The sequence below is a fragment of the Phascolarctos cinereus genome, unplaced genomic scaffold, assembly GCF_003287225.1.
Source record: "Phascolarctos cinereus isolate Bilbo 61053 unplaced genomic scaffold, phaCin_HiC Scaffold_7;HRSCAF=346, whole genome shotgun sequence".
Taxonomy (NCBI): domain Eukaryota; kingdom Metazoa; phylum Chordata; class Mammalia; order Diprotodontia; family Phascolarctidae; genus Phascolarctos; species Phascolarctos cinereus.
This window is the reverse complement of record NW_027556180.1, coordinates 22854069-22926157: the sequence shown is the minus strand read 5'-3', so window position 1 is coordinate 22926157 and position 72089 is coordinate 22854069. Positions and strand designations below refer to the sequence as shown.

At 36.7% G+C, this 72089-nt stretch overlaps 1 long non-coding RNA gene across 1 annotated transcript; it reads right to left on the bottom strand.

The window, feature by feature from the left end:
* Positions 1-34839: 34839 nt before the first annotated feature.
* On the bottom strand, positions 34840-58366 carry LOC110210227 (uncharacterized). The gene is made up of 3 exons (XR_013483417.1): positions 58235-58366; positions 41493-41602; positions 34840-34964 (listed from the first exon to the last, which is right to left on the bottom strand). It is a non-coding gene; the product is annotated as an uncharacterized LOC110210227 (long non-coding RNA).
* Positions 58367-72089: the final 13723 nt, after the last annotated feature.

The following is a 72089-nucleotide window of genomic DNA, read 5'->3' as shown; positions in this document are numbered from 1 at the left end:
AGAACTGGGAGTAAGTTACTAGATACAAGATTGGAGGAAGTATTCCCTTCAGTGAGATTTTTGATCCATTAAACTAGGGCAAGAAGAGTTTTCTACATGTACATTATTATGCTTCATTGTCCCTTAATTTTACTGCATTGAAAGCACCTTTCTGACTCATCACCAGGGAAATTGATCACCAGCTTATGTTTCCCCCATCATAGAACTTTAAAAAAAAATAAATTACAAAGATGTGGAGAAGTTGTAATCTGTATGTGAGGAGAAAGTGCAATGAAATCATGAATCCTTAAAAGATTGCAAAATAACCCCTTTTATTAGAGCATAAGCCCTTTGGATTCATTTGAATTGTAAAAATATGTATTGCACATAGAATCTAGAACAGTGCCAAAGAATCACAAGTGTCCCAAGAATTATTGGTTAAATTAATGAGTTAATATGTTTTAATACAAATGATAATTCTCATTTTTCATAAGGGCAAACAGGGGAAAGGACACAACCTACTATTCTTCCTCCAAGCCAAAAGATAAATTAATTCAGATCCAAAAGTAAACACTTATTTCATCTTAAGGTAAAGGTAATTTATAATAATACAAAATAAATTATATGTAAAAATTTAAGCAGTAGTTTTGTGTTGCTGGGTTATGGTTGAATTCCCCAATGTTAATGCTTTAAAAAGTAATTGTAAAAGAGTTGTTAGGACTCTGAGTCATGGCCTACTGCAGTTCCTAAAGGATGGAAATTGAAGATAACTCAAAAGCTGATGGAGAAGGACATGGTGGGTCTGAGCAACTTTCAATCCATTAAAAACAAGGAATTATATAAGAAAAGTAGAGTAAATGAATGAAGTCCAAACATCTGAGCTAAAGGAAAATAGACCAGTCATATGGTAAAAGTAACAGCCAGCCCTTTGTGCTTTACTGGAAGTTTCACAATGTCAAGAGAAATTCCCCAATGTATTTAGTACCTTGGGGATAAGCTCAGTGCAAGTGGTGGTGGTACATGGACACTAATCACATGAAATGGCCTGTGTTATGCACTACTGGCAAGGATGTCGACATTAATGAAATCGTGAAGGCATTGGAGCATTTCACTGTTTGAGTTTGTATTGTTTGTTTTCACGGTTCTCTGCCTGTTAGTTGTAGAAAGAATAACCATCAAATTTCTCATATGTAAATTTTTCATTTCTGAATTATAGGTTGCTTCAAGTTTAGGGAATAATGGGCAGGTAGTAATTTAAATGTTTCTCAATGTAAATTGAATACTTCAAATATATATGCTTCCCAATTTTCTTAGAAGGTTTAAGGAATATTATTTTCAAAATATGAAAATTGTACAACACTCTACTAGTTCACTCATAAGTACGTGTCTCATGTTTTCATTCATAATGCAACATCTGCTAACATAATCCCTTATCCTAAAACTAATAAAAAGTACGTTATTGGTTATGACTCACTGGTCATTTCAATGCAAATTTTGCCCTTTAAACAGAGAATGATTAATTAATAGTTCAGTTGCATTACATGAAATTAACTTGTAAAAAATATACACACACAACAACACACAGCAAATAGCTCAGTTGCAGGGTAATTTCATATTGTTGTCTTAACAATTCCAGCAGCTGTGTAAACAAGTTGGGAACAATGTTTAAAAGTGATTTGTGGGAGCAATTATAGTACTATATATTGCTAAAGAAAAAGGTTCTTCAATTAAAAAAAGAATCGCTGAAATAAAATCCATGATCATTATTTTTAGTCACATCAGATTGTTAAGGAAAGTTCAACATATATGTGTATATATGTACATATGTACACATGTGTATATATGCACACATAGTATATGTGTATGTGTGTATGCACATTTGTGTGCATATATGTGTGTGTACACATATATATGTATATGTGTGCATACACACACACACACATACATATATACAGAGAGAGAGAGAGAGAGGAATCCTTACAAAAACATACCTGATAAGCTAACACAGAATTACCTAGCCTTTAACTGAAGAACTCCAAGTATGGGCCTATTTCTTCTTTTGGACAGCTCTAATTTTGGGGAAGATTTTCCTGACATCGAGCCTAAATATACCCTGCAACTTCTACAATTTTACCTTCTGAACTCAAGCTGGACAAATGTAATCTCTTCTCCACGTGAAAACCCTCAAAATAGCTAAAGTCAGCTGCCATTTTCCTTCTTAGTCTACTCTCCAGGCCAAATACGTTCACCTCCATCAACACACCCTCATGTGAGATGAACTCAAGGCCTTTTAAGACTCTGGCTGTCCTGCTGAGGATGCTCCACAGTTTATCATTGCATTTCTTAAACTACGATGCTCAGAACTGAACTCAGTCCTGCAGATAAGATCCTCGACACTCCTAGATCCTTTTCACAACTTCCATCTAACCATGACTCTGGCATCTTGTGCCAGATTATTTCTATGCAAGTGTATCTTTACCTTTATCCCTACTGAATATTATCTCATTAGCACCAGCCCAATCATGCAGCCTGTCAACTTCTTTCTTGACCACAACTAGATCATGTAGTGGATTAGTTATCTCTCTCAAATTTGTGGAATTTGCAAATTTGACGAGCATACTGTTTGCAAAATTAGGAAAATTTCATTGATTTACACCACAGCGAAGTAGTGAAGGGAAATTGGCTCTGAAGAGTGGTTTAATCACAATTTAAATTTATGTTAAATAATACTAGAGGTTTATTTCTTCTAACAATAATTCACTTGACATAATTACCTTTGATACGTCTGTGATTACAAGGGTATTAGTACTAATTCAACTCAAATATCTTTGTGTCTTATACCATGATGTTCTTATCCAGGTCTTTCCATAAATCCTCCATTCAAATGCTTAAAATGGCTATCCTCTTAATACTGAACATTTCCAACGGAATGGAATCTGAAATATCTTCATTTAAAGAGATTTTTTTTAAGGAAAAAAACTTGGTGAAAATCATGTTGCAGGGGGAAAAAATACAAAGCTACCTCTTGTAATATAAATGTAATGGAGCAGCTAGGTGGCACAGTGGATAAATCTCTGGCCTTGGAGGCAGGAGGACCTGAGTTCAAATCTGGTCTCAGACACTTGATACTTAGTAGCTGTGTGACCCTGGGCAAGTCACTTAACCCCAATTGTCTCACACACAGACACACAAATGTAAATGTAAGTCCTAACGTGGTGTGCTTTACAATACGCTTGTAATTAAATTTTTTTAAAAAAAAAATTGGTGAACATACCAGTTATGCCTTTTTCCGGGTTCCAGTTTCACTCTTCTAGCCCTGTACCAGTGCACCAAATACCTATGGCTCAGTTGGCAATTGCTTCCCTCAGGGATCTAGATAATAAACTGTGAATAGCTAGGGATTTTTTCTCTTTTATGGTTATTGATGAGCACCCTCATTCATATTTTTCCTTTTGATGATTATCAGTTTATAACAATTAGATTGTCTGACTTAATTAGGTTTTAGAAACATTTACTTACTGAGCTGGTATAAGAAGTACCATCTTCACTGGTCAGCACCAAGCATCCTCCTGGCTTATTCATACCGTGCCCTCCTTTACCTGGCACTGTCTCCCCTGGTGACATACTTTCTCAAAGGTATAGACAGAGTGCATCCAGTAATTCTCTTCAGGATGATGGGAATGATGTTGACTTTCCATTTTTAGGTTTGCAAAGTGTTATACACGTCATCTCAGTTGACAAGCCTGGGAGGTAAGTACTATTATTATCTCTATTTTACAGATGAGGAAATTGAGGCTGAGAGAAATCAAATGACTTACCCAGAGTTACACAACTAGTTAAGTATCTGAAGCAGTATTTGATCTCAGGTCTTTCTAACTCCAAATTCGGCTCACTATCCATCCTACCATTGAACTGCCTCTTACACATGATGGAGCTTTCTGATGGACTCCTCAGAGTATTAAATCTGGTCACTTTGTCATGTCTCTCTTATCCTTAGCTCCTGATGCAGATGGTATTATCAGACCACAGTGTTCCCAGGACAATGGGTCTAGCAGAGATCACTTAGATTCACTGAAGACATTTACCATGTTAACACTGAGTCTTTAGCAATTACTTTTTGAATCCATCAATCCAACCAATTCTGAATACAGTTAATTATATTATTGTCTACTACATCTCTTTCCAATATCACTGCAAGGTCATGACACCTTTTAACAAAAATTGTCCCAATGTGCCATCCAGCCTCATCAAACCATTATTTAATGAAGAGAACCCGTTTAACAAAACAAATGGACAACAAGATGACATCAGACAGCTCATGATGCATAACTTTACAAATTCTTTATCAAGACAAAAAATTATATTTCATCATTTATTCTATGGGCCAGAACTGCTAATTCAAATTAATCTGCTTTCAGCTCCTCTGTCATGTTGCTGTATTTCTATTTCTCCCTTTGCTTCTATTCTGAACATACAAAAAAAAACAACTAAACGGCCATTTCTGTGTATATAATGGAACAGAAAGGGGTGATCATAGAGCCCCATAATGTAGGGTTGGTGCAAGCCTTTAAGGCTTTTCCTCTTGTCCATTCTTCTTTCTGAGTTTTCTTTTTTCTACATTTAAAAAAAAGTACTTAAAAGACATTATTTTCTTAATTTTCTTTTGTTTGCTTTTTGTTTCTTGCTTCCCCCATTTCCCTCCTGAAACCCTCTACCTTTCTTTTTATCTTTTTTTGGGGGGGAGTAGGGAGTGCTGGGGTGGAATAAATAAGTATTCAGAGCAAATATGTGTAGACAAGTGAAACCAAACCAATTTGTGCTTTGTCTTTCTAAAACTGTCTATCTTATTCTACATCTTGATTCCCCCTCCCCCCCCCCCCCCCCCCCCCGCTTTGTAAAGATCTGGGTAGCTTTAGCACTGTTTGCATTTGTAGACACTAAAACAAAAAATAGGCAGTAAAAGAAGCCTCAGTCCCATGAGGCTCCCTCCCTTCTTTCTTTCGCCTTCGTCATGGGAGGATGAAAAAAAGGGAGGAGGAGGAACAGAGTGCTATGAATCAGACAGGGTTCAGACTATTAACACTTACTGAGTTGTTGGCGTTATAAATAGAATAAATCTGTCTGATTATTAGTGAGTGGACTTACCACTGAAGGCACTGAATCACATCGCTCTTAACACTCTCCCTATAAGTGAAATCAGCAGATAAAAGGACATCACAGCTATTTAAATAAAAGAGTGGCTCATAGGTCATATGTGGAGAAAGAAATGGAAGGAGAGAAAGTCATTTGTCATCTTACACATAAAGGCAGCATGACACATCACTTCATGAGTTATTTGATTATATTATTTTTCAGTGCTCACAATAAATATTTGCAAAAAAAAAATTAAAACCAACAAGGAAACAATTGTTGCTTCTGAGACAACAGTTGTTGAAGAGAGTGAGCGTGTAGGGAAATGCCAAAAGAGGAACCTGATTAGACCCTCAAAAACAAATGAACATATAACTTGATACTCTGCAGTGCTAATGCAGAAGTGGGCATTGAGCAGGATAGATATGATAAAGAAATGTACGCAGTTGGAGGTGACTTGGGGAATGATCACAACCCACAAAGCTGACTCTGCTGGAAGAAGGTGAAAATCAGGTTATTGTTTCTGGTTTAATCTAAAGCCTGACAGTGAGCTCTTTGCTTTTTTTTTTTTTTAACCAAGAAATTTTTAGTTTTAGCATTATAAAAACAATCTGCTCCCTCCAGAGAAAAAGAAATGAACTCAGATCCATACCCAAGGAACAAAGCGAATCTATTATATTCTGAAAGAAGTCAATTTCCATAAACTGACACTTGAAATCCTGCTTTACTGTGAGCTTCCCAAAACTATAACTTTCTCATAGATTATTTGTGGAAACTAGTGGTATTAGACTTTGTGCCATCCCTTAAAAATCAGAACAATAAATAGGGATATATCTTTTCTTTTTTATCTAAAAAGTAAAATAAAATGTAGTGATAAAACCCAGTTGCTGGGACTGAAGGCAGCTGCCCCTAATAAGTCCTCTCTTTATGCAAAGTTGAAGCAATTAATTCATAGCCTTCAGATCACATGACATCTTCTTCAAAGAATTTCTACTTCATCATCTATAATTCATCAAGAGAATATAAGCTCCTTGAAGGCAGATGCTGTTTTCACTTTTGTGCATCCACAGCCAAGCTCATGGTACACACTTAGACTTTGTGGAGGCAGCTAGGTGGTGCAGTGGATAGAACACCATCCCTGAAGTCAGGAGGCCCCGAGTTTAAATCTGGCCTCGGACCAAACACTTGACACTTATTAGCTGTGTGACCCTGGACAAGTCACTTAACCCCAATTGCCTAAAAAAAAAAAAGAGCACTTATTTTACTCATATGTTTAAGTGACATATTGAGATAGAAAAATTAGGCTAACTACGGTCATAAGTGGGAAGCATTCTAATGTAATAGATACAGTACTTCACTCGGAATCAGAAGGAATTGGGTTGTAAATTCCTTGGTAGCAGAGAGTTCTTGTGGTTACTGTTTGGTTCTTTCAGTTGGATCTGACTCTTCATGACCAGGAGAACGTTGTACTCAGTAACAGCCACGTTGTATGATAACTAACTTTGATGGGCTTAGCCCTTCCCAGCAATGTGAGGATCTCAGCCATCTCCAGAGGCCTCGTGATGGAAAGTACTATCCATATCAGAGGAAGAGCTATGGAGTTTGAATGCAGATCAAGCAAACTATTTGCTCTTTTTTTTCTTTTCCTTTCTTTTGTTTCTTCTTTCTTGTTCCTCCCTATTGGTTCTAATTCTTCCTTAGAATATGACTAATGTGAAAAGAAAAATAAATAAATAAAATTTTAAAGATAATAAGATTTAAAAAAAAGATTTAAAGAGTGCTTGTCTTATTCTCCTGGGAGGTAGGTGCTATTGTTATCTCCTATTTACAGATGGGCAAACTGAGGCAGGCAGGGGTTAAGTGACTTGCCCTAGGTCACGCCGCTAGTACAAGTCCAAAGCAAGATTCAGACTCAGGTCTTCCTCACACCATGTCCCAAAACTCAATCCATGTCACTACTCAGCTGTCTTCAGAGGGATTAGAGCTTCCTTCCCACAGGCAGCACTGTGTCTTGCTTCAAATGTTTCCCTAGTGAGCTTTCCCTCCTCCCTTAGATCCTGCTTTCCCACCAAATACCAATGACTTAAGAGCGTAGCAGGACACCTTGAAAAAAATAGTCTGCACCCAGTGCCAGCACTACTTCCCTTGAAGATGGGGTCAGACTGTCCTTTGGGCCTCCACCTCTCTCCTCCCTGATATGAATCAAAATAGTGAGGAGTAACTGTGTTGCATTTGGACTTTAAGAGTAAAAATAAACAGCTAAACACTCTGAAAGATCTTAAATCTGTGACAAAGAATGAAGCAATGTAAAATCTGTGGACATCTGCCTCTTCTCTCTTTAGCATACTCAATGGATTGTTTCACCAATGGCAAGTTCGTAATGGTTGGGGAGCATCTCCACTCTAAAACCGTCACATTGTAAACCATTGTCGTTCCTGCACTACAGGTAAAGGAAGAAGCACAAACTACATCCAAGGTGATTTTTCCCTCCCAGAAAAGGCCATAAGTCTTGGGGACATTAAGAACCCCATGGAATTGTAGCTGATTCTCTATCTCATTCAATTCTCTGAAAGTTGTCAAGGTCTTTATTATGTGGTCATCTACCATTTGCTGTCTCTGTGAGGCCAGCTATGCTACTATGTCCAATTGGCTCTAGGTGTCTCTGAAGGATTGAGCATGACTGTCCACTAATGCTATCAGCTAAAGCTCTTATTTCTGTGTGCTGCTAACTTCTCAGGCCCCCTCACCCCAATCTTAGCCATAAGTGATTGGTGTCCAAGTAACACGTCATGGATCAGTTTTTACAAAAGGATATGCCTAAAGGTTTAATGGTAGGGGAAGGTATATGCCATGACAGGAGTACTATGATGACAATGTAGGAGTAGCGGTGGTGGCCCAGGGATGGGTGTGGGAGTGGGGGTGGTAGTTTGCATGGAGTATTACCAAAAGAAGACCAGGAGGTGTAAGATAGCAGTCTGAAAGGAAAACAAAAATGCCCCTATATACCAGCTACCCTTTGTGCCTTGGTACAAATCCTTGGTCACCTGCCTCTTAGTGACTTCTTTGTCTCGCTTATCTGTTCTCATGCCTATCCCTTTTCTAACTCAGAAAGTATCTGGCATTTGTCTATTGCCTTTCAGAAGGAAGGATTCCCTCTCTACTCGCTGAATGTGACAGTTGGATTCTTTCTCTCATTCTTAATATGTAGCTCTCTCTTATCAGAATCTCTTAGTTCGTTATTCTGGGTTCAGGGTGACCTTAATGGTTCTTTTGTATTCAGTTGGTTTGTCTATTAAATCTTTAGTTTGCATATTTTACCAATCTTATATTCTGTGGGAAGAAACCAGAAGGGTTGTTTCTTTCTTTCTTTCTTTCTTTCTTTCTTTCTTTCTTTCTTTCTTTCTTTCTTTCTTTCTTTCTTTCTTTCTTTCTTTCTTTCTTTCTTTCTTTCTTTCTTTCCCCAGCCTGCTTTTTCAGGGATGATTCTTTTTAAATTTTGGGGTAAACAATTTTAAACTTCACTTCGTATGTTTAACCTACTTCCTGGTTCTCTAGCACAATAGTCCCCCTTTAAGATACATAGTGATCATAGGAATGTAATTTTAAAATTTAAAGAGTCATTAGAAGCTGACTCAACCCTTTCATTTTACAGATGAAGAAAAAAAAAGGTTCTCTGTGCTTTAGCTACTTGTCCAAGGCTGTACAGCTATTAAATTCGGAGGTAGAATTTGAACCCACCTCTTTCTGACTTCCAGTTCAGCATCACATACACTTCAACATGTCTGATTGTTAGCACTAAGGTAACATGTAACGATGTGAAGCTAATGATATATTTTCCCCTTCTATCCTCCATGATGAAAGTATTCCTGAGATATCCATTTTAAATCAGAAGTAGTTAACAGGAAGTATTGATAATGAAAGAAGGGGGGAAATGTTGATAATAAGGAGTCTTGTTATGAATAAAACAATCTAAAATGGGGTGCTTTTCATATTATTTCCCCTCATGTGTATTCAATGAATGAATTAGACCATTGTCCATTGGAATACTGCCAAGGTCATCAGCCTCATTCTTCATATAAAATTTTTAAAATCAGGTAGAAGAAAAATGATTTGACAACTGAAGGTTGAATTGTTATTGCTGAAGACCATCTCATAAATATGCATTGTTTATCACAGGGAACTAGAGAGAGGGAGAGAGAGAGAGAGAGAGAGAGAGAGAGAGAGAGAGAGAGAGAGAGAGAGAGAGAGAGAGAGAGAGAGAGAGAGAGAGAGAGAGAGAGAGAGAGAGAGAGAGAGAGAGAGAGAGAGAGAGAGAGAGATTGGCTGATCCCTGACCACCATCCAAGCACTAAAAAGTCATCGGGATATTTCTTACAGACATCAGCAGCAGAGACTTTAGTTATGCAGACCAGCATATCTGTAGCTTAATTTAGATTCTTTTTACATCAAATGCCATGAGATTTCTGTAGTAATCCTGAAAATCTTTTTGGTAGGTAGAATGTTGTAGTAGACAGTTGTATTTTATTTACTGTGTGCATACATTTAGTTCCTCTTGGGAAGTCTCAATTTAACAATAAACACAAAAGTGAACACCAATTCTCCCAAGCACACTGAAGACTGAGAAGTTTCCAGACCTAACTTTGTTGTTTTTGTTTTATTTTTTTTTTTACTAGGCAATGAGGTGAAGTAACTTGCCCAGGGTCACACAGCTAGTAAATGTCAAGTGTCTGAGACCAGATTTGAACTCAGATCTTCCTGACTCCAGGGCCTATGCTCTATCCACTCAGTCACCTACCTGCCCCACAAACCTAACTTTAAAAAGCTTCTTTTTCTTGCCCCACACATGGTGAAGAGAATAATCCAATTTTCTTACAATCGGAAGGAAAGCAATGCAACACAACTCAGGCTAAATTATGCCCAAATCTTGTGGGAGCACATGTAGCCTGATCTCAGCTAGTTTAAATTCTTCTCCAGTCTCATGTAAATTTGTTGTATATTTTTTTTTTGCTACTTCCATAAACTCAGTGTAAGAAAGGGATCTGAAGTAAGTGCATGCCTATAGTCCAATCAAAACCTTTATGTTAAATTAAAAGTGGCATCTTCTTAAAGGGAATGTTGACTCCAGTGTCCCCATGGATCCATGACCAATTGGTATTTAAGTGGAACAAATCCGCCTCACAACAACCAAACAGCTTATGTGAAACAACCAGGTAGAGCAACAGAGTAGGTTAATAGAATATCCATGCTTGTCCTTAACATAGAAACATTCTCGTCTTTTATGTTGTTTATATATATATATATGTGTGTGTGTGTGTGTGTGTGTGGTGTGTGTGTGTATATATATATATATACACACATTATTAATATTCTGTTGAAATAGCATAAGTAACATTTGGCATTGAAAATGAAATGAAATGCTATGCAATTTCAAAGTCTAAAGTGTCTAAATAAAACTCATCCTAAAACTATTTGGCTTATTTAGAGTTAAACAGAATGGAGAATTTAAATTAGATCCATCTGAAAATAATACAATTGAATCTTTAAGATACACCAATATTAAATTTCAAATTACAGAGTACTTTTTATTTCAAAGTCTTGACTTCATATGGTAGAGCAATTATATGAGGTTTCAACTCAATCTCAGCTGAACTCTAAATAAAACAAGTTTAGCTGGGAATGAACCTTATTTCATGTAAAAACTATTTCTGCTTTTTTTTCCCTATTGAATTTCTTTTTTGTTTGAAATGTCTTGTTTTGAAAGAGTTAATGTCTAAAGTATTTCCTCTCATAAAAAAACAAAGCTTTGAAATCGCTATCTACACATTCTTGCTAATTTAAAAGGATCAAATAAATTGTTTATTGTTGCCAGGAGATGTTCAAATTATAAAGTGTCTCTCATCCCACTGCCTTCAGAATTTTGTATGGTGTTGCATTATTCATACCAACCAACATTTCAACAGATTAGCAGTGTAAGTAAGAGTAAGAGGGATATATATGTATTCTAGCCAATATGATTATTCTGTTAAAAAAAAAAATTCTAGACATCATGGATTCTGAGATTTTGCTGCCATCTTCTGATGAAAATTCTCTACTTGGGAAAGGTAATTGTCATAAAATTGACAAGGTTAAGAAGGTAATAGAAACTACTTTCATTTTCTACTGCGTGTCACCGATGGAAGCTAAAGGAAATTAAGGCTCATGGGTGGATGGCTGATTGGATAGGAAGCAGACAAAAGGAGGCATTTGAATCAGCTGCAAGATAAAAGGGCAGAAATAGAGATAGGGAAGACAATTAAGATTGAGTCCCATTGCATAGCAGAGAGTTCTGGACTTGGAGTCAAGACCTGGGTACAAATCCTTCTTCTGACACCAGATGCTGACCTTGAACAAGTCACTGACCTTCTCTAAGCCTCAGTTTCTTCATCTATAAGGCAGAGAAAACAGTTCCTATAGTACCACATCACTGGATTGTTGTAAAGATTAAACAGTATAATGTGTACTATAAATGTCAGATACTATGATGACAAAGTCATAATCCTATCCACCTTCTTCTCAAAGGACCCTCAGTTTCCTGAGTATCCACATAAGAATATGGAGTTTGTTATCTGTGTATACTCCATGACGGCACATTTTAGGCATGGATAACCTCTCCCTTGGTGAATAATACCTGGCATTCAGAGCAGGCTTTAATGTTTGCCAGTTTCTGTACAGCCATTACCATGCTATAAAATCCCAACAGCCTTAGCATGTAGGGTCTGCAGGAATGACGATAATTACTACTTCACAAAGGAGGAAATGTCAGAGTCCTTAAGTGAGTCACCCACAATCACTCAGCTAGTGTGTGGAAGAGGTGGCTTGAACCCAGCTCTTCCTAAATCCAAGTTGAACACGCTAACCACTTATAAGATGCTGCCTAGGAGTCATCAGGCAGGTACGGCAAGGCTCCCCATCTACCTGAATATTTTGCTTGCTACATTGTCCCTCTTTGACCCCATTTGATCTAAGACAAAATCCTAAGATTTTTTTTTTTTGTCAGAGCATGCCCCCCATTCCAACTATCTTTTTTGGGAAAAAAAAAAGAGAGAGAGAGAGAGAAGATGCCTGCTGAGGGTGGGGGTGAGGGACCATTAGTGTTGTAGAAAATTGACCAGATGTAGTATCTTGAGTTTTCACCCTGACTCTCCGCTTTTGTAACCTCAGATAGGTAACTTCTGCTCCCTTAGTCTCATCTTTCTCACTCAAAAAAGGAGGAGTTAATTAGATGACCTCTAGTCTCTTTTAAATTCAGATGAAAAGCAGTGTGGTACAATGGGAAATATCATTGGAGGCAGAGCCATGGGACCCAAGCTCTCTCTCTACTACTTTCTAACTATGCAGCCTCGGTTTAACCTGACCTCAGTTTCTTCTTATGTAAAACAAGGGCATTGGCCTAGATGACCCGAGAAGTCCCTTCCAATGCTAAATCTACAACACTAAAGTTCCAGAGCAGGGATTGTCAGCCTTTGGGCATCATGGACTCATCTGGAAGGTCAATGAAGTCTGTTCTCTCAATCATGTTTTTAAAAGCCTAGACAAGGATAGGGAACCTGCACCTTAAGGCCACATGTGGCCCTCTAGGTCCTCAAGTGCAACCCTTTGACTGAATCCATTCTGCAAAGTTTGGACTCAGTCAAAGGGCCTCACTTGAGGACCTAGAAAGTCACATGTGGCTTCAAGGCTGCAGTTTCCCCACCCCTGCTAGGATTAACTCCAAATCTAATTCTATTGAAATACAGTTATTTTTCTCTAAAAGTGCAAAGACCCCGGGCGAAAAAGCCCTAAACTATATATATGATTCTCTGATTTGTGATGGAACCATCCCACTTACCAAGGGGAAATCATGCATTCTAAGTAACTTGTTATATTACTTTAAGAATCTGACTTCACAAATTCTAAAACAGTGGTACCCAGTTTGAGATTAGAGACAGTTGCTAAATTATCTAATTTTAATTTACCTTTTGAGAACCATTAAGCAAATCTAGAATAAAGAAGAAGGTATAAGCTTCAAGTACAGCATCATTATTTTTGGGTATATTCCCAACTACTTTTATATCCAAGGCACTTTCTTTAAATTTCCTCTAATCTCATTCATATCTGCTATCTCCTTATAATCTCACAAGAGCCCTGAGAATTAGGTAGGGAAGATATAAGAATCTTAATGTTACAGATGGGTGAACTCTAAGAGATGTAAAGTGACCCTCATAATTTTGCTGCCAAATACGTTTTGACCTTGGGTAAGTAATTTTGCTTCTCTGGAACTTAGTTTTTTCTTTTGAAAAATAGGGGGCTGAGACTAGATCCTTCTAAGAAGAATATTTCATGAGATCTTTCCAAAGACTGATATTTTATGACTTTCATATTTGTCCAATATAATTTGACCAAGTCATGGAGATGCCATGGATTTCTATCTCCTATTAATTATTCAATTAATAACCAAGCATTTATTAAATACCTACTATATACAAAGTGTTGCCAGACCCTGGAGACATGATTACAAAAATAAATAAATACATAAATAAATAAGCAAACTATCCCTATTCTCAATGAGTTTTCTTTCAAATGGGAAAGACATAAATATAGGATGACTATAAGGTGATTAAATACAAATATACATGAAATAATTAAATACAAGATAGTTTGAGTGGAAGGGAAGGAGCAGATAGGGGAGCAAGAAAGACTTGATGTGGAAGATAATGTTAAATCTGTATCTCAAGGGGGAAAAAATGACTATGAGGTGGAAACAAGGAGTGAGTATACTTCAGACAGAGGAAGATGCCTACACTCACCACTGGACAGGAAACCTAATGGACTAATTTAGGGAGCAGATGAAGCTGGTCTTCAAATGTCCACCTCTATAAATTTCAGTGTTTTCTGCAATGAAAGGGAAGGGAAGGCAAAAAGCATTTATACAGCACCTACTGTATATCAAGCACTGAGCTAAGCGATTTTTACAAAAAATCTCTCGTTTGGTCTTCATAAAAACCCTCTAGTTTTTTTTTTAATGCAATTGGAATTAAGTAACTTGCCCCAGGGTCATACAGCTAGTAAGTGTCATGTGTCTGAGGCTGGATTTGAACTCAGGTCCTCCTGACTCTAAGGCCAGAGCTGCCCCAACCTTCTAGGTTTTTGAGGTAGGTGTTGTTATTATGTCCATTTTACCATTGAGATAGAGGTTAAGTGTCTTGCCTAGCCACTTTCTATATTGATACAGTTTGAGTCTCTAGGAATAGCCGATAGGTAGCCTCTAATGATAGAATCTGAATTCAATGGGAAAAAAAAATTGGTTAAATAAAATGATTTTGAGAAGATGGATGACAAAACAGTCAAGATAGAATTTTTCATTTGAAAAAACAAATAATGTTACATAGTCATAACTTTAGTTTATCATTTGAGGAATAATTTTCTGTACTCATGTAGAGCCTATGTTCCAGTGATAGAGTCATCCTTTCCTTCATCTATGTGTTGTTGTTCAGTCATTTTTCAGTTGTGTACAACTCTTTGGGACCTCATTTGGGACTTTCTTGGCAAAGATACTGAGTCGTTTTCCATTTGCTTCTCCAGCTTATTTTACAGATGAGGAAATGAGGTAAACAGGGTTAAGTGACTTACCCAAGGGTCACACAGCTCATAAGTGTCTGAGGTGAATCAGAACTCAGGAAGATGAGTCTTCCTGACTCCAGCCAGGCCTGGCATTTTATCCAGTAGAAGGCATCATATGACTTACAGATTCTACTTAAACACATGAGATGTCAAGGTTTCTGTTTTATTCACATCAAAAAATCTTCCTGGCATACTGGGGATGTAACAATTTGTCAGGAATTTAGCATCAGAAAAATGAAGTATCTAGATTGTTATTTATGCAGAAGACTACCGCAGTGGAGATTTTAACAACTACCATGGATCTCAACACATTGTTATGATGATCAAATATGATAATGTCTATGATGTAGAAAATTCAAATCCCAGCTGTTCTTACTAAATCTTGATAAAATGTAATACATGAGATGTTTTCATGGAAAAAAAGGTCACACAAGATGGTAAACTGTCAAGTCAGGACTGGAATCCTGGTCCTCTGGTTTTGAACCCAGCTCCCTTTTCTATTCCACCTCAATGACTCTCATCTAAAATTAGAAGGGATCCCATCACATCTGCCCCCATCCCCATTTTACAAACAAGTTACTGAGGCTCAGAGAGTTGAAGAGCTTTCCTTAAGGTCACAAAGGTAAAAAGTGGTGAGAGCCAGGATATGAATTCAGGTCTCAGTGGATAAATCCAAAGGAGCTAACAGAGGCACTGAAAGGTCAAGTGACTTGCCCAGGATCACAGAGTGAGTAAGTGTTGGAGGTAGGATTAGATTCCAGATCTTCATGACTCAAACCCAACCTTCTCTGCATTGTGCTCTGTTATGTCTGGAATTTATTAAATGGGAAAAAAAAATCCCAAAGTAGTTGGTAATATATTATGTGACCAACACAGTGTTCTACGAATTCATCCAAGAATTCTGTTTCCCAAAGGACCCAATCTAAATACAATGGAAAGAAGACTGGTTGTGCCATCAGAGAACCTGGGTTCAAATTGTTTTCTGTTCTGGCTAGAAATTTTGAAGGTCTTTGCTTCTCGGATTGATATTTTTGTGATTGTAAATTAGGCCATCTTTTGTCTCAATTCTTACTTAGCCCTTGGTCATTGAATGGACACAGCCTCAGATAAACTGAAACCTGGGAAAGGTTTAATTTAGAAAGGCCATAGTCATTGCCAGTTGACTTGACCTTTGCCTTGCCACTGGATTTCAATGAGTCTGGAGGAGAGAGTGAGGCTGATGACTTTGCACAGCTTTGCTTCACTTCAATGCAATTCAGAGCAAGTCAAGACATAATCCTGTGATGTCATTGGTCCTCTTCTGGAACAAAGGGTGAACAACAGTAACAGCGTACCTCATGTGCATCCTGTCTCTGTGAGGGTGGATAAGTCACTTCATCATGTGGGGGCCTTGTTTTCCTCCCTCATAAAATAAGCTAGTTGAAACAAGCTGGCTTCTGAGATCCCATCTACTTGATACCTCTGATTAACCCTGCAGACCAATGTATTAAAGACTTACTCTGTGCCAGGCCCTAATGTTAGGACTACAGAGACAAAAGGGACCTTGAGTTCTACTGGAGTAGACAACATAAAAGTATCTTTCACGTAACAATTGTCTGTTGAACGATAAGGAGCCTCCTTGCAATGACAAGATCGCACATATTACATTTATCATGATTTATTCCAGATGCATTTAAGAATAAATCTTAGACATTATCACCCTTGATCACCACAACAATCCATGAGGAATATTTCCTCTATCATTTGCCCCAAAGAGGCATCTAGGTGGAAAATTGAGTACAGCTTTGGATATGGCATTAGAAAGAGCTGAATTCAACTTACTAGTTGTGTGACCTTTGGCAAGTCACTTAACCTCTATTTGCCTCAGTTTCCTTATCTGTAAAATAGGGATAGTAATAGCATCTACCTCCCAAGGTTGTTGTCAGGATCATATGAGAAAATAATGGTAAAGTGCTTAACATAGTGGCTGGCATATTGTATGCACTATATAAATGTTAACTGCTGCTGCTGCTACTACTACTACTACTACTACTACACTTCTATTTGCCTCAGTTTCCTTGAAAGTAAAATGGAGATAATAGTACCTAGCTTCACTGCTACTGTGAATATCACCTGTGACAATATTTATAAAGATTATAGCTTAGTGGCTTGCACATATATATATACTTGATAAATGCTCATTTCCTTCCTTCTTTATTTTACAGATGAGGAAACTGAAGCTTAAAAACATTAATGACTTGTATAGAAGTATTGAAGGCAGAAACTAAAACCAAGTTCTCCAGGATTAGCAGTCTGTCATTTTTCCATTACCCCAAGATGTCTTTACCATTAAAAATACAAAAAGACAAACAAATAAATAAATAATGCTAGTCTTTTTCATGTGATCTGACCACATGAAAAAGTCCTAGTAACTTACAGAGTTGGTCTTAGAATCAAGATTTACTTTCAAATCCTAACTGATGTATGCTAGAGGTTACCCTGGTTCCCTAAGAAAGAGAAATAAAGAACACTATGTAGCACCTGCTATATGCCAAGAACTGCAATAAATGTTTTACAAGATTATGTAAGTTGATTCTCAGAGCAACACTGGAAGGCAGGTGCAATTATTTCTCCCGTTTTACAGTTGATGAAACTGAGGCAAAAAGAGGCTAAGAGAATTATCCATGGTCACACAGGAAATAAGTGACTGAGGCTTGATTTGAACTCAGATCTTCCTGGCTTCAGACCCAGGACTCTGTCCATTGAGACTATAAGCTTAAAAACAGGTATTGATCTGTATTGTTAGTGGGAGTTACCTCAACGGAAGATGATGCCTACCTCTGTATGCCAATATGTCACAAGATTAGTCCAAAATTATTTTGATTTCTTTTATCTGCATTTTCAGAGACATTCACCATAAAGCTCCTTGACCTTTAAATTCTTTAACAAAAGGAAATTGAGGGAACTGACACGATCATTTCTTCACAGATTGCACATAAAATTAGAGAAAAGAGAATTTCAGTTCTCCGCCTGCGGCTCTATGTCCAAGTAAGTTAATAAAATCCAATAAAAAAAATTGAACTAATCAAAACTAGATTAATTTAAACTAATGGTACCTGAATTAGGTTTGCCTGATTATTTCACCTTTTAACTAGTTCCACACGACTAATTCTGATCATTGCAGTTATTTCATTTTCCCTACTGCCTCTCTCAAGACATTCTTCACACTCTCACTTTCAGGATTTTCAGATGAATCAAGATGTTAACCTCACATGGAATCCTTTCTCATCTTGAAAATGCTGATTAGCTTTAGGCATCCCCAAATGAAGAGTCCTGATCCTATAGCATTCTATAGGTTAGGTCTGACTTCATATAATCATGTTCTTTACTACTTGTTAGATTCCCTCTGTTTTCTCAAGTTAGTGATTTAATATCCTGCTGCTTATTCCAGAGTTTGTCTTTCTTTGGACCTCCCTTCATTTCCATGCCTGAAGCACGTGGTATAACTGAAATATTCCCCCTCAACATGGTTTCCTGCCCAGTGTATTTAATTTAAGCAGCCTTCACCACTTATCATGTGGCAGAATGCTTTTTAAAAAGATACTTTAGGCGTCTTGTGGAAATATAAATGCTTCTCCTAAGTACACTATTGATAAAGTGAGGAATTATTCCCTCCATAGTAATTTTTTTCTAAGTATCTTTTAAGTGATGTTTGTCATCTTGTATCCTCTGCTGACTACATCCTATGTCATCATTAAGTCTGTGTTTTGCCATATTTCATTTTGATTTCCAAAGTAGTAAGTTCCCTAAGTTTTCAGCAGCCGAGTGATGGGATACTCAGACAGGCCTTTCAGAATGAGCGTCAATGAGACCGGCACTACTCCATCCTGTTGCAGTATGTTGTCAGAAGAATAAATATGGCTTTGCTTTGGCTAATTAACATGTTAACTTCTTCCATCAGTTCATAACCAGATACTGTACACAAGGTAGGAGAAATGATAGCTCTTCATTTAGGAAGGCTGCTGATCAAGTAAATCAATGAACCATCCACTTTGCAGTAATGAGCTTCCCAAAATTAGACTAAAACCAGATGATAGAAATAGCAGGATGTCCATAATATCCTGTTATTATAACAGACATTTGTTTACTTGAGAGAATCTAATACCAGCTGATTAAATTTTTTTAATGTTTACTTATTATACTCTGAGCTTGTTCAAACATTTGAAATGAGGTTGACTCCTCAACAGATAATGATGGACTCATGCAAATCAGTCCCATCTTCAAATGGAGCAGATTGTATTGTTTATTAAGAACTCAAGCGAGGGCTTTGGAGTGATCACAGTTCACAGAATGGCAGGCCTCTTCAACACAAATGACTGGAGAGGTGATTTAAACAGATATGACTCTCCATAAGTGTTCATGTTTTTCTTTCCCGTATGGATGAAGGCCAACTCTTATCAGCCTGGGCAAGGGTAGTGTTAGTCACCTGCCTTCTGGGGACCTGGCACATCAATGAGAATAGGAATGGGGAAAGCCCAGAGAGGAAATACATAGCAAATGGAAATACAGAGACCAAAATGAAAGGCACAAGGGTTTAGATACAGCTTTACCTGGGGTAAAGAAGTAATAGAGTCAAATCCTGAATCCTTTCCTAACAGTGTGACTCCGAGAAAGTGATTTGTGTATTTCTCATCTATAAAATCAAAAGTTTAACTTGTTTCCCTCTGAAGTCCTTTCCATTTCCAAATCTATGTCCTTCTGATTCTTTTAAATAGTTCTTGCCCTCAATGAGACTACCTTCCACATTTGAGCTACAGGGCTTTTTTTTTTTTAACTACTTATTTAGATCTTGCCTGAGTAGTTAAGAGCTACTTTTCATGTACTCTGTATGCTCAAAGTTGATAGGAAAATAGCATGACTAATGCAATCAATCCATGGTGATCCCCTTCCCAGTCCCCAAGCTACTAGTGCCTTCCTCTCCAAGATTACCCTTCCATCTGCCATGTATATATCTGGTGTGGACCTAGTCATTTACAGCCAGATGGCACAGCAGGTGGAATTCTAGGCCTGGAGTCAGGAAAGACAGAAATTCAAATCTGACCTCCGTGTCAGGTAACACGTCTATGTGTCTATATCAATGTCTATATCAACATCATGTCCGCGTCTATGTATGTCTATATAAATCTTGGCTATCGCCATCGTCGTCATCCATGCTGGCTCTCCTGTCAGAGCCTGAGCTCTCTGAAGAGCAGGGACTGGTTTGCTGTTGCTGCTGTTCTTTGTTTTTAATCTCCTGTCTTACACCCCCAGGTCTCGGCCCAGTACCTGGCTCAGAGTGGGTAATTAACAAATGCTTATTGTAATACTGCGTAAGATCTTTTTTTTTCTCAGCAACTATAACAATTTCTTCTGCGTGTGAAAACAAGATTCAAATAATTTAAAAGAAATCAAATATTAATTAGCTTCTATTGTACAGAAGATTAGAAAGAATATTCAGAATTTCACCTTTCCAAAGAGATAATAAAGTGAATTCCGGTATTCTCTATTCTCCGAGAAAAGTATTTGCATTCTCTCCCCCTCCCTCCCTTTCCTTTCTTCACTTCTGTCTATCTGTGTATCTCTCTCTGTCTCTCTCTGCATGTCTCTTTCTTTCTGTCTCTGTCTCTATCTCTCTCCCCTGCTCCTTTTCCTGTTTTCTCCCTCAAATCATTTTGTTTTGTTTTTCAAACTGATATTCATAGTTATAAAAGAGGAAAAAATTTCTAATCTATATATACATGCTAATTACATATATGTATATTATATATATATATATATATGAGCGTGTGCATAGCTCCCTATAAACTTTGTCTAAAATCATTTTAACAACACATTAGAAAATGAAAAAAGTCTGAAATAATCCTATTATAAATATTCTTAATGGTTTATGTCATATTAATTCCTATAATATAATGTGACTGTCTGTTGACTGATAATTGTTTTAGCTTAATTTTTTATTTTCTTGATATTGTTAAATATCTATTTTAATCTTTCAGTTAATAAGGTTTTTTATTGAAAAAATAGCCAAATGGATGCTGTTCAGACATGGAAAAATGATGAGCCATTGAAGGTCACCATGTTTAGTGGCTAATAGAACATAAGAGGGACCTCTAAATTAATGAAGAAGGGAGGGGTCACATTCTCAGGAGCCCTCAGGGAAGCTATTATGCCTAAGGTAAGTCCTAAGTTGGAAGGAAACATTTCCACAGTCAGCCATGAATGGCCTCTGCTCCTAGATTAAAGGGATTGCTACAAGGGTTAGAGAAAAGATGAGACCCTCTGGCGCATTCCACAAAATTGAGAATCAAATGTTGCCAAAATGGAGAGTTAAATAGAAAACTTTGCCTCTATGTGCATACGTGGTAAAAACAGACCCAAATATGTAAAAGTCACTCATATTCTAGAGGGATTTACTGAGTAATATAATACTGGCCATCTCTTACAAAAAAATGTGTTAGGCCATTAGCATCTTGCTATAATATAGTTAGAAAAACTTTTCAATTTTTACATTAATATTAGATAAGTGTCAAGATATAAAAGGGTATGGGTTATAAGGATTTTTTTGTTTTCTTATTATACTGTTTATTCAGACTTTCAGAATAAACATAAAATTTTTATAAGTTAAATTAATTCTTTTTGGTGTTAGATGGTAGGGACACATTAAACGTTTATGAAATTCAGAATCAATGAAGGGAGATAGACTAAGACAGAATGCATTATCAGACTGCAATTTTCATGTTAAAGTTTTGTTTTCAAGATAAATTACCTTGCCTTGATATCACCATGATTTTTTTAAGAGCTTTCATGTTGTAAAGACATGCAAATTACCGTTATATTAGATTAATGACTAAGTTTCAAGAAAATGAAACCTAATGAATAACTCAACTAATATATGCAATGTGTATTTTCTCTTACAGAGGGTATTGGTTTGAAAATTAGCATAATATGCAACTAAATAAAATATAAACATCTTCATTTTCCATTGTCAACATACCAAAAATTAGCCAGGCATTTAACTCTATAATTAATAAACACTTGCATGATCATTCTATTGTAATCTGAAATTTGTTCTTTTTTTCATCCTTTTGATTTGTATCAATCCCAGTGAATGCACTAAGTTATCAGTTCATATTCTCTTCCTATTTCTGAATAAAGGCCCATCAGTTTACACAAAATTCTGCTCCTGTAAATATTCATTGAAAGAGTAATATTGAAATGTAAAAGAAAAGAAAAATAATAGTTTACTAATGAATTGTATAACTTTGCTCAAATACATAAACCAATTCAAATAAAAATGCATACCATGATCTACAATACACACACACACACACACACACACACACACACACACACACACACACCCTTGAATTCATTCAAGCAGTTTGGTTTTTTGAGGGGTGCATTGGGAATGGGATTGTGGAGCACTGAAATCCCTCAAACAATTAAATTAGTTATTTCAACCAATAAATAGGAATTGAGGGGAAGACAAGAGAAAAATGGTTGGCATGCATAAATCAATCATTATTAATCACCTAGCGAATACCATACATAAGCTTGACAAAGGCCTAACTTCAGCTAGATTGAATGTGATACACTCTGTACCACAAGAAAAATAAAATCCAAATGAATAAATGATCTAAGTATGAAAATGTTGCTTTTTTTTAAATAGCAACAATAATAAATCAAAGAAAATGAGACAGCTTTGATGGATTAAAGAAAGAAATCTCAACAAGACAACATTTAGAAGAGATTGTAAAGGGCAAAATAAGCAATTACATAGTATAAACATTTTTAAAGTTTTAATATAAACACAACTGACACAGGTAGAGAAATGTGGGGGAGGGAGGTGGTGAAGTGGAGAGAGCACCGTCCTTGGAATCAGGAGGAGCTGAGTTCAAATCATAGCCTCAGATACTTACTAGCTGTGTGACCCTGGGCAAGTCACTTACCCCTGATTGAGAGAGAGACACACATACAGAGAGACAGATACAGAGACAGATACAAAAACAGAGAAACAGAGAGAGAGAGAGAGAGAGAGAGAGAGAGAGAGAGAGAGAGAGAGAGAGAGAAGAAATCTATGAATAGCTACATCAAACATCTCTGAGAAAAAGCTGATATACACAATTTGTGCAGAATTCCGGTCACCACAGTATGCAACTTTGATTGTCAAGTTTGACTTCTCACTCTGTTTGATTTCTTGCTTTCACATACTCCCTCAACCCCAAATGCAATCACTTGCCAAATCTTATTATTTCTTTCAAATCAAGATCTCTCTAATCAAATCCTTTCTCTCCACTCATGCAATCATGACCCTAGTTCAGGTCCTTGTTGCCTCCGTCCCAACCTATTGCAAGAGTCTTCTAATTGCGCTCCCAGCTTCAAGTCTCTCTCCACTCCCATCCAACCTTCTTATAAATGTTGTGTTGATTTTCCTAAAGCAGATTGTAGGTCACTTCCTTTCTCTCAGTCACCTCAAATGACTCTCTTTTACCTCTAGGATCAGCTGTAAAATGCTATTTGCAACATATAAAGGCCTTCACATCCTGGCATCAACTTACATTTACAATCTTATTCCATGTTAAACACATTCAAGCTCCCTTCAGTTCAGTCAAAGAGGCCTTCTTACTGTTCCTCAGACATGGTCCTCTATTTCTCATTCCTCGACTTTTGCAAGGGCTATCTATCTCCCATGCCTGAAATACCCTTCCTTCCTACCTCTGGCATTCAGAATGATTAGGCTCCAGCAAGACTTACCCAAAGGCTATCTTCTTCTTGATCCCCCACCCAAATCAGCCTTAATCTACATTTGTGTTTTCTGTGTATATCTCACTCAGCCAATGACATTTTTAAAGTCACTGTGTCATGTTCTAGAAATTAAAAGAAAGATAAAAACAGGCAAACAAAACCACCAATCTCTGCCCTTTGTAGAGTGAACATGGGGATATTATACAGAGCAGGTGAATGTAATGTGAAAGGAGCATCACCAGCAGCGGGGAGGCAGAGAGCAAGCCCTCATGTAGAAGAGAAGATTGGAGCAGAATATCGAACTAGGAGGTTTAGAGAACCAAGATGTCGAGCAAAGAAGGCAGAATCTTCCAGGCATAGAGATACAATATCAAATCTGATGAAAGGCCAGTAGGTCAGTGGCTGATTCCTGGGAGAGGAAGTAGAGTGGAATGAGGTATAAAAAGACTGGGAAGGAAGGGAGGAAGGAACCAGGGTACAAACAGCTTTGAATGCCAAAAAGAGGACTTTGTTTTTGATCCTGGAGATAAGTAGCCTGAGGAGTTCATTGAGCATAGGGGTGGCATGAACAGACATATGCTTTAAGAAAAACCACCCTCACAGCTTAGTGCAAGATAGATTAGCAGCAAAAGGTGTTTGAGGCTAGGAGACAAACTAGCAGGCCATTCAAATACTCCAAGGAAGAGGCGATAAAGGCCTTAATAAAGCTTGTAGCTACATAAAAGGAGAGAAAGGCACACAGGAGAGATGTTGGGAAGGTCAAAATGACCAAATTTGACAGACATTTTGATATGTGGGGTGAGTGAGTACGAGGAGCTGAGAATGATATTGAGTTTTAAAGCTTGGGTGAGGATACTGATTCTCTCACTGGTAAAAGGGATTTCCCTTTACAGAAGGGAAGGAGAGGTATTTTGGATAAAATAATGAGTTCTGTATTGAATCTATGGGCTGTCCAGTTTGAGATGTCCAAGACATGGATGATGATGGATGACTATCATTCAGCTGACTGACTAGGACTGGAGGTATAGATTTGGGAATGACCTTCATAGAGATAACAGAATTCATGTTTGCTGATGATATTACCAAGTGAGATAGTACAGAGTGAAAAGAGAAAACCCAAGGCAGAGACTAGGGGGATATAAATAGTTATAGAGCATGAAATGGATGACAAATCAGCAAAAGAGACTGAGGAGGATTTGTTAGACAGCTAGAGATGAGAGAAATATCCAGAAGGTGAACATCAGTGTCAAATGCTTCAGATAGGTCAAAGAGGACAGAACCCGACAAAAAGTCACGGGATCTGTCAATTAAAAGATGATAGGTTGTTAGGCAGAAGGTAGTTTCAGTTGAATGAGGCAGTGCAAAGACAGATGGCAGAGGGTTAAGAAGTGAGTGAGAGGAGAAGTGAAGGCATTCATGTAGGCTGATTTCTGAAAGAGACCAGCCACAAAGATGAAGGGGGATAGAGAAAGATACGAGGGTGGGAGAGAATAAAGTGATGGATGTTGAAGGATGTGAGAGAAATGGCTACATTTGTGGGTTTGCAGGCAAAAAAGAAAGAACCAAAACACAAGGATAAATTGAAGAAAAGACAAAGGGCGTGTTGCCACCTCCTCTTGCTACTTCTCACCCATCTCCGTACCATGGCGCCTTCCTTTTCTCAAACTGCAATCCTCAACTCCAGAAGAGTCTTGGACTTGGAGTCTGTGATGACAGGCCTGTGTAGGTGAGCTTCCACTCAATGTGACCTGGATCTCGTCCATTACACCTGTGATTCTTTGACTTCCTTATTTCTTAGGATACCGTGGCTTAGTGGTCATTCTGATTTATTTCTTTTGTTCTTTTTTCTTTTATCGATAAGCATTTTTGTTGTGTTTTCTAAAATGCTGTAAATATTGTTTTCTTTCAATTTTTAAGATCATCTGATGCTGTAGCATGTAATCAGTTTTTTAAACATACCATGTGATACTGAAATACTTTAAATATTCTCATTCTGTAATTGCCATAGCTGTGAAATCTAGGTGGTAGTTTGCCACAAAGCCCTATTCAAATGTAGAATTTACTTCTTCTCTTTTTTATGTGCTACATTCTAAAAGAGTACTATTAAAGACGTCTACAATTACTGACTTGTAGCAGGGGCCTTTTTGCTATGTCGTTAGCTTTTCCTTTAATATTTAGACTCTACTTAAGTGAATATATATGTATTTAATAAGGACATTCATTCATTATCTAGGGTGTCTTCTTCTTTCCTACTGTAAGATAATTGATTTGGAGCTGGAAAGAACATTAGAGATCATCAGGTGCAACCCATTCACTTTATAGACAAGGAAATTGAGGCCCAGAGATGGGCTGTGACTTGCCCAAGGTTGGTAGCAAGGTAGGATTTAAACACAGGTCCCATGACTACAGATTCAGTATTCTTTTCACAGCCCCACAGTCCAATCCAACAGGCATTTATTGGCTGCCCACCATGTCCAAGACATCATGCTAGGCCCTTGGGATTCAAAACAAAACAAACAAAATACAGTGCCTGCCCTCAGGGACCTTATGTTGTACCTCCTCAGATTTGCAAACTATTGGGGGAAAGTTTGACTTAGGGCCATGGGGGAGAGGAATATCTTTGCTTCTTTTATCATATTTTTTAGCATCTCCTTTTTATTTTTACTATTTTTTTCTTTGGTGAAAATATTTTTGTAACTCCTTTCTTTCTCTCCCAGTCTTATTCCTGTCTGTCTAAACCCCAAAGCCATGACCTCATGCTTGGTACCTTCATCCCTTCTCCTCAATACACACATCATTTTTCAGCACCCCTTCATCTACGTGACCTACTCACGAGAATGTAAGCTCTTTGAGGGCAAGGGCTGACTTTTTTTTTGCTTATATTTATATCCCCAGCACTTAGAACAATTCCAGTCACATAGATGTTTCTTGTTATTCCTCCTTTATTTTCAAAAGAAGACCAATGACATCACAATGTTGTCGTCGGGGTCTGGCTGTGGCTGATCAGAACAATACGAGTTTGGAAGGCACTAAGACAGCCTGGACACAAAAGGTCTCTTAGACCATTTGGAGTGAAAGTGGCTCTGGACTGGAGCAGCTCACATAAACTTTGTACTTCTGTGATTCTGCTTCACTCAGGGAGTGTGACATCTTCTCTGATGTAGACATACCATGCTGGTCAGTCCTGTGCCAGCTTTTCCCATGCCATACAGTTAATACTAAAGTTCTTTAGAGATGCCTTGAGAGTGTCCTCATACCACCACTTCTGACCACCATGTGAGCACTTACTTCATGCAGGTTCCTTATAAAATAATATTTTGTGTAAGTATTCAAACCACCTGGTAGGCCCATTGGAGTTTCACTCTCTGCAACTGAGTTTGAATGCTTGGCATTTCAGCTCTAGAGGGGAGTTCAGGGTCTTATACCTTATCTCACCAGGTAATCTTCAGGATCTTCCTAAGACAGTTCAAGTGGAAGTGGGCCAATTTTCTGGCATGGCACTGATAGACTTTCTAGGTTTCACAGGAATGCAACAGCATAATCAGCAAAATGGCTCTATAGACCTTCAGTCTGGTTTATAGCTTGATAATGCTTCTCTCCCACACTTTCTTTCAGAGCCTCCCAAATACTGAGCTAGCTCTGGCAATGGGTACATCAACCTCATAATCTTTGTGAACATCCCTGAAAATTATGCTGCCAACATAAATGAAGCTATCCATAGCATTAAGAATTTCTCCATTTACTGTGACCAATGATTCCACAAAAGGATGATGATAGAGAACCTCTGTTGTCTTGGTGTTGATCGTCAGGTCCAAATTAACACCAGCAGAGAATTGATCCATATTCTGTTGCATCTTGGCCTCAGAGGCTGCACCGAGTGCACAATCATTTTTGAACAAAAAGCCACGTACCAACTCCCCCTCCTCTTTGGCCTTGGCTTGTAGCCTTTTCAAGTTTAAATAGTTTACAATCAGTGCAGAAGCTGACCTTGATGCCATTTTCATTCTAATTGAAGGCATCTGGCAACATCAGGAAAAACATCATACTGAAGAGCATGGGAGTAAGCACACAACTCTGCTTCATTCCACTGGTGATTGGGAAAGCATAAGTGCATCGTCCTTCATCCAGAACCTGTGGGAGCATGGCATCGTGGAATCGGTATGCAATGCTGATGAACTTCTCTAGGCAACCCAATTTCACTATGATCTTCCACAAGGCCTCAAGACTGATGGTATCAATGGCCTTGGTCAAGTAAACAAACATTGTATCTGTTCTGTTCCTGGAATCTTTCATAGAGTTGTCTGAATGGTGCACATGGTGTTAGCAGACACATGGTAAGTGCTTAATAAGTGAATGCTTCCTTCCTTTCTTCTTTTCTTTCTTTCTGCCTGCCTGCCTGCCTTTTTTTCCTTCTTTCCTTCCTTTTGAATTTATCTGAAGCATAATAACTTTTAATTTATCCTACCATTTTCCCACATCTTAGGTGAGGTAAGATTATATGAATTTGAGGTTATAAATACATTTGTTTCCCTCTAACATTTTTTTTTTAATTTATAATTTTCCATACAATTTGCTAATTGAATTCTTTTCTCACAGGTCACTCTTCTTTACTCCCTTCTACTTCCAAATGCTGTTGGGGAATTTCTGAGCCTAGCTCCCTGGAAAGCCCAGGAGAATGTCACCCACCCCCCTCAAAGCAGGGTCTACTACACAAACTGAAAAGGGGGGAAATGTATCAGCCTGCTGGGGAAGACTTCTTGATATTAGCAGCTTCCTTTCTCTAGGATGTGGATTGGGTCATTAAATGTGTCAGGCTTGCTCAGAAGTACATAGCTAATAAGCATAATTCTGCAGTAGTTTAGGGTGGATAACTAAAACATTTCCCAAGAGAGGCAGGGATAGAGAAAGGAGAACCAGTCAAGTGAAAAAATAAAGGTTTCTTTGGGGAAAATATGCTATGTAGCTGGTAGGGTGAATTAACAGAAGGAGAAAACATTCTGTCCAAAGAGGAGGTGATGACCGGATACGTTTATAATTGTTAAAGAAATCTCTTTGATCTAAGACATCAAGGTGGAGGTAGTGTTTTAGACAAAACTGCAGGTGTCTCATATCCAAGGACAAGAAACACTTTCTGCAACAACGGATGAAACCATCTGTTTTACTATGTCTTACATGGCTTTTTATATGTTATTTCTCCTCCACTTCCATCACTCAAACTTTCTCTGAATGTCATCCGACTCTTGTAACCCTTTCCTAGAAGTATTGCATTTGTTTTCAATTTCCCCTTTCCTACTCCACCCCCTTTTAATCCAAGCTTCTTTTTTTGACATTGCAAATAATTTTTATATTTTGTCCTCTTGATAACCCTCAAATGAGATATTTCTAAAAGGTAATGTCTTGTCATCATTTCTGCCCAGCTAAGATATGAATGGGATTTGTCTCCCATGTTTCCTTTCTTGGTTGACCTTAATCTGTAGAATCCCCTTCCAAGCAATATTAAATCAATTCTGCACTGGAACACAGATACACACATATATGTGTATACATGTATATAAGTACATATACACATACGTATATATACATACGCATGTATACATAATTTATTAGCATTTTACATGTATTATGGTATATGTATATTATGTTTATGTGTATGTATTATTTTATATGTGTGGATGTGTGGATGTATGCATGTATGCGTATATAATCCCTTACACTTTGAGTTGTTGAGATTCTGTGAATTTCAAAGTTGCAAAGCATCATTCTTTCTGTCTAGTTCAATTGAGACTTTTCTTTTAGCTGAGCTTAATAAAGAACTAGGAGAAAGGTTTCTCTAGGAATTTAACTGTGCATCCTATCGACTCGTACTTTAGTGCTGTTTCCAAGACAGAGCATGGCATAGAGGCAAGAATTTTATTTTATTTTATTTATTTTATATAGAGAGGATCTGGGGTGCAGAGTGATGGACTTGGAACCAAGAAGATGTCAGTTCAAATCCTTCCTCAGATACTTACCAGCTAGATGGCCCTGGATAAGTCAGTTAACTTTTCTCAGCCTCTTTCCTTGTCTTAAGACTAAATTGATCTCGTATCATTTTCTTGTTGATCCTATTTAGGAGTGATAGATTTTATCCTCTAACTGCTTGAGTCATGGTTCTTTGCCTCTGAACTTAATTCAGGAACTCATCTGGCCTATAATAGGTTAAGTTTAAAAATCCAGTTCTCCTACTGATTACTGATCTATTCTTGCCTCAAGGGATTTAAATGACCTTGGGGATACATGCAAACACAAGGGAGTGGGGCCTAAAGTATTTCCACCACCAAGCTATCCTTCAAGAATGTCTGGTTTGTTATCTAGCACATGGACTGTCGGGAGGGAAGGAGGGAATTGTTGCTAGCCCCCATTACCTAACTTCCAACCATTAATGTTGTTCCCTGCACCTCAGCTTTGCAACCAGTCATGTTATCCCCAGTGCCATGATGTCATCTACCCTCTTCTGTTTTTTGTTCTGTACTCGACAAAACTTACAAAAGGGGAAGGGTCCTTTGTTTCGGGGTCTTTGGCATAATTGGAGGCAACCATTAACTCATTTGTTCACAAGCATAGAGAATTTCCTCAGTTTCCCTTTTTGTTGAATTTACACAACACTTTCTAAAATGAGCTTATGCATTGTACCTATTTCACAAGGTTTTGTGAGTGTCAAATCATGTAATATATGTAAAGTTCTTTGTTCATCTTGAAACATTACAATGGCAGTATTAGTAATGCTATTAACTCAATTCTGCTGCTTAATAAAGGTTACCTCAGTAACTTTGATCAATTTCTTTTATCTCTCTGGCTTAAGTTTCCTCATCTGTAAGATGTTGAAATTGGGTTGTATGTATTCTGAGGTCACTTCAAACTCTAAATCTATGAAAATGTATAGGTAATTTTCTTTTATGATTTTCTAAAGTATAATGTTCTGGCTTGTTATTTCATTGTGATTTTCCTGGGAAATGAATAAAGCTGAAATTGTCTTGGTACATTTTGTCATTAAGGTCAGTTGCTATGACTTATAGACATTAAATATTCTAATCATGCTATCTTTTGACTAGTTTCCCATTTTTTCCCCTTCTATTTATGCATTTTTGAGGTCGGAATCTGTCAATCTCTCTCTCTTTTTTAAGAGAACCTATTATTTTAGATGTAGTTTCCATTATTTCCTCCAAATATCTATTCTCTTGTTAGTCTTTTTGAATTCTTCTTTGAAAGGCTAATTTTCCAGCCTGATTTCTTCTTTAATCCTTTTATGTTCTAAACCTACCTTGACATTCTTGCAGTTGCTACAATGCTATTTCCATTGTTCTTGCTACAGTATCATTTGTCATTTCTAGTGTTTTTATATTATTTTATTTTACTCAATAACATTTTATTTTATTTATTTTAGATGTAGACATTTTAGAGATGTGTATAATATAGATTTATGTTAGATATAGATATTTTAGGCATATCTGCATATTGATTTTTGCTTTCCCCCATTAATATTGGCTATTTATTAATGTTTTCCACATGAAGAATTATTTTACTTCCCTTATTTTCCATTATTTGTTTTATATTTCATTTGATGTATGTCTTCTTTTGAGCTGGTGAAAGGGTGTTGGGCTTAGATATAACCTCTCATTCAGCAGCCATGTCAAAGTTCACAAAGATACGCCTGATGGTTTCAAATGACTGAGCTATTTCAATAAAACACTATAGCATTTTACTAGATATTCCAAGGACAAGTGAGCATCTTATGTTCAATTTTAGCAACATGGCAGCTTGTCAAGCAGTCATCAAACCCCCATGGATCAAACCCATCAGTTCTCAAACATTTTTTAGCCTCTGGACACTTTTACACTTTTTAAAATTATTGAGGACCCCTCCCCCAAGAGATTTGTTTCTGTGGGCTATATGTATTGACATTTTCCATACTGGAAATTAAAATATCTGAATATTATTATGAAATTCGTTAAAACCTCACAGATCCCCTGAAAGGACCTTGGAGACCCCCAATGGTCTCTAGACTCTCGAAGGCTATGAGCGGCAGGGAAGATTCTGATCTGCATTACTAGCTCCCTCAGTGGGGAATTTTCCATATCCAGAAAACTACATGTCCCTATCTCTCTCCCTTTATACCTGGTGTCTAAGTGCATATTTCCTCCTCCATTTGACTATATGTTTCTTAAGATCAAGGGCTATCAAATTATTAATTTTATAACTCTACTACCTAATATAATATGTGCTTAAGAAAGGTGGTTTTAGTTATTGATTTATAGAGGGAAGCCGCTTCAGTTGGCAGGAACAGAGTTCTGGGCCATAGCTTGTGACTGAGAAGTGAGGCCCAGTCTTGACATATCAAGCTTATCCAGTGTTAATGGAAGTGACCTTTTAATATCCATATTGTGGTATTATTTTTTTTTCTACCTGGGTTGAACAATAAGGGTGTTTGCCAGGCAGCCTAGGTAGCAACTGGATTCTGGAAAGTAGCTCCCCCTGCCCATAATTAGCCTTACTGAGTTTGTGGTATGACACTAACAGGTAGTGCAAAGATCAGGACAGAATAAATCCCTTCTGATGTTACAGACTTTTTCTTTCCCTCTGGAAAGGCAGAATCAGGGGACTGGATTACAAATGGCATGGACAACCTGGTGAGTCAAGAAAAAGTCATTTTAGGACTCTTGGGAACATAGTTGTTACTTGGTCTGGACCTGAAATTTTCCAAAGTTCAAATATGCCCAGAACCTCCAGCTCTGAGGTGCATGAAACTTTAATTCCCTATAACTTAATGATTTTATTATAATTATGAGTAATTGTACATTTGAGCAGAAATACATCGTAGGCTATATAAGGCCACCCTTGTAGTCAGAAAGATCAGAATGCACGTTCTGACACAGAACACACATGCCCATTGAATAACATTTAACATTTCAAGTAAACAGGAAACTTTCTAAAATAGTAAGTTACAGATGAATTACTAAAATCTGTTAGTGTAGAGAATTTCTGTACCAGGTGCTCCCCACTGATTAAACCACAGGTTTAGACCAAGAAAAGCAAAACAAATCCAAACAAAATAAAATGATCATTTTCACTATTTTTTCACACATAACATATTTTTTAGAATGAATTATCATTTTTTGAAGAACTTAACAAAGATCAACAAATGTAAGCATTTAGTATTGGATATGAAAATGTATGTTCTGCCTGCCTTTTGCCATTCTGAACATTCACTATTCTTTTCTGCATGTTTAGAAATGTTTCATAATGCTATTGTATTTTACTACATCACTGCTAACCAATCCCTTCTCCAATCGGGGAAACTCTCCCTATGATTTTTAAAGAAAAAAAAAATTAAAAGTCCTTAATACATACCTGCATAGTGCAGCAAAATATTTTCCCAAATTGTCCAATAACAATATATGTATTTTTAGGCATTTTCAGGTCATCACCTCTTTGGCAAGACAAAAATAGCATGTTTTCATTTTCATTCTTGTGTACTTATAGTTTATATTTTCTTTGCCAGAGTTCTTAATTCTTCCAAAGTTGACATTTTTTATAATGTTATCACTGTATAAATTTTTCTCCTAGTTCTGTTTACTTTACTTCATTCTGTATCAGTTCAGAGAGACCTTCCAATTTCTCCAAAAATTGTCCACTTCATCACATCACATGGCATAATAAAATTCCATTTCATTCATATATGACAATTTGTTTAATCATTCTTCAGTAAGAAAACATCTGTTTGGTTTTTGATTTGTGGCTACCACAAAAAGAGCTAACATGTTATTTTTTACATCTATGTACAATTTACACATTTTATTTTATATACGTATGAACATATATAAGCATATGTAATACAATTAATCTCAATATATTATGAGATAATTTATATGCATATATTCTATATAATTTAATATGCATTCATAACATAAGAACTATATGGACATATTTATATTTATAAATAAACATTTGTATACATATAATGTATACATTTATGTAAATATGTTATATTATGCTATATTGTATCACAATATATCATACTTTTTTTCCTTTTCTTTGACATCTTTGGGGGAATAGACCCAATAGTGGTATTGCTATGTTAAAGGGCATACATAATTTAATAACTTGGTGGGCACAACTCAAATTGTTTTTCATAAAACAGACCAATTCACACCAATTCCAGCAACGCATTAATGTACCTGTTTTCCTGCAGTCCTTCTAACATTTGTCATTTCCTTTTTTGCCATCTTTGTTAATCTGATTGGCATAAAATAAAACCTCAAAGTTTCTTTAATTTTCATTTCTCTAATTATTAATGATTTAGAGTTGTATGAGCATTGAGAACTTAGATTTCTTTCTTTGAAAAATTCCTGGTCGTATTTTTAACCATCAGCCTATGGGAAAATGACTCTTTGCCTTATCCATCTGAATAAGATAATTATATATCTTGTATGTGAGTCCTTTATCTAAGAAACTTGCTGTAAATATTTCCCCCAGTTACCAATTTCCTTTCTCATCTTATTCTTAAAGGTCCTCTAAAACCTTGATAAACTAGAATATTTAAAAAATGGAAAGGGGATTATTTTTACATTTTAAGTGTGTTTATCAGTTCCCATCTAGTATCTAGAAGAAATATTGAGACATAAATAGGTGTCCTGAAGAAAGTAAATATGTTTTCCTCTGCCTCCTTACCCCATTGTTTTCCTACTACTGAGTTTAATGTGCATGTTTTAGTTATGATTGGCCTTTTTTTTTCCTTCCCTTTTGCCACTTTCATCTAAAAATTGCAGGTAGGGGCAAGAGTTGATTGCACACCCCTATTTGCTGAATTTCTGTCAAATGCCATTCTAATTTATATTATCTAAAGACTCTGAACGAATGGAGGGAAGGGGATGTGCCAGGCATAGTAGGAAGCATAAGGAATCTGAATGTAAACAAGCCAGGCAGACCCCATCTCCAAGAAGTTTACATTCTAATAAGGGATGATAACACACAAAGAGGAACTTTTGCTGCAAAGAAGAGATGTGGAAGGTAGGCCACGAGAGCATACCACAGATGCATGGTTCAAAGGTGGGCAGGGAGTGATGTGGTTACTTTGTTCAGGAAAGGTAAGATGAAAGCCTATTTATTACAGTACAGGGTCCAGGAACAAAGCCTGAATTCAAATGGAACAAACATGAGGACTAGAATTTAAGCAATGTGACTTGGGACTAACCAGGAATATAGCTATATAGATATAGATATACACACATATATATTTCAAACATAATTTTATTTAAAGTATAATATTTAAAAATTCATCATGAGGTTTGTTATGAGAATTATGATATACCTTTTTACATTTCCACCAAGTTAATTAAGATAATATATGAGAGTGTAGAACAGGTGTGATCAGTGTCACTGCGCAGAGGATCCTCAAACACAAAATCATGGATGTTCTGAAATATTAAAAAATGTCATTGTTAATCAAAATGTAGGTTAGAATAGCAAGACAGGATAAGAGCAATGACTGGTTTTGTTGTTCAGTTATTTCAAGTAGTATCTGATGCTTTGTCTCCCTATTTGGGGTTTTCTTGGCAAAGATACTGGAGTGATTTGCCATTTTCTTCTTTGGCTCTTTTTATAGACGAGGAAACTAAGGTAAACAGGGTTAAGTGACTTGCCTAGGGTCACGCAGCTAGTAAGTATCTCAGGCCAGATTCGAACTCATGAAGATGAGTTTTCCTGATTTGAGGTCTGCTACTCTATCCACTGTACCACCTAGCTGCCCCTTCAAGGACAGGTGGATAGGTCACATATATTAGATAAATACCAGGAGATAACAGATGCTAACAAATTTATAATGTGTCAGGTTTTAAGTTGAACAACATTCATTTAATGAAATGCACAATACTGAAATGAGCTAGGTGGAGTAAAGAGCCAGAAGAAAATTAAAATTGGTAATATTTGAAGTGAACAGCAGGGTGTTAAGAACCTTGATTATTTCTTAGGCCTTTTGTGAGAATTTCCAAGAGCTTAGTATATATTTTATCATAAACAAATTGCTAGCTAAGTATGGTAAGTGCATACTACCTCTAGACTAACATAGGGAATGCATTATTGAAGAATAGTTGTTAATGTTACTTGGCTCTGAACCTAACTTACTTGGCTCAGAGTTTACTGTTAATGTGGTGAATTATTTTCTCATTGTCTATTAAACATTGTCTCACAGAGATGTTCCCTGGTAGAAGTATATGATCTTCTGAAGAGGTATGGTTGACAGACATAAAGCTATGATTTAATTAACAGTTAACATCAGTTATCAAGAGGGAAATGAGCCAAAAACAAACAAATAAACCAAAACACCAAAATCAAGACAAAACAAAAGAAGAATGGGAAACAAAGCTTGTCCCAATTAACTTGGGAAATGGATAAGCAGAGGTTAGCATATAAATGCTATATAAATGTGGTGTAAAAAATAAAGAATATGAGGAACTCTGAGAGACATGACAAGATTTTTATGATTGGATATAGAATGAAGTCAGGAGAATGAGAATTAAACTCAGTAATGTAAAGAAAAATAAAACTGAAAAGCAGATGAAGTCTGATTAATAGTATGCCCAATCTTATGTCCAGAGAACCGATCATGGAACTGTTCTAGATAGATAGATAGATAGATAGATAGATAGATATAGATAGATAGATAGATAGATAGATAGATAGATAGATAGATAGATGGATGGATAGATAGATAGACAGACAGACAGATAACAAGTATTGAAAATTTCATGCTTTGTTAGCCAGTAATACAGGATTGTTTGGTCTTGCTTAACTTTATCTACCTACCTATCTATCTATCTATCTATCTATCTATCTATCTATCTATCTATCTATCTATCCATTCATTTAGTTATTTATTTTGAGAGAGAGGTTAATTGCAAACAGAATGAGGGAGGAAGAGTTAAAAGATTACCTGAATATATGAATTTAAAAAAAAAAGATTCCTAAATAGAAAGTTATTTATTTTTATTCTTCATTCTCTCAGGTTTATTTTCAACACAATATTGACCACAAGGAAAATCAGTTGTTATCATAAGGAAATTTTGAATGGTGGTAACAGTGAAAAAAACTGGATGTGATAAGCTAAGCAATTTGTATTAAACAGCACACCAAGAACTGTTGATTGTCTTGTATTGTTGTACCCATGTGCTAGTGCAATAATTTTTTTAAAAAAGTATGTCACTTCTGTCCTGACTACAATTGTAAAAGCTAGGTGAGGAAAGCTATGACAATATATTGAACAAATTCATTCTGGAGAAATCATTCAAGCACTTACTAGTTTTATTGACACTTCTAAAAAGTGCAATCTCCTTTAACTGCAGCTAAATGGAACACCAACAAATATGAAAAAGTTGTAACTTTGAAATTAACAATATTATGGATAAGCCTTGAAAGCAACTGATCTTTACAAATGGAAACCCTGTGACCACGGTGCTGGATAAGGATTTATCAACACCAAGGAGTAAGTTTGGAAAAGCTAATTAGCTGCAAATGCTGGCAATCAAATTCAAATATCACCACTAGGTACCAGTTACCTGGGGCAAAGTGCCCTATTTTTGTAAAGGCTCTATTTCATTGGTGTTATTTCCAGGCTAAATAGGAATTTTCCATTTTCTTCAGGTAAGTAGATTGAAATTCTGCCTCTAGTGCTGTGTGACCATCTAGGCATTCTCTCTGAAAAGCAGTTTCCTTAACAATAAACTGACTACAGCAATATTACATGTTACATAGGGTGACATAGGGTAAGGAAAACCCTAAGTAAATGCTAAAGCATTATACAAATGCAATTTGTTTTAATACTTTTTTTTTTAATTTAATACAATTTGTTGTTGTTCAGTCTTTTCAGTCATGTTAAAATTTTCATGACCCCTTTTGAGGTTTTCTTGGCAAAGATGCTAGAGTAGTTGGCCATTTCCTTCTCCAGCTCATTTTACAGATGAAGAAACTGAGGTAAACAGGGTCAAGTGACTTGTCTAGTCTGCCATTTCCTCCTCTAGCTCATTTAATAGGTAAGGAAACTGAGGCACAGGGTTCAGTGACTTGCCCAGGGTCACACAGGTAGTAGGTGTCTGAGAACAGATTTGAGCTCAGCTCTTCCTGACTCCAGGTCCAACACTCCTTCCATTGTACCACCTAACTGCCCTTATTATCATTATTTTAATTAATATTTCTTTTTCTAATCCTATTTGATAGAATTCATATAGCAATGGTCCTGGGGGAAAAAAAAAACACCATCCTACTATTTTTATTTTGTATTTAATTATTTACAGAGTATTACTAAAATAACTAGATTTTGTTTGTTTGTTTTTGAAGTTGAACATAATGATGGTGGCTTATCTTCTTTAGGCTCATGGAAAGCATTCTTGGTCTATTATTAGAGGCAGAAAGAATGATGATGATGTGGATTTCTTCTTGTTCCCACACATCTTCAGCATCTTCCTCTTTGTCATTATAGTTTTCATAACTGTAAATTGCATGCAATTTGGAGCTTATGAGGATTCAATATGCTAACATCTATTAAAAACACTGTTTATTAACACTTTTCTGGGTGGGCATTATGTCTGAGCAATTGTGGGGCAACAGTTTTACAACTATGATGATGTTTTGGTTAAAATAGTTAAACATTCAATTCTCAAAAACATTTGGGGATTTGTGTTTATGCTATGGGAATGTTGTTCTCAGACACTTATGAAAACTAGCAAGTTGCTTTTTTTTAATGATTCTCATTACTTGATCATGCATGCCTATTCAGTGGGAGTTTAATTTCTGCAATCTGCAATGTCATATTTAATCATTTATATAATCTCCTTGAAAAATTTGAATTAATGAATATTAATGTTGGTTATTTTATTATTAAAAAACTATTATATTGAGTAATGATGCCCTTAACTACTACTGTGAAGTAAAAAGGAAAAAAAAAGTCTAAAAATTTAAAAATACTCTTCACAAATATTGAGGTAATACCTATCCGTAATATTGTCCATTTTGAAATTACAACTCTTTTTTATATATTTATTGCCATTTCATTTAGCTGTAGTAAAGGAGATTGCACTTTTAGCAGTATCAATAAAGCTAAAAAAAAGAGCTTAAAAGATTCCTCTAATGGCATAAACACTGGTGGATTTGGAATTAGAACAATGAAACCTTGAACAAATAATTTCCCCTCTCTGAGGCGTGGTGTCCTCATCAGTAAAATACAAGGTTTGGACTAACTGGTCTCTAAGGTCCCTTCATAACTCTCAAACTCGGATCCTAGGAAATATGGTTCATTGCTGAAATACGTTCAATTTCAAAGATTTCTTGATCTAGAGCTCCTAATGTCTGAGTTAAGTAGTAGTTCTCAGTGAACGTAATGGCTTAAGAGTACTAAAAATGATCACCTGGAAACGTTTTTCAGTTGCTTCAGTCATGTTCAACTCTCTGTGAGCCTGTTTGAGTTTTCTTGGCAGAGATATTGGAGTGCTTTGTTATGTGAACCATTTTGGGCCTCCTATCACCTGAGAAAGCCTAAAACCTGGATTGGCCAATTAGGAGAAAGACATTTTTGGCCCACTCTGAATTTAGCCTACCATAATGCTTTGTGTGCTCTGGCATGACAAGCATGCCTTGCTTTGCTCTTGGAGTGAGTCCAAAATATCCTTTCTTGTGTAAGCAGCTACAAGGCCAGATGAAGCTGATCAAGAACATTCTTCTGTTTATTACTACCAAGGGCAAGGCACTTCGAACTGGACACCATCTTGAATAATGGGACTTTTCTTATGTTGGTATTTTATGGACACGCGCTATGCTTTGTTATGGAATACCTGTGTGTGTGTGTGTGTGTGTGTGTGTGTGTGTGTGTGTGTATGTACATTGTCACATTAATGATAAAAGAAACATAGACATCCTGGATCTATAACTTCAGTTGACACCTTGACATTCTCTTATCTTATTGTATTTACACTCTATCCCATTAAGAAATTTCTTTTTCATATTATAGTTAAACACCTATGGAGACTATAATTTTGGGTTGACACAAGCATCCCGAGTTGGGATTGCTCTAAGTGTATGAATGGACTCCTTCAGCTTGTCTCCCTCTGAGTTCCAAATTATTTTCTGATTCCATCATGCATGATTCTCTGGTTTAATGAGAATAAATAAGCACATTATTGCATAGGTATCGCCTGATTCTGTTGGTCCCTTCTTCAAATCTTTGGTAAGGTGAACCCCATTCTGTTTGTTCTTGAACAAACCTTTGGTAAGGGGGAACTCTGTTCTGTTTGTTCTTTGGACAAATCCTTGGTTAAGGGAAAAACTGATTGTTTGTTTCCTTGGACCAAATCTTTGGTAAATGGTTGACAGGTGTTTCCTTCCCCAGGTGACATACAGATTTACTCATTTACAAATGAGCAACTGAGGCCAATAAGGTTAAGTGTGTTGCTCAGGGTCACACACTTAATAAAGTATCTGAGGCTGGATTTGAACTCAGGAAAATGTCTTTCTGGTTCCCAGCACAGTACTCTATCCACTGTGCCACCTAGCTGCTAGTGGTGAGGGGGGTGAGGGGGAGTTGTGGGAGGGGTAGATGGTTCATAAAATACTTAAAACATTTTTCTGTCTCTCTTCTCTAGCCGTATGTCTGCTGGCAAAAGTATTTTTTTTTCCTGCCCTGTTATGGTATGAAATATTTTGACGAGGAAGAAACATCTTCTAATGTCCCTACTAGCTCAAAATCTGTGATCCTGTGGTCTGGTTCAAATGATTTTGATTGACTCCCCCCCAAAAAAGAAAAGAGTTAGTTTTGAGTTATTTCAAGAATGCCTTTTAAATACTCAGACTTCTTCAGAATAAATATTTCTCTCTTGTTGCCTAACATTCCCTGGCTTCCTAAAGTCTTAAGTAAAATTTCCTTTTACAGGAAGACTTCCCCCATTCGATTGTAAGCTCCTTAAGACCAGGTATTATCTTTTTGCCTCTTTTTGTATCCCCAGTGATTAGCACAGAGCAGATGCTTAATAAAGGTTTATTAACTATTATTGATCAATTAAAGATGTCAGATGACTGTAAGCTGTCTGGATATAGGACCTGTAATGTCTCTGTGTGTTCTTTTCTCTACATTCTCTTCCTTGCAAGGTTTCTGGCACTTAGTAGGTTCTTAATAAATGTTCGTGGATTTGAATTAAAATTTCTTTGAAAGAAGGCTAATAGAAAAAGACCAAATAAAGAATGAGTGTCATTTTGGCAAAAGTGATTCAGGCTTTTACTGGGCCAAGGGCAGTAAAACTTACTATTCATTTATTTGCTAAAGCCTGTTCATCCAGTTATGCTTTCATTTTCTAATCCCTGGGAAGGGAAAAAAGCTCTTTAGAATCCTTAAAAAAAAAAGATTCTTCCCTCAAAAGATTTTCAATTGGAAAGAAAATTGATTGAATGGCTGATAAAAAAGCAGAAGTTATTAAGATTTGGCAAACCAAGGATTTTTTAAAATATTTTTGTGTTCATAGTATGTTCACATACTATAAAGTATACCCTCACAGTGATAGAATATTCCAGCTAGATGCAACCTTGAAAGGGTCTAAATGGTTTCAACCTGCTGCCTATGGAACCCAGTGATTCCAGAAGAGGCCATGGAGGGAATGTCTAGATTTTTGATGCGAAAATTCTGTGTGTGTGTGTGTGTGTGTGTGTGTGTGTGTGTGTGTGTGTGTGTGTGTGTGTGTGTGAGAGAGAGAGAGAGAGAGAGAGAGAGAGAGAGAGAGAGAGAGAGAGAGAGAGAGAGAGAGAGAGAGAGAGAGAGACAGGGCTCCAGTGAGGACAGAATGATGAGCAAAAGGTGTCTAGGCTTAAAAACTCTTCAAGTAAAGAAAGGATTGAGTCTGAAACACCACTTCTATTATTCTCATTTTACATATTAGGAAACCGAAAGTGAGAGAGGTTAAGTTATTTACCTGAAGTCAAACAGCTAGTAGATGACTGAGACAGGACTTGAACTCAGGAGGAAGAGAAGGACCTTGAACTCAGGACCAGATGGAAAGATGAAGTTCAATTCAATTAAATTCTGTAAACAATTACTGAAAAATTTATTTATTGCCTACCATGAGCCAGGTACTGTACTAAGCCCTGGAGGTACAAATAAGAAAAAGAAGAATTTTATTATTTAATAACAGAAGACAAAAGACAAAAGGAAGCCAGAAATGGGTGGTGGTGGGAAAATCAATAGTCAATATGGAACACAGACATGATGTTCCTTGGAGTTCAAACCAAGCAGCTGTAGATAAGTAGAGACTGAATTGTCATCTACTACCCAACCTAGCTGTCCTCGAAGATTCTCTAATGCTTAAATTCTTTGACTACAACCTAAAAGACAGATTTGATGTTAATTCCAAGTAACAGTCACTCTAACTATGGGCAGGACCACCAGCAGCAATAGTCTTGGCTCTAGGGAATGCATTCTTTGGGCAACACAGCCAATGAGACAAAGAAAAATTATAGCCCCATTGTACTTATTCTGTCACGGTGGCAGAAAAACAGGAAAGCAATGGAACCATGCTAGGCATCAAAAAGTTTTGAAATAGTCTATGAAGCTTAATGCTTTCTACTCTAAATGTATGATCTTTTTTCAAAAACCAATTAAGTGTCTTAATATCATCTTGGAAGGACGTCTGCAATTGAGTGACCTAAATGTCTATATTTGGCCTTATGATGCTTGAAATGTTTATCATTGACTTGGATAGAAGTATACTTCATATACTTATAAAATTTTCTCATGAGTTTGGAGGATTATATAACACAATCAACCAGTCATAATATAGAAAAGATCTCGACAGCTCAGCACATTAGAATGAATCAAAAAAGATGATAATGGAAAGGGATAAACATAAAATATTACTTGGTTTCCAAAATCTGATGTTAAAAATAAAATATGAGGAATAAAGGACATAGTTGTCTGTCTACAAAAGATTCAGAACTTTAAGTGTATTGCAGGTTCAGTGTCAATCAAATGAGTGATATGGAAGACAACAATACAACCTTGGGTGCAGTTTCCTAGGATGAGACCCATCGGAGGGACTGTGTCTAGTCCTGGGCACCACAGGCTGAGGAGGGTCAGTGATAAGCTGTAAAATATCAAAATGTCATTCAAGAGATTGAGGGTAACTGTGTCCAGGATTTATGAGTATAGGTTAAAGGAAATGGTGAGGTCAACATCAGAGAAGAATGATGGAAGGAAACAAACATGTATTAAGTGCGTACTAGGTGCCTGGCATTATACTAAGTATTTTACAAATATTATCTAATTCCATTCTAAAAACTCCAGGAGGTAAATGTTTTCTCCAATTTATATTTGAAGAAACTGAGGCAGGCACAGCTAGTAAGTATCTGAGACCTAATTTCATTAGGACTTTTTGACCCCAGGCTCAGAATTCTATCCACTGCACAATCTAGCTGCCCCAAGAAGGGAAGACGTGGGCTGAAATGATAACCGTTTTCAAGTATTTGAAGACCCAGCATGTAGAGGAGTTGTCATTTAGCCTTTTCTGATGATCCCCAGGGAGAACTAAAAGGGGTGGGAAATTGAACAGAGGAAAATTTAGACTTCTTATGTAGAACTAAGTAAATGTGGGATGGGATCCCTTTGGATATAATAGCTTTCTTCTTTTTGGAGGTAAGACTGGGTGGCAATTTGTTGACTATGTTTAGGGGACTTTTTTTTCAGTAGGCATTAGAGTAGAAAGCTGCATTGTGTCCTGCTCAGGCTTGGGTGGAGACAGCTTCTTCTGCCTAGATAGCCCAAAGTCTGGAGTGGTCTGGTATGGGTGGAGGGTGGGCTGATAGAAGAGGTATTTCCTTTGTCCAAAAGTAAAATGATGATGGAGTGATATCAGCCCCAGTTGGAAATATATATAAACTGGGCACCACAACCCCCAAATTGAGCCCAGTTCTAGACTGGCTCCCTTAGTGGGGCTGTCTGACTGAAGCTCTGCATGCATGTCTCCAGCTTGAGAGAAATAAAAACATTGATTCAGACAACCTAATTTCATTTGTCTTTCTTAGATTAAACTCTGCCAGGCTGACAATAGAAATCCTTTTATTCTCCCTCTCCCATTCTCTTTCCCATTTCCCTTGACTGCTCCAAACCTTCCCATCTATTATCAGGACTCTCACAGCCTTTCAGCTGAAGTCCTGTCTTTACATTAAAAAAAGAATACAACAAAAAACCAAATTAAGGCCATTCTCCAAGACTTCTTTTTTCTCCCCTTCTCATCTCACATCTCACAGCTCACATCCCTCTGACATCACACTCCTTCATTTGTCTTAAGGCCCTCCTTCTTACCAAGGCAAGCCAAGCACAAGTGGGCCAGTCCTCTGGTGTCTTTAATAGTGAATAGTCCCAAGTTATTTCTGTTTTCTCTGTAATCTTCCATCCACCCCTACTCCTCCTTCCCTGATGTGGATAAACATGCCTATGATGCCTCCATCCTTAAAATTAATAATAGTAGTAACAACAACATAATGATAGTTACCTGATCCTACATCCCTGCTACCTATTATCTTAGATCTCTCCTTCCTTTCTGAGCCAAACTTTTTGAAAAAACTGCTCATATTCAATGTTTCCATTTCTGTTCCTTTCACTCTCTGTGCTCCCTTCAAGTCTCAACTTAGGAGCTACCTTTTGCAGATTTTTCCTATCCCCTCCCCCAGCCCTGTCCCCAGCAAACTTATTCTCATGGGGAAGCAAAACATACAAACACCCAGATACAATCAGGCTGTATAAAATACCCCCCCAAAGTAAAAAGGAAGAAAGAAGAAGAAACAGAAAAAGAAAAATCCAGACAACTACCCAAAGTTTTATTATGCCAGCAGAATATGGGACAAATATGCTACTTGCCTTACTCTAGACTTCTTTGTCTCAAAAGTCAGATGCAACAACATTCCTGTGAACTAAATCTGAACAAGGAAAAGTCATTTAGCAAAGTGAAATCAAGGAACCTTGAAAGAAAGTCACCATGGTACATCAGGTTCCTAGGTTTCAGAAAGACAGCCAAGCATAATAAGTTCTGGTCTAGCAATCAGGAAGATTTGGGTTCGAGTCCTGCCACTAACACCTACTGTTTGTGTGATGTTGGGCAAGTGACTTCCTTATGCACTGATATAAACAATTCTCTACAATAGTAAGTGGTAGAGTTGGTAGAAATCTGTAAGAACAGAGTGAGTTTCTTCACTGGGAGTTCCTTGTACATATGATATCATAGCTCTAATCTCTCACATTAAAAAAAAAAAAGATTTATGAGAAAGATGGGAAGGAATTTAAAAATCATCTAATTTCACAAACTTAGAATCTTAAGTCTAAGTTTTAGCAACTCTGTCAAGGGAAAAATAGTGGAGCTTGAATTTGAACTCTAGCCCTTTTGTGCATTTTTCTGTACCATAAATACCTTTTCCTCATTAACTTGAGGAAGGGACAGAAACTCCATAGTTAGAGAAACTAGCAACCTTAACTTCACTGTAACTCAGGAGTGGCACATGGAATCTCATTAAATGCAAATCTCAGACTTCAGGAAAGCAAAATTCAAAAAGTTTAGAGAAATAATAGGCTTGGTCCCATATCCAGGGCTCTAAAAGAAAGCTGGTTCAAAAGAAAACTCATGAATGTCAGGATTTGAGAAAGAACATACGAAAATGAAGCAAGGAGGAGCATGTTTTTAAAAGGACAAATGCAAAAGAGGGTCGTAGTCTCATAAGAATTAGACAGGAAGGCAAAAGGCCAAAATCAACTATTAGTTCGTGAAAAATGCTAAGAACCATAGAAAGAGATTTTTATGCCCAAGGTTCAGGAAGGGTTATGCCTGCACCTTGATGTAGTGGGGTACAATGGTAACAAAAGGAAGAAATACACAATATTATATCTCTTCCATCTCTTTTTTTTTAAGAAGAATATATAGAATTTTTTTTTAAATGGAAAGAACAAATGAAATGCATGTCAAAGAAGAAGGCTTAATTCTGTTGGCCCAGAAGAATTGTATCAGATTTCTGAAAAGGCTTTCAGATGATATTACTGGACCACTGTGGGCAATCGTTAAGGAATCAGCGAATGGGGATGAGAATGGGGATGCCAGGAGACTGGACAGAGGGGGAAAAGGTCCCTATTAAAAAAAAAAAAGGAAAAGAAAATTCTGAAAATATAAGCCTTAAAAAATGCATAGTGAGACAGCACTGGATTCGGCCTCAAAAGACCAGGGCCCAAATCCTGGATTACTTTGGTGACCTTGGGTGAATCACTCAATTTCTCCCTTACCTACCAAATGACGGGATTATATTTATTGCTCTCCAACCTCTGATCCAGCTCTGTATTTATGACCATCTTGTTTGACATTGTACCCCGGGATATTTTTGAGCATATCATTGAATGGATGGTTGCTGAAGGATATATATATAAGCACTAATGATCCATCTGGGTTCACTCATTAGTCAGTCTAACTTAAGTTCTTCTGCCCTGGGATTGGCTCCTTTGACTGGAGGTCAGAGTTATGGGACCTGGGTTTCTTTTGAAAGACAGGTCTCAGCATCATTTTTTTTCTCCTGTTTCCCCACCATCTACATGGCTTTGGGGCACATTTGGACTTTACTTCTCCACTGCTTTTTGGCTTCTTTTTGTATATTATCTTCTCCCATCAAACTGTAAACTTCTTGATGTCAGACACAGTTGTTTCTCTTTTTGTTTTTTTCTTTTTGTTTTTGGGTTTTTAATTTCCAGGACTCAGCACAGTGCTTGGATCATAGTAGTTGCTTAAAAAATGTTTATTGAGACTTCTGCTTCCGCTTCCGGGAGCCAAGATGGCAGAGTGAAAAGGTAGTTGCTCTCACTCTCCCCTATTAACCTCTGAAAACCCAGAAAATATCACCCCAGAAAAAAAAAACCCTGGAACAGTTGAACTAGAAGAAAGACTGGGAGCAGCAGTGCAGCAGCCCAGCAAACAAATGGGTCTCCCAGTGCCTCAGCAAAAATAAGGGAGGCAGAACTACAAGGGGCTCTAGGCAGATAAGTACCCTGCTGCATTCATCTGAAAGGAGGTGAAGAAAACAACCTAAAGGCTTCCTAAAGCCACCGCCTTTCCGGTTCCAACCCAACACCAAGTGAGCTGTTGGAGCCATGTAGCCTCCAATTGTGAAAAAATCCTGAAGCCCAGAAAGGACAAACACCAACACCTGGACCTCTGAGTGCCTCAGTGAGGGTGGGAGGAATGGGTGAAAACCAGCTCAGAAAACAACCAGGTGCTTTGGCACTCTACCACAAAGGAATCTCCGAGTGGATTAGCAGAAACAAGCAAGACAACACTGCAGGGGGCCCCAGGCAGATAAACATCCTGCAGCAGCCATTTAAAAGGAGCTGAAGAAAGCTAAAGGAAAGGAAAAGCAGGCAACCTAGAATTGCCTGAAAGTTCCAGACTTGCTGATTCCAGCCCAACACGAGGTAAGCTGCCAGAAACCTACAGCCTCCAATTGCCAGCATAAGAGGCCCCACACACAAAGCCAGTGACCAAGACCTAGGCTCCCAACACAAGAAGCTTGGGTCAGTACCCTCTGTTCCCCAGCAGGAGAGCTCAATCTCTTTAAAAACCAGGGAATAATGAAACACCATGAGTAAAAAGAAATGTACTATAGATTCATATTATGGAAAGAGTGAAGATCAAGACAGAAATTCTGAAGAGGACAACATTGTCAACAAACCCACATCTGCAACAACAAAAGGGAATATGAACTGGTCTGAAGCCCAAAAAGCCTTCTTAGAAGAGCTCAAGAAGGATTTTAATAGTCAAATGAGAGAGGTAGAAGAGTCCTTCAAAAATACAATTGGCCAATTGGAAAAAAAATACACTGAAGAAAACAAGTCCCTAAAAAACACAATTGGCCAATTGAAGAAGGAAGTACAAAAACTAACAGAAGAGTAACTGAAGAAAAAGTCCCTAAAAAACACAATTGGCCAGTTGAAGAAGGAAGTACAAAAATAACAGAAGAAAACAATCTGTTAAAAACTAGAATTGGACAAATGGAAACTAATGTCTCTACGAGAGAGCAAGAATCAGTCAAACAGAAACAAAAAAAAAAAAAAGAAAAAATAGATGAAAACATAAAATACCTCATCAGTAAAACAACCAACCTGGAAAATCGACTCAGGAGAGACAATTTAAAAATTATTGGACTACCTGAAAATCATGATGAAAAAAGAGCCTGGACAGTATCTTTCAGGAAATCATAAAGGAAAACTGCCCGAAGTCCTAGAACCAGAAGGGAAAATAACCATAGAAAGAATCCACCATCACCACCTGAAAGAGATCCCAAATTGACAAGCCAAGGAATATAATAGCAAAATTCCAAAATTACCAGATGAAAGAGAAGGTGCTGCAAGCAGCCAGAAAGAAAAATTTAAATATCATGGAACCACAGTCAGGATTACACAGGACCTTGCAGCTTCTACATTAAAAGACGCAGGGCATGGAACACGATGTTCCGTAAGGCAAAGGACCTTGGAATGCAGCCAAGGATCAATTACCCAGCAAAAATGAGCATCAGTTTTCAAGGGAGGAGGTAGATATTCAATGAAATAGGAGACTTCCAAACTTTCCTGATAAAAAGACCAGAGCTCAACAAAAAATTTGATCTTCAAGTACAGGACTCAAGAAGGACTTAAAAAGGTAAATGGGACAGAAAGATACAATATGTTGTTAATAAGGGGGGGCTGTTTAAACCCCTACAAGGGAATATGAGACTTGCAACCCTTGAGAACTGTATTGTTATTACACCTGTTAAAGGAGTATACATAAAGAGGGTGGATATTAGTTGACTTTGATGTAATGATAAAAAAAAATCTAATCAAGTGGGTTAAATGGATCCAAATAAGTGGATCAATCTGATCTTAGAAAATGTACTGAGAAAGGAGGAGGCAGACAAGGGTAAATTACATTACAGGAAAAGACACAAAATCCTATTACAGCAGAGGGAAAGAAGGGGGGGGAGCATTGTTTGAACCTTACTCTCATCAGATTTGGCTCAAGAAGGGCATAACATAATCAGTTAGGCATAGAAATCTAATTTGCCCTATAGGCAGTAGGAGGGAAAAGGGGAAAGAAAAGGGGGGGGAAGAAGGAGGGAAAGAAGGGAGGGAAGAAACACTAAGAGTAAAGGGGAAGAAAAGGGAAAGGGATAATAAAAGGGGGAGGGACTGAAGGAGGTGTGGTCAAAAGCAAAACACTAGTGAAGGGGGAAAGGAAAAAGGAGAAAGAAAAGCATAAATTGGGGGAAAAGGATGGAGAAAAAGACACAGATAGTAATCATAACTGTGAATGTGAATGGGATGAACTCTCCCATAAAATGGAAATTGCAGAATGGATTAAAAACCATAATCCTACAATATGTTGTTTACAGGAAACACATTTGAAAAAGAGTGACACATACAGGGTAAAGGTAAAAGGCTGGAGCAGAATATATTATGCATCAGCTGAAGTAAAAAAAACAGGGGTAGCAATCCTGATCTCAGACAAAGCAAAAGCAAAAATAGATCTAATCAAAAGAGATAAGGAAGGAAACTACATCCTGCTAAAAGGCACCATAGACAATGAAGTAATATCATTACTAAACATATATGCACCAAATGGTATAGCATCCAAATTCTTACAGGAGAAGTTCAGGGAGTTACAGGAAGAAATAGACAGCAAAACTATACTAGTGGGGGACCTGAACCTCCCCCTCTTGGCACTAGATAAGTCTAACCACAAAATAAACAAGAAAGAAGTTAAGGAGGTGAATAGAACATTAGAAAAGTTAGGTATGATAGACCTCTGGAGAAAACTGAATGGGGATAGAAAGGAATATACTTTTTTCTCATCAGTACATGGCACATACACAAAAATTGACCATGTACTAGGGCATAAAAACCTCACAATCCAATGCAGAAAGGCAGAAATATTAAATGCATCCTTTTCAGATCATGATGCAATAAAAATTATATGTAATAAAGGGCCATGGAAAGATAGACTAAAAAATAATTGGAAACTAAATAATCTAATCCTAAAAAATGATTGGGTCAAACAACAAATCATAGAAACAATCAATAATTTCATTCAAGAGAATGACAATAATGAGACAACATACCAAAACCTATGGGATGCAATGAAAGCAGTTCTTAGGGGAAGTTTTATATCTCTAAATGCTTACATAAATAAAATAGAAAAAGAGGAGATTAATGAATTGGGCATACAACTAAAAAAACTAGAAAAAGAACAAATTAAAAATCCTCAACTAAACACCAAATTAGAAATATTGAAAACCAAAGGAAAAATTAATAAAATTGAAATTAAGAAAACTATTGAACTAATAAATAAAACTAAGAGCTGGTTTTATGAAAAAACAATAAAATAGATAAGCCTTTGGTTAATTTAATTAAAAAAAGAAAGAAGAAAACCAAATTACTAGTATCAAGAATGAAAAGGGTGAAGCTACCACCAAGGAAGAGGAAATTAAAACAATAATTAGGAATTATTTTGCCCAACTATATGCCAACAAATTTGACAATCTTAGTGAAATGGATACATATTTACAAAAATATAAATTGCCCAGATTAACGAAGAGGAAGTAAAATACTTAAATAACCCCATCTCAGAAAAAGAAATTGAACAAGCCATTGATGAACTCCCTAGGAAAAAATCTCCAGGGCCAGATGGATTTACATGTGAATTCTATCAAACATTTAAAGAACAATTAATTCCAATACTATATAGACTATTTGGGAAAATAGGTGAAGAAGGAGTCTTACCAAATTCTTTTTATGATACAAATATGGTGTTGATACCTAAACCAGGAAGAGTCAAAATAGAGAAAGAAAATTATAGACCAATTTCTCTAATGAATATAGATGCAAAAATTTTAAACAAAATACTAGCAAGTAGATTGCAGCAACTTATCACAAGAATAATACACTATGACCAGGTAGGATTTATACCAGGAATGCAGGGTTGGTTCAATATTAGGAAAACTATCAGCATCATTGAGCATATCAACAACAAAACCAACAGAAACCACATGATCATCTCAATAGATGCAGAAAAAGCTTTTGATAAAATACAACACCCATTCCTATTAAAAACACTAGAAAGCATAGGTATAAATGGAGTCTTCCTTAAAATAATAAATAGCATATATCTAAAACCTTCAGCAAGCATTATATGTAATGGGGACAGGCTAGAAGCATTTCCAATAAGATCGGGGTGAAACAAGGATGTCCATTATCACCACTGTTATTCAATATTGTACTGGAAACCTTAGCTTTAGCAATAAGAAGAAAAAGAAATTGAAGGCATTAGAATAGGCAAAGAAGAAACAAAGCTATCACTCTTTGCAGATGACATGATGATATACTTAGAGAATCCTAGAGAATCAAGTAAAAAACTACTTGAAATAATAAACAACTTTAGCAAAGTTGCAGGCTATAAAATAAACCCACATAAATCATCAGCATTTCTATATATTACCAACAAAGCCCAACAGCAAGAGATAGAAAGAGAAATCCCATTTAAACTTACTGTAGACATTATAAAATATTTAGGAGTCTACCTCCGAAACAAACCTAGGAACTCTATGAACACAATTACAAAACACTTTTCACACAAATAAAATCAGATCTAAATAATTGGAAAAACATTAGTTGCTCATGGGTAGGCCAAGCTAATATAATAAAAATGACAATCCTACCTAAGCTAATTTACTTATTCAGTGCCATACCAATCAAACTACCAAAAATTATTTTATAGAGTTAGAAAAAAATAACAAGATTCATTTGGAAAAACAAAAGGTCCAGAATATCAAAGGAACTAATGAAAAGAAATGCAGGGGAAGGTGGCCTAGCAATTCCAGATCTTAAATTGTATTATAAAGCAGCAATCATCAAAACTGCTTGGTACTGGCTAATAGGGAGGTGGATCAGTGGAATAGGTTAAATATGCAAGACACAGTAGTCAATGACTATAGTAATCTATTATTTGATAAACCCAAAGACCCCAGCTTCTGGGATAAGAACCCACTCTTTGAAAAAAACTGCTGGGAAAACTGGAAAAGAGTATGGCAGAAACTAGGCATAGACCCAAATCTCACACCATATACCAAAATAAAGTCAAAATGGGTTCATGACTTAGATATAAAGGCTAATACCAAAAGTAAACTGGGAGAACAAGGAACAGTTTACCTATCAGATCTATGGAGAACAGAAGAATTCATGACCAAACAGGAGATAGAGAACATTATGAAAAGCAAAATGGATAATTTTGATTACATTAAATTGAAAAGTTTTTGCACAAAGCCAATGCAACTAAGATTAGAAGGAAGGTAGAAAATTGGGAAAGAATTTTTACAACCAGTCTCTCTGATAAAGGCCTCATTTCTAAAATATATAGAGAATTAAGACAAATTTATAAGAACACAAGCCATTCCCCAATTGATAAATGGTCAAAGGATATGAACAGACAGTTCTCAGATGAAGAAATTAAAGCCATCTATAGTCATATGAAAAAATGCTCTAAATCATTATTGATTAGAGAAATGCAAATCAAAACAACTCTGAGGTACCACATCACACCTATCAGATTGGCCAACATGACAAAACAGGAAAATGATAAATGTTGGAGAAGATGTGGGAAAATTGGAACACTAATACATTGTTGGTGGAGTTGTGAAATGATCCAACCATTTTAGAGAACAATTTGGAACTATGCCCAAAGGGCTACAAAAATGTGCATACCTTTTGATCCAGCAAATGCACTTCTAGGGTGATATCCCAAAGAGATCAAACAAATGGGAAAAGGACCCACATGTACAAAAATATTCATAGCAGCTCCTTTTGTGGTGGCAAAGAATTGGAAATTGAGAGGATGCCCATCAGTTGGGGAATGGCTGAGCAAGTTGTGGTACATGAATGTAATGGAATACTACTGTGCTATAAGAAATGATGAACAGGATGACTGCAGAAAAACCTAGAAAGATTTATATGGTCCGATGCTGAGTGAAGTGAGCAGAACGAAGAGGACTTTGTACATACTAACAGCCATGTTATGCAATGACTAAGGTTGTTAAACTGAACCCTTCTCAGCATTACAAGAGATCTAAGACATCTCCAGAGGCCTCGGATGGAAAATGCTGTCCACATCCAAAGAAAGAACTATGGAAGTTGAATCGTTATCACTTATTTTTACCTTCTGTTGAGTTTTGTTTCATCTTTCTGATAGTTCCTCCTATTGTTTTTAATTTTTACTTACAACTTCACTAATGTGAAAATATGTTTAATGGGAAAGTAAATGTAAAGCCTATATCGGATTGTGTGCCATCTTGGGGAGGGTGTGGGGGAGGAAGGGGGAGAAAAATTTTCACCTCAAAAGTATATGGAAGTGATTGTTGATAAATCAAAATGAATTAATAAAATCTTTAAAAAATGAAAAAAAATGTTTATTGAGTGTTTGATTTCTTTTTTTGCTTTTTGGTGAGTCAATTGGGGTTAAGTGACTTGCCCAGGGTCACACAGTTACTAAGTGTCAAGTGTCTGGTCTGAGACCAGATTAGAACTCAGATCCTCCTGACTCCAAGGCCAGAGCTCTATCCACTGTACCACCTAGCTACCCCAGACTATTTGATTCTTTAGGAGGGCTTATATATCAGGGTTATGTCATAGAGCCAGTATATCTATAAGCCTAATGGGTATTTGACAGTATTTCATGATATCCTAGTGTATAAGATCAAGGATGGGGAGTAAATGATTCACAACAAATGTGGACTTGTAGATTTGGAAGGCACCTTAGCATTCTCCTATTTCAAACCCTAGCCACTCCAAAAATTATCTCAACAGTACCTCCAGACAAGTGGCCACCTGACCTATGTGTGAGCCCTCTCACTTACTTAGAAAGTCACTATTTTGAGTGACAACTCATTTTATTTTCTTATGAATAATAATAGCTAACACTTACATAATGCCTTAAGGTTTGCAAGGCACTTACAATATTATGTCCTTTCATCCTCATGACAACCTTGGGAATTAGGTGCTATTATTATCCCTGTTTAGCAGACAGGGAAAATGAGGTAAACAGTGCTTAAATGACTTGGTCAGGGACACAGCTAATGTCTGAGATCAATTTGAACTCCAGTCTTTCTGATTCAAAGTCTTTTATTCTATCCACTTCCCAACTAGATGGTTATGAACCCTACTGTTAAGATAGTTTCCTTTCTATTGCTTTAAAATGTTCCTTGAAGAAATTTCTATATTATTTATGATTCTGGCCACAAAGTAAAAAATAAAATGGTTAAATGCATCTCCTATAAGATATCTCACATGCTCCAAGTCAACTCTAATGTCAAACCTTCTTGTTCTACCCATCACCAGTTCCTTCAAGTACTGCTCTTATGTCATGGTCATATGTTACGTTTGGTGACACAGCTTCTCATTTACTTGCCTCTGCATTCACTCCCACTTAAAATGTCACACGCAGAATTGAGCACAGCATTCCAGATGTGCTCCAGCTACTGAAGAATAGACCATCACACCACTTGTCTGAACAGTATGCTATTATTAAGGTACTGCCAGATGTTCTCAATAGTACCCCTGTGCTAAAATGAGTTGCAATTCTGTGATCTAATGTATCTCTGGTAGGATAAATCTTCACCTAACCCTCATTTTAAGCCAAGGGCAAATTCTGCAGTAAAATTCTGTTTCAAAATCACTTCCACTTAACATTGGAGATGAGAGAGCTTTTTAACCTTTTAATTCAAATTGAATAAAAAATGTTAAACCATGTATCTACACCAACCTAGCCCTAGAACTATTGATTATCTTTAAACCATAACCAGCTTAATTTCTTCCTTTATGACCTTCTTTAATCATTTCATCTTTTTTCCCCTTCCTAAAAGGGTAACCTTTGAGGTGTCTATATGTTACAGACAGTTTATATTGGGAATCATGGCAAAATGATGCTTTATTCTAGAAGAGTTAAGTTCTTGGCTCTCTATTTTATGATGCTGAAACTTTTAGCAGAGCTGTATTTCATGCTCTAAATCTGGCACAAATTCCAAGATTCCTGAAATTTTTGCAATTATCAAGCTCTATGGATGCTTGAGTGAATATGGGGCAAGGGGAAAAGTCATATTCTGAGCCCAGCTCATGAGGATTTCTAGCCCAAAGAGTTAGTCTTAGGCATTTCTCCATGTTCCAGCCCCACAAGTATTTGATTCAATTCAAGGAAAAGTTCAAGCTTGTATAGGCATTTGAGGATAGACTGGTCATATCTGTGACCCAGGATTATCATTGAATGAACACCATGATAGGCAACATCAGCCTAATGGTTTTTCAATGTAAGTGTCCAAGTTTCTTTATTGTTGTTCAATCATAGCTTGGGGCTCTTATCGCAGAGGGAATAGAGGAAACTTGGAATGAGCCAAAGCTAATGAAAATCAGTTGATTCACAATGAATCTACATGAGTTGTAGCCCTTAAGTGAAAACATACTCTCACTTCAACTTAATCTGACTTAATCATGATTGATGTATTTAAAGGTACTAGAGTAGCCACTTTCTGCTTATCTGTGTGCTGTTGTATTTATAAGGAGGTTAGAAAGTCTTCCTTGAAATGTGTTTTAATGTACATGTGCCAATTTATGTGACATTTAATGAACAACAAATACATAACACTTAATAAAAATTACATTCATATAATATTTCAAGGTTTATATTTATACTTTCTGCACCAAAAGGAACTGTTGCATACTAGAAAGGATGCTAGACTTGGAGTAGGGACCCCTGGGTTTTGTTTCCAGGTCAAACACTAACTCATATGCTTTGTAATCTCAGAAAACTCACTTCAACTTTCAAGACCTCTCTTTTATAATCAACAAGTGTTGTGACAGGACTCAGAGATCCTTTCCAACACTGCCAACCTGTGATTCTATTTCAATACACTGGAACTAAGTATTTTGAAGTCTATGTAAAAATTAGAGGTGTCTTCCAGCAAGATCTTGGTTCATTCTAATAAAGGCTGTGACTACTTCAAGGTGACTTTGTTCCATTGGCTGCCTTTATCTATATCTTAGTCCTCATCACTAAAATGAAAGTTTTCAACTAGAATGTCTCATGAGGTTTCATCAAGTTCCAACATTCTTATATGGTAATGGAATTAAAAACCTTCCAGCCTGAAAGCTCTTCTAATGTATCTCCACCTCCCTGGTTAAACAAGTGGCTAGGAGAACCATAAACAGAATATTTTTTCTCTCCATGAATATTGCCTCCTGTTAGAGTTACCTCATTTTGAACAGATGGATAATGTAATTTCCTTCTTTCAAATCATCTGGAACTGTTGCTATTGGCATAATGATTTTGCTCATATATTTATGAACTCATAAATCATTAATCACTAACTACATTCTGCTTTTTGTCTTCATTAGAATGATTCCCCTTAATGCTCTTCTCTAACCTGAACCTGAGAATACAATAGAAATAATTAAAGAAGCAATGACTTGTGAGCCATGTAGCTGTATCAAGAGCTGCTGGCCTTGCTACAGTTCATCTACTTTAAACTACTGATATAAAATGGCTCATTAATCAATAAATAATAATATTATAAGTAGGGTTTTTTTTTGAAAGCCAGGAATGTGTTTGATTGTGAGCCCAATAAATTACCATCTTTTTCTTTTCACATACTTAACTACATGTAGGTCTTAAGAATTATCACATTGTATGTCCAAATATTCTGTTCTAACTCTCAAGTATTTAAAAATTAATGGTGGGCTAGTAAACAATGGCATTGACAAGAGAGAAATGGATAGTACAAAGAATAGAGCATGGGACTTGGAGTTAGAAAGATCTGAGTGAGAATCCTGTATTAGACATGTGACACTGGACTAGTCACTTATCTTCTCTGGACCTCAGTTTCCCCATCTATAAAATGAGGGTGGATTCAAGGTTCTCTAGGGTCACTTTCAGGTCTAATTTATTATCCAGTAATATGAGATTTGAGTTTGGAAATTCATTCATTCCACAAACATTTATTAAGCCCCTACTACATGAAAAACACACAGAGAACACAGTGATAGGTACAAAGTAAAGTACAAAGTTTAGATAGGAAACCATCCCTGACTACATAAAGCTGACAGGAGAATAATAAAACAACAACAGTGACAATTCTGATATTGGCCACTATGTGACATCTGGGATGGATAGGCTTTACCAACTAAAGGGTTGAGGAAAAGCTTTGGAAAGAAGGTGCTATTTGACCTGGGCTTTAAAGAATGTACAGTAATTCCATAGGCAGAGAGGGGCAAGGGATGGCATCACAGGTTTAAGACCCAGAACAATCAATGGCATGGAGGTAGAAATATTATACATCTGTCTTTGAACCTTTGTTCATTTCTATTTTGTGTCCAATTACTAATAAGGCAAAAAAAATCAGGGATGGAGACGATAATTGAAGCTGGGTTCCTCACCACTAGCCTTAGCCTGTCCTCATATCATTAATTTCTGCTGAATTCTTCAAGAATACACTGTCTATAGTACTATGGTGATATAATACAGGTAGGGCTCTGATTTTGATCAAGACCACACAAGATTCCCTTTACTTTTCCCATCTAGTTATTTTTCATGAATAGATTCTCAGTGGACTCCACTGATTAGTTTTCCTCCTCTACCATGCAAATAGCTAAGCACCAACTTGGAACAAGGCTGGCCCATGGCAAATATATATATATGTGTGTGTGTGTGTATGTGTGTGTGTGTGTATGTATGTGTATATATATATATATATTTCGATGTATGTATATACGTATGTATATATGTATATATATAAACGACTGAATAATTGGAAATTTTCATGTCATGGCATGAGCTTGACATAGTCATATGAACCTTTCTCATTTTAAGGATCAAGTGACTATAGACAGTGTCATTAATAGAAGATAATTATGAATCATTTTAGTAACTATGACAAGTAGTACAAAGGTCTCCAGTTAGCACAGTGATTGCAAATGAGATATCACATTTTCCACAAAAATCAGCTCAATGTCTAGAATCCAAAGTATATGTCACTTTACCATGGAAGTGACCCCTTAAATTGTGAAGACTCTGCCAATGGAAAACACTCTTTGGCAGCTCCTATCAAGCTGGAAAAATCAATTTTGAGTATGAACCTGGGCTTGGATTATAGTATAAGAAGAGCAAATAACAGTTTGATTGAAAGTCATTGCTACAGGATATGTGTATTTTTCCTTAAAAATATGGAAAGTGATCTGAAATTATATATTAAATCATGGAATGGTTGTAATACTCATTTATTGATAGATTACCCTCACCAATAAAATCACTGCCTTTGAAGTATGATTAAATCCTAATTAGTACAAATAATGAATGCTCTGACATAGTTGCATTATTAGTATTCCCAATGCATACTTCCAACAAATTGGAACCAATTACCATATTTTACCTAATCATAGCTCTGAATAGTGAAAATCTGAATGCTTGCAAACTCTTTATGAGATTTGTTCTTTGCACCAATTAGGAAAAAAATACATCTAGAAACTAGTAGATGTAGCCCCTTATTCTTACATAGATTATTAAATATTTAATTTCAGTACATGGAAATAGAATCTTTTGTTTAAATATTGAGAAACACAGCTTACCATCAACATAATTCATGCTTCTTCTGTATCTTAGTAGATAAGGTACACAAAAAAAAAATAGGTTGCTATGGGTGAGAAATCCATCACAATTCATCCAATAAGATGAACTCTTTTGTAATCAGCTACAGTGTACCATCATGAAGAACACATTTGGATCACTTCCATGGCAACAGAACCTTGAGAGACTATATTCTAGTGGCAGAACCTTTAACAATCCAAGATAACCTAAATGGCATGATAAGGCTTTGGAAGAGGAAATTGATGGTGGCAAAATGAATTAAAATCATAGATTTGCATGGAGTGTAGTCCAGGTATGCTGCCATATCCTTCTTCTCAAGGGAAAAGCCAACCATGCCAGGGTATATGGGTGTAACCAGAAAAGAATAAGACATTTAAAACTCTAATCAACTTTGAAAAGAAGAGCAAAAAGCATAATCTTTTTGAAACATTTTAAGCTCAAGTAGGTATATATGTGTGTTGCAAGTACAGGCTTTGGAGTGATTAACATGTCACATTAATATATGTATTGTATTAGCACATATGTTGTATATGTATATCTCTTGATATTATTAAGCACAATTTTTATCTAAAATTGTATTTGTTCATTCTGGCAGTATGTAGATGGACCTGGTCATTTGCAAATTTGTCATTTTTTACTCATGGACTTTAACAATGAATCAAAAATATAATGTCCACTAAAACATATTTCTAAACCCCCTTTGGTGTAAATACAGAGAATTTTTAGCTCTTTTTATCATAGCTAATTTGAACACTTACAAGATGACTCAGATGTAAATTGGTAGAGATCACCGAAAATAATAAACTAAATCATTTCAAATATTTTCCCATCAGATAACTTTTCACATTATAATTTATTACTAAATTATTACTGTTGTTGTTATTAACACTTCAATTGGACTTGAATGGCTTGTAAACAATATTACTATGTTTCTTCTTTCCATATTTAGCATTCTAAACTCTTACATTTGAAAAAGACCATCACAGTTAATTTGTCTAATCTGTACCTGAAGCATAATTCCCTTCTATGATAAGCAAGTAATGGGCCTCCAGCATTCTCTTCTAGATTTACAGATAAAGAGTTCACAACTTTCCATGGGAACCTATTCCTTTTCTGGGTATTCCTAATTGCTGAGTTCAATCTTCCAATGTCTTTTCCTAAAGTTTCCCAAAGAAGGTACTGATGATGAGATTCTGGGCAAGGACTATTGACTTAAACTACTTAACCCTTTACTGCAACTTTTAAGGATTAAAGAATGGCATATGGAGAGAAAATAATTCAAGAAATGAGTTGCAAAAAGAAATCCAACACATAATAATTGTGTGGTCTATTAATTTCTTTAAAATGTCTACTAGATATTTGATTTCATATTGTTTTCCATAGGATGTGGTATCAAAACCACACATTTAAATTAAAATAATACATTTCTATCTGTACATTATGCATAACTGGATATAATATATAGGGGTTTTTCTTTAAATGTGAATTTCATTCTAAATTATTATAATAGAATCTGAATTTATATCAATGTTACCTTTTTTTTCTTTCTGATCTTGAGTTTTTAGACATTATAATTAAACTACTCTGAACTTGATTCCATTTGCATATATTTAGTTTGCAGTGGTTTTTATTTAAGCCCCTAAATATAAAAGAAATCATAAGCAATACAAATGTAATTTTACAGGCTGATAGTCTTCTGGGTGGTTCAATGCTGACAAATGGGGGAAAAGAGTTTCTAAGCCATTGGAAAATGTGTTCAGTGTGTGAAATAGCTTTCAGCTAAGTGCTATTTGATTTACTAATGTCTTTAGTGTTAAATTTTGTTAATATACATTTATAGACTCAAGTATTAGATAATATTTTTTCAGCCTTTTTCAGTATAATCAGAAGGTGATTGGTGTATATTCTGTCATAAAATAAAAATGGACCATTTGGGATATCACAACAGAACAAGTGAAAGTGTTCTAAATCATTTTATAACAGACCTGTTAGCTAATCTATGCCTGTAGCCTGAATGAAATTAGGTTAAATACTAAAAAAAAAAAAATCAGGCAGCGGGCAAGAAAGAGTTTTAATAAATTCTAGCATTGTATTCATCAAAGTAGAAGGGTCATGAAAAATCAGCAAACATTTTAAAGAACTTACGTATATTAAAAAAATTCAATTTACAGAGATAAACAGAACACAATCTTATGTTGTTTACAGTCAAGTTAGAGAGATAAGACATAGAAACATAACTTTTAGCTAAATATCCTGTGTTTAAAAAATTTACAATATAATACTAAGTGATTCCAGGGGGTATGGCTTCTGATCATAAGGATAATGGATGACTTTTTGGAATAGGTAGCATTTGAACTAGATATGGAAGCACAAGGGAATTTTGATAGCCAAAATTGAGGGTGGAGTACAGTTTCAAATCCGGAATAATGAAAAGTTTGAAAACATTGGATGTGTTTGTGGAAAAGTGACTAATTCAGATTATCAAGAACCTATAATAAGTCAAATGGGAGGATGTGAAACACCTAGGAAGATAATTTTGCGTGAGATTAAACATCAGACTAAGATTATCAGACTTTTCTTCAGACAAATCCATTGAAGATTTTGAGGAAGTGAAATTATAACAGGCATATCCCTTAAGGATATTAACTAAAGAAAGTCAGAATATGGAGGCCCAAACACAGCTAAGAAGTCACAGAAATGGTCCAAGGTATTGAGGGTTTCATCTAGCCCAATGATTTGGGGAACAAAAAGAAGACAGATTTGAAACACATTATAAAAAGTCAATTGTGCTTGGCAATTTATTGGATGGAAAAGTGTTCCAAAGGCAGAGTAAAAGAGGATACTGAGATTGTGAATTATGATAACTTGTAAGTCATAAGTCATCATTAAGAGAAATTAAGAAGTAAGGAAGGGATTCAGATATTGTTCTTTATTGGAATTCTTCTGAATGGTTACAGTCAAAGTCAATGGATCATCCAAATAGAGTAAATATCAAAGTAGTTAAAGTCATCAAAGGATAAGAAAAAGATAGAAGTGAGGGCTAAGGATAAAACCTTAGGGAATGTCAACATTTGGGAAGTGTGGGGAGAAACATAAAGTCAGTCAACAAGCATTTATTAGGCACTTACTATTTACCAGGTGTTATTCTAAGAACTCAGAATACATATTCAACTAAAAAAAAAAAAAAGACAAACCTCCTGCCTTTGAGGAGTTCATATTTTGAAAGTGGAAAACAATACTTAAAAAGAAGTTGAAGGTACGTGGGAGCAGTTCCCTAGTACCAAGTGAATGATGAAGAAGTCTTGACTATAGGCTGGTGAAAATAAAGAAAAGGCTAGCCTAAGTGGCCCCCTTAAATGGAGATTTTGGAAGGAGTTCTCCACTCTGTGTGAATGTAGAATAAAGGGTATTTCTGAGGTGTCTATTGCAGAACTGAAATCATCTTCCAAGACACAAGGGAGGAGACAGAAAAAAGAATTTAGAGACATCAGAGAACAGGGAGAATTCAATGAAGGAAAGGAAGGAATGAGTATAAACAAGAATGAGGATAAACATATTAAATGTCTTAGAGACAACAAGGCAGAATGGAAACTGAAAACCAGAACTCTATTTGCTGTCATTTTCTGAGTGCAAATTAAGTCATTAAGTATGGAAAAGATCAGAATAGAGCCTGGGGGAAGAGCCAAGATGGTGGAGTGAAAGCAGTGACTTGCTTGAGCTCTCCCTCAAATCCCTCCAAATACCTATAAAAAATGGCTCTAAACAAATTCTAAAGTAGCAGAACCCACAAAAAGATAGAGTGAAACAAATTTCCAGCCCAAGACAGCTTGGAGGGTTGATCAGATAGGTATATTGCACCGGGCAGGTAGAGGAGTGCTGTTGGGTGTAGGCATGCAGTCAAGGCAGGCCTCAATGAACCTGGAGCACGCCTCAGAGGACTGAATCACAGACAGCTGTGGTGGTATCCAAACCTCTTAACCCATGAACCCAAAGACAACTTAGAAGGTCAGTGGGAAAGGTCTGTGACTACAGTGAGAGAGCTCTGTCCCAGTCCCAGTCCTTGAGTGTGGCCCCAGGGTGGCGGCTACCTCCTGAGCTTTCAGTCCACAGCCTGAGGGGGAATTGAGTGGCTGATCAGAGGGGAATTGCAGGGTTCTCTCTACTTGTGCAGGAGTCTTTTGCTTTACCTGTGCTTGGATCTGGGTCATAGTTCTGGGTGGTGGTCCTGGGGCAAGGAGAAGTGCTGGCATGGTGGAGCATGTAGTGGCTGTGGAGAGAAAAACCTCCTCACAGTTCAAAGGCAGAAAAGAGTGCTTGTGATCACTCATAGACCACAGCACAGGTGAGGAAACACCTTGCCCCTTATCATACCACCTTGGAAGACTGGAAAATTTACAGGTTCATAGAAGTATCTCTGAAAACAGCTGCACAAAACCCCCAAAGCTGGAAGTAGACCCCTACCTTAACAGAGAGTTTAAAATTCAAATAATTGTCTGGAATCATGACCAAGCCTAGCAAAAAGAGTCAGACCATAGAATCTTTCTTTGGTAGCAAAGAAGATCAAAACTTACAACCAGAAGACAACAAAGTCAAAGCTTCTACATCCCAAAGCCTCCAAGAAAAATATGAATTAGTCCTAGGCCATGGAAGAACTCAAAAAGGAATTTGAGAAACAAGTAAGAGAAGTAGAGGAAAAACTGAGAAGAGAAATGAGAGTGATGTAAGAAAATCATGAAAAAACAAGTCAACAGCTTGCTAAAGGAGACCCAAAAAAATACTGAAGAAAGCAACACCTTAAAAAATAGACTAACTCAAATGGCAAAAGAAGTCCAAAAAGCCAATGAGGAGAAGAATGCCTTAAAAAGCAAACTTGGCCAAATGTAATAGGAAGTCCAAAAGCTTACAGAAGAAAATACTTCCTTAAAAATTAGAATAGAGTAATTGGAAGCTAGTGACTTTATGAGAAATCAAGACAGTGTAAAACAAATCCAAAAGAATGAAAAAAATAGAACACAATGTGAAATGTCTCATTGGAAAAACAACCGACCTGGAAAGTAGACCTGGGAGAGAGAATTTTAAAATTATTGGACTATCTGAAAGCCATGATCAAAAAAGTAGCCTAGATATCATCTTTCAAGGAATTATCATGGAAAACTGCCCTGATATTTTAGAACCAGAGGGCAAAATAGAAATGGAAAGAATCCACCAATCACCTCCTAAAAGAGATCCCCAAAGGAAAACTAGGAATATTGTAGCCAAATTCCAGAGTTCCCAGGTCAAGGAGAAAATATTGCAAGTAGCCAGCAAGAAACAATTCAGATATTGTGGAAACACAATTAGGATAGCACAAGATTTAGTAGCTTCTACATTAAGGGACTATAGAGCATGGAATATAACATTCCAAAGGTCAAAGGAGATAGGATTACAACCAAGAATCACCTGCCCAGCAAAACTGACTATAATCCTTCAGGGGAAAAAAATGGACATTCAGTGACATAGAGGACTTTCAAGCATTCTTGATGAAAAGACCAGAGCTGAATAGAAAATTTGACTTTCAAATACAAGACTCAAGAGAAGCATGAAGAGGTAAACAGGAGAGAGAAATCATAAGACACTTATTAAGGTTGAACTGTTTACATTCCTGAGTGGAAAGATAATAGTTGTAACTCATAAGACCATTGTCAGTATTAGGATAGTTGGAGGGAAAAAAATTATGTGTAGATAGATAGATAGATAGATAGATAGATAGATAGATAGATGGCACAGGAAGAACTGAAAATAAAGGGCTGATATCTAGAGAATAAAATTAAAGGGTGAGACGATTATACAGAGAGAATAAGAAAGAGGGGTAGAATGGGGTAAATTATCTCACATAAAACAGATAAGAAAAGGCTTTTACAGTGGAGGGGAAATGGGGGAAGGTGAGAGGGAATGAGTGAATCTTATTCTCATAGGATTTGGCTTAAGGAGGAAATTATATACACACTCAATTGGGTATGGAAATTTATCTTACCCTACAGGAAAATGAAGGGAGGAAAGGGACAAGAGAGCAGGGGGATGACAGAGGGACAGGCAGACTGTCAAACACTTCTGAGGAGGGACAGGGTCAAAAGAGAGAATAGAATAAATGGGAGGTGGGATAGGATTAAGGGAAATATGGTTAGTTTTTCACAACATGACTACTATGGAAGTGTTTCACACAACTCCACATGTATAACCTGTATCGAGTTGCTTTCCTTTTCAATGAGGGTGGGTGGGGAGGGAGGAAGGGAGAAAATTTGGAACCCAAAGTTTTAAAAACACATGTTAAAAAAATGTTTTCACATGCAACTGGGAAATAAGAAATACAGGAAATGGGGTATAGAAATCTATCCTGACCTACAGGAAAGCAGAAAGTGAAGGGTATAAGAGAAGGGAGGGAGAGATAGAAGGGAGGGCAGACTAGGGGAAGAAGTATTCAGAATGCATGCTGCCTTGGGGTGGGTGGAGGGGCAAGATGGGCAGAAAATTTGGAAATCAAAATCTTATGAAGGTGAATGTTGAAAACTAAAAATAAATAAATTAAATTAGTAAATAAAAAGGGGGAAAAATATAGCCTGAATATGAGAGGACTTCTCTGATGAGATGTCTCCTAATGCAGGTAGACACTCTGCAATGTAAATAGTCATAAAGTGTTACCTGGAGCACAATGTTTAAGTAACTAGCCCAGGGTCACATGGCTAGTTTGTGTGACAGGCAGCACCTGAACTCAAGTCTTCTTGTCTCCAAGACCAATTCTTTATTAAGTATGCAAGGATTTCTTTTAATTTGATCAAATATCTTCATGTTAATAAATGTTTAGCATATTTTGACAATTAAAATAATTATATTTATTGTGTCCCCTATTTTGTCTGTGCTATAATGTATTAATTGTACTTTTATAAATTTGATAGAGGCTGTTAATAAGGTTTGGAATCAATGGGATGCCTTTGGAAATTTAGTCAAGGATTATTAGATTATTAGTTCATTTCCACTTATGACTCACCATTAGAGTTACTTTGACTTATTGTATTGTTGCTCAAGGAAGCAGATTAAATACAGCAATATAAAAAGCTCATTTGTACCTCACTAGTTTGTGGACTGAGAATTTTGGTAATCTAAAAGTCTTATGAACTGGAGAACCAAAGGAACAAGAGGCAACAAACGCAGTTAAGATGCCACTGAAATAGCCCAAGGTAATGAGGGCCTCATCTAGCACAGTGGTATTGAGAATAAAAAGAAGACAGATTTGAAACACATCATAGAGAAAAGTCAATTGAGCTTGAGAATTTATTGGATGTGGCAGGTAAACAAAAAGTAAAATAAAAGATGACACTAGGATTTTGAATGAAAACAATCTGACTAGTTATCTTAAGGGGTTGGATCTTAATAACAACAATCACTCTGAATATTTATTATATCCATTTGTTAAAGAAAACTTGGTTCCCAAGTTAGAAAAAAAGATACCCTAAACTGGTTGATAAAAGTGATTTTGGTACTGAAACACATAATTTTCTGCTCATGTTGATAACATCTTTAATTACCAGCTGTTGTAGATGATCTTATCATCATTAACTGCCAAAGCAGGGAATGGTGCATCTCTTATTACCCCCTGTTTTCAAATAGTCCACCTGTTTTTAATTAGTGAAACTACCAAAGCCTACCTACAGTGAGGCTATTTAAGTGAGACGCTGCAGCTGCTAAAGCCATCAGTTCAGATCATTGCAACCAATCACTTGGCTTGTGTTAAAATCACATCAATATCCTGGGTTGTAATGATAGATACATAGGTAGAGAGATGGTTAGATAGACAGATAGATTTGACATGATATGGATCCTCTGATGTGTCGTTTTTGTTGTTTATTATGCCTGATCATTGTGACCCCATTTGAGGTTTTCTTGGCAAAGATACTAAAGTCGTTTGCATTTCTTTCTCCAGCTCATTTTACAGAAGAGGAAACTGAGGTAAACAGAGTTAAGTGAATTGCCCAGGGTGACATACCACTAGTCGGTGTCTGAGGCCATATTTGAACTCAGGAAGTCTTCCTGACTCCAGTCTCACATTCTATCCACTACACTACCTAGCTGCCCTAGTCTCCCTTGATAAATCAAAATAAAAGAATTTCTAGAAATGTGTACCTATGGCTGTAGTCTGGTTTACTTTTTGCCAGTGCTGAATTAATCAAATAGACAATCTTTTAATAATTATAAATAAACTGATTATTCCTAACAAAAAATTTCAGTAGAAATTATTGTTCTTTCAAGGATTTGTGACTTCATTGTTGCAGGTGTTTACTCAACTAAAACCCATTGGAAGTCTTCTGCATTTGGGGAGAGAATGTTCTTGAATTGTGGCTAAAAGTTCATCATTCCGTAGCCATGAACCAGCTTCTCCAGATTTAGCTATAAAGTAGTGGTCATCAAACTACAGACAGATGGTTCACCAACAGGTTTGTATGCAAAGTCTATCTTGCTTATACAGTACCTGCCACAGCTCATGCCCCATTGGCAAAACATTTGGGAATCTGAGCCCACATACACAGCAAATTAAAATGTGGGAGTGGAAATATAGTGGCAAATTTCCATAGACAATAATCAGCTTTAACCATTTCTGCTACATTTTTTTAATCTTTTTTTCTCAATTCGTGGAATTTTCATCCCCTAATAAGTCCAGAAAGACATTCAAGTAATTTACACAATATAGATTTATAACAAATAATAGCAAGAAGAAATGAGGTCAGATTTTGGTTATGCAGAAACAGAGAATCTCAGAGATAAGATACATGAAAACAGAAAAGTAACAAAAGCACCCAAGAGTTATTGATTTTGAACTAGGAGAAACTCTAGAGGTTGTCTATTCCAACCCCCTCAATTTACAAGTGAGACTGAGGCTCAATGGGAGTAACTTACTCAACTTTACACAGGTAGAAAATTGCAGACATAGGACTTGAACTCAGAGCGAACAGGATGAAATCAGGAAGCATAGTCAAGAGCCTGTGGATCTGAGCATCTGGCAATGATAAATGTTCAGTTAAGAAGGTTTTAGGCATGCCATTTTCTATTTCAGAAAATTTCTCTGATCCCTTTCACTTTCCCCTTTCAGTGATTCACAGCCACTGACTTCTAAGCATTTAATCTGGGGAAATAGCAATGGAGACATGGACTAAGGACCTATTCAGAGTTTCAAATGTTGGCTTTTCATCCATCTCCTTTCCTCCAGATCACTTTTATGAAATATTTTTTGGAACATGACTTGACAGCTTCTGAGCTATCCCAACCTTATGATCCATCTCTATACCCCATGTTTGGTTATTACATCCATTTCCATTGCCCATATTTATTATTTGGATTTAGAGTCATTGATATTCACTGGTCTGTTTAGTTGGGATATCTTCTCACCTCATCCAGGGATTAGAAAGTATCCATTTCCAGTGTGAACACACTGCAAACAAACCATTTGTTTCAGACCAGATAGAAAGTAAGGAGAAGAAACAGTTCTTCAAATGTTACAAAAACTTGGCCCTCAGTGGCCTTTAGCTAATAAAGCTGGTGGTTTGTGCTGCTGCTTCAGCAAACTTGGCCTAGTTCATTTAGCATACAGGAGATCTCCAAGCTTAAGCATGGATGTCCCCTGGCTGTCTGCTCACTATGACCTCTAGGGCTCTGAAAAGATTTGCATCTTTTCTCTTCCTGTAAAACAAAAGACCATGGCAACCACTGCATAAAAACAGGGAAAGTAAAGAGCCACAGAAGAATCTCCTAACACTTAAAATTGCATATGAGGATAAAGATAAGTTAGGCTGAAACATTTCTTTTTTAAGTTTCAAAGTGCATCAGTCCAGTGGACTTTGACTTTTAATACTAAAGATAAGATTAGATGATCATTGACCTATCATCATTTTTGTCTATAGGAGTCAAGGAACAGAGTGTCCTCTAATAAGAGCAATCAGGAGTTCCCTTTATTTTAAATGCTTTTCTCTGTGATAACATTGGTGAATCACCATGTAAATTCATGTGATTAGTGCTCTGTTGTCTAGTCTTTACTTAAAGTAAGGCCTTGGGGATCCAGTGGATTTCTCACTCTTGTCTAGTAAAGGTAGCAAGTTAATATTGACAGATGAACTGGGGACCTCTCTTGTCAAAAAATAAGACTATGAACAGAACTAAAGGAGAAGACCAAAACTGAGAGAAGGGTAAAGGCTACCATTTTTTGTTGTTTCTTTTAGCTTTATTCTTCCATTTCTAGTGAAATGCACTATAAATAAGTTATTCAGCAAGGGAAATGGTGTAAAGGAAAAGTTTTAGGAAAAGGAATGACCAACAAAAACAGCAAAAGAATTGTTCACATGGTAGAAAATAAGAGATAAATGACAGATCACCTGGGTGCTCCACTGGGGTATTCATGATGATAAGGAAACTCAAGAAAGTATATTAGTATGTCAGGTGGACCCTGGAAGACATGGAAAAGAATAGCTCAGGACAACTAAGCATGGATACATTGTGATCTGTAACAGTAAATCAAATATACATCGATGGTATCATATACCCACAACAATACTGAAATATTGGAGAATAGTTTCTATTCTGAGATAAAACCACATTTTGTGTATTCATTTGCATGGTTGCAGATGTTGTGTTCCTTTTCCTTAAGTAAATAGCATTTCACTTACTTTATCACTGTGTGTGTCTATATTATGTTTCTGTGTGATTTAAGATGAATTTTACTCTTCCAATGAATATCTTCTTTAGAGTAGATTATCTTTTCCAGAATTCTTAGTCTAAACTCATGTCAAATAAATGGTTTCTTCCTAGAGGAGAAAAAAACAAACAAAACAAAACAAAACAGAAAAAAGAAGATGTCTTCCAATGGCAAGAAGAAAAAACTTTGGTTCAAACAGAACAGAAACATACAGATTCTGAAGGAAGATACCTGTTCTCAAGGAAGGTACACTTTATTGAGGAGACAATGGGTCCAAGAACAGAGAAAGAAAAGGACTTTTTGTTCCTCTCTGTTTTTCCTCCATTTACCTAATAAAGATTTGTTTCCATGTGATTGTCTAATGCCTTTGAGGAGATAGCACCTGGAGAAAAGAAAACTGACTGAGGCTCCATCTGGATGAGAGGAAGCAGTATCTGGAAGAACTGGCAAAGGAGACAGCTGTTATTCCATCAAAGACACATGTCTTCTCACTTACAGGGAGCCTTGGAATGTCAAGGTGCCTTTTGCATTCCTCTTGATTCCTGGATTCTCATGCACTTGGCATGTGTGGAGGATAGGTTATCAGCAAGGATGCCTGTAAGTCACCTTGGAGCATTCCATTTAACTATTCCATTTATTCAGAGGTAAATGTAACCCTCAAACAGACTATTGCCATTAAGTCCTATATATCGTAAATAATGCCAACTACATCTGCTGCTATTTAAAATGGAAAGAGGAATTCAAATATTTGAGATGAGATTAGAAAGTTGGAGGAACCAGAAATTCCTAGCAAGGTAAAGAAAGGGGGATAGTGTACCTTTATATTGAAACAATTACCTGGGGTAATTCTACCTCAAGATGGAATAAGCTTTATGTAACCAAGGGGTCCAGTGGAGGATTGCAGTTCCAAGAATGGTTAAAGGAGATACTTCAGATGAGTTGGCTCAAAATCCAGAAAGAAGCAAGAGTATTCATAATAAGCATATTTGGTTCAAATTATGGATGTGTTATTTTACCACTTTTGGGAAAATGGAAGAAGTGTACTATTTCTGTCCACCTTTTCATTATATATCTAAGGATAAAATAGTGGGCTTTTAGGGAAGCAGGCCAAAAAAAGGGCTAAAAAGGATGAACTAAAAAGAAAATGAAATATTATCTACACCTCATTAAAAATCACTTATCAAAATGTATCTCTCTTGTAATGTGTAATCATGAGGTGGGGCAGTTGTAGGTCTGGAGCATCAACTGAATTAACCAACCTTCACCTATAGCTGGATTTACAATAGGAGAAAAGCTTTCAAATTAGTGGAAAAGAGCCAGAATTCATATGTCAGAAAACTCCCTGGGCTGGTGTTATATGGAAGGCATTGCTCCATCTATCTTCCCCCTTCCTGCTCCCTATGACACAGTGTATTTTGTGGATTATCTACTCTTTTAGATAAGGCCTTCATCTGATTCATTCAATACGTATTTATTTAGCACTGAGTATGTGTCAGGCAGGACTCCTATAAGAGGCAGCAGGGACTTCTTTTGGCAACTCCACAAGTCAGTAAGTCCAAAGAGGGCAAGTCACCTTAGGTATGTCTTATACCAAATTACATTAGAACAGATGTGATTATGCTTTTGTAATTGCTACAAAGACAAAAATGATGAAGAGATTTGTTGTAAAACAACAGAATGACAAGACAAGTGAGAGTGAATAATAAAGTCACCTGAGGAGTGTAATGCTTGTTTATTTTGTGTGTATATCTCTGCAATATATTTTCTATACATGGACAGAATAACTGTGAAATACTTTCTTAGCCATGTAGACAGAGCATGTGAGCAGGCCAGAGCATGTGAAGGAAGACCTGGGTAATGGGTAACTTAAACACTGCTCAGAGACGACGATGGATGGCAAGTCATGGGGTGGGTGTGTGTATGTGTGTGTGTGTGTGTGTGTGTGTGTGTGTGTGTGTGTGACCTGCACTTAACTCAGTCGTATTAGCTGTTTGCCAGATTGGCGTGTCCCCTTGTACTTTAACATTGTTTTCTCATTGAGTTACAATGCTGCCACTGGTGGTCCTTCTTCAGAAAAGTTACTTGCAAAACAGAAGGTATTGTTTTTAAAGCTTTTGTAAATAAAGGCTTCAAAAATGTTTTCTTACATCCAAAAAAAAAAAAAAGAGGCAGCAGGGAATAGCGATTAGAAAACTGATTTTGAAGCTGAGGTTCATGCCCACTTCTAACACCTACTGGCTATATGACCCTGGTCAAATCACTCAATCTCGCAGGGGACAATACACTTTTGAACACTATATGTTGCAGAGAAGATGTCAACCAAGATTGGTACAGTGAGTTTCTTCCCTGGGAGCCCCCTGTACTTAAATCATTGATGCTTTCATTTTTCCTATATGCTAGGCTGTATGTTAGCCACTGGTTTTACAAAGACAAAAAATTAGCCTTCTTTTACCTCTAGGAGCTTTTATTTTACTAGAGTGTGGAGATGGGTCCAACAAAGACACAAGGAGAATGCAATATAAATTAGGGAAAGGAGACCAATAGGCAAGAGAATGCAAGGCTTCATAGAAGAGGTAGAACCTCATTTGCAGCTTGAAAAAAATCCAAGCTGTTGAGAGGTGGAGATGAAGAGCAAGTGGATTCCAGGCATGCAGATATATGAAGGTGAGGAACAGACTGTCCAGTTTGATTATAGGCTTCCTGGAAAATGGAGGTCATAGAGAGTAAGTATGAAATTGTCACTGAAGATTCAGGAAAGTTGTATATTAGTATTGTGTATTACTATAGTGTATATTAGTGTATATATAGTGTGTTTTAGTATAGTAATTCCTGTGACTGAGGAAGTTTGTTTGACAGGTCAGCATGAGCCAGGAAGATGGCAGGTGAAACTGGGAACAAGAAAAACAAATGTGAGGATATTTCAATAGTCAGTAATAATTATGGTAATGGCTACATGGATAGTATGATCAGGGACAGATTTAGGAAGTAGAATCAACAAGAATTTACAAATGATTGCATGTGGAGGATGAAGGAGAGGGAAGAGTTAAGGCTGATTTTGACATTGTGAACTTGGGAGATTAGAAGGATGGTGCTGTCCTCAACAGAGTGGGAGTCTTTGA